The sequence below is a fragment of the Oculina patagonica genome, chromosome 4 (genome assembly GCF_052425735.1).
Source record: "Oculina patagonica isolate OP01 chromosome 4, crgOcupat, whole genome shotgun sequence".
Classification (NCBI taxonomy): Eukaryota; Metazoa; Cnidaria; class Anthozoa; order Scleractinia; family Oculinidae; genus Oculina; species Oculina patagonica.
The window spans coordinates 36055599-36127687 of record NC_135761.1 but is presented as its reverse complement, the minus strand read 5'-3'; the positions used below and the strand labels follow the sequence as shown (position 1 = coordinate 36127687).

General features: G+C 35.5%; 2 long non-coding RNA genes across 5 annotated transcripts; one reads left to right on the top strand and one right to left on the bottom strand.

Annotated features, from left to right (window-relative positions):
- Positions 1–21057: 21057 nt before the first annotated feature.
- LOC144652337 (uncharacterized) lies at positions 21058–47688 on the bottom strand. 4 transcript variants are annotated; one of them, XR_013570478.1, is made up of 4 exons: positions 47610–47688; positions 44818–44901; positions 39998–40129; positions 21058–22222 (listed from the first exon to the last, which is right to left on the bottom strand). It is a non-coding gene; the product is annotated as an uncharacterized LOC144652337 (long non-coding RNA). The 4 variants fall into 4 exon arrangements; XR_013570480.1 differs by lacking the exons at positions 21058–22222; positions 39998–40129 and adding exons at positions 41738–42086; positions 43212–43501; XR_013570479.1 differs by lacking the exon at positions 39998–40129.
- Positions 47689–48557: 869 nt separating this feature from the next.
- Positions 48558–53275, top strand: LOC144652342 (uncharacterized). Its single transcript, XR_013570486.1, has 3 exons — positions 48558–48570; positions 50075–50132; positions 53065–53275. It is a non-coding gene; the product is annotated as an uncharacterized LOC144652342 (long non-coding RNA).
- The last annotated feature ends 18814 nt before the right edge of the window (positions 53276–72089 follow it).

The following is a 72089-nucleotide window of genomic DNA, read 5'->3' as shown; positions in this document are numbered from 1 at the left end:
GTATTGAAACTAGTGTAGGTGACTATCTGTTATGCAAATAAAAATAAAAAAAAGGTTTACATGGGAAGTGAGTCCAAAAGAAACCGAAAAACAAATAAAAAAGTGCAAGAGTCCTCTTATTGGGGAATTCACGAAACAGAGAGGTGTGCTTAGGGCAGAATATCTTTCCAAACCAGTGTAAGAGTAAAACTTATCGAGCCTTACCTAAGCACAGTTTTGAGCGTTGCCCTTTGGTTGGGGAATGATGACAATGAGACAACAAAACAATGTGGTAATGCTGTTTACAAACAACAGAAAGAGCTAAAAACAATTAAACACATTATTAGATGCACGTGTCGGGCTGGTTAGGAGAGAAGATTATCTACTGGCAGTTCAATCTACTTATCCAATCCCAGAAGCACCAGAGCCAACTGGGCACCATGAAGTTCATCTGTCCAGAAGCAGTTTAGACAATTTCAGATGCAGAGATTTCCCAGAAAAAAATTAAGACTGAACTGTGCAGAAAAGCTCCCACCAAAGAAAAGAACAAAGAGTTTGCCAAACAAAACCTTGGGAATCCTGGGCGTAAAAATTGGAATGGTACACCGGTTCCTGAGTACAACCCTAGTACTGCTCACCTTGGCCTTCAGTTAGCTGAAATGCTTTGTTTGCGATTTGAAAAAAATACAGCAGGTAACGTGTGCGTCAAACTAGTTTACACTTAGAGTGATTGCATTGTGCCGGAAAATATCCATTTCTTCCCTAGAGAAGATTTCTTTGCTTTAAACCCACCAAGGCACCAGAAAGTTATCGCCTGCATATTGTCAAAAGAAAATCTAAGAACATTAAAAAGTGTTTAATTTTTTGATACCATATTGTGGAGTTTGTTCGAGTGGATTTAATATATCAAAGCTTCTCAAATAATAAGAGTTTCATAAAGGGGCCATAGCCTTATGCCATGCTCTCATACAATAACAAACTGATTTTTTAATAGTGATTAATAGTCATTGTCTTTTGAACCGAGCATGTGGAACACCACGTCTTAGGAGTTGTGCAGCATGCGTAAATATTCCATTGAGTTACGATCAACTTATACTTAGGTCATACAGGTTCTGTGCTTTGACTTTTATTGGTTAGTTACGCGTGCTATGTTTTCTTCTCTCTTGCAGGAAGGGCTCTGTCCAATTTGTCAGGAGAGCGGCAGTGGGGGCATGCCATGCTGCTTGGCCCTCAGTAATCCACAAGCATATGGGTTGGGCGGCACGTAGCCTGCCCCCGCTGCTGCCTCTCATATAACACACCAATGACGCACAAAATCATGAACTGCATGTTACAAATTCATCCAGATGTGGCTCAAGACATTGAAGCAGTGAGTATTAGCCAGAATTTTAATTTCCTTCATTATCAATACAACAATTGTATTGATTGAATATTTTTAATTTTCTCTTTCCAGGTCTTGACCCAGATCACTGTTAGAAGGAAAAACGCCCACTGGAGAAGTAAAGGAAGAGTGAAGGATATTTGAAGAAACCGTTGAAATCATAAATGTCAGTTTCAGTTGTTTTGGGGCGTTTTTTATTTTATTTTTTCCCCTGCTTATTTTAGCAGGGGATCAATCTAATTTTTCTTAAATATGTTTTGAATTTTTTAACATTTGTATTTTTTAAACTTTTAAACACTTGTATTGTTTTTAAGTTACCAACAATTAAAATCGTTATCATTTTCCCGTGTGTATCACGTTTGATAGCATTACAAGAAAGTCATCCAAAATGCTGACGATAGCTTTTCGAGAGAGCGAATTGCAATCATTTGTTATTGTGGTTTTGTCAACGCTAAACAAACTGTGTCTCCCTTGCACAGGATGTTTATTTTTGCAGAATTAGAGTATCTCCTGCTATCTCTGGAGCTGCCAAAGCTATGGAGTTTAGGACACTGTGTATTACAAAAGTGTTTGGTGTTTTAATGCGAAGGAAAGACTTTGTTCATAAGATTTTAGTGTGTAAATGACCGTTATTAAGTCTAACTGTAAAACAAAACTTATCCTTCGAACATGCTCCCAATTCAAAAAACAAAAAAAGAAACTGAAGTGTGGCAGGGAAAAGAACAGTTTGTCCGAGTAGTACACTTCCCATACTGATTTATTTTAAACTCTGCTCCACTTGGGAACCTTTTCTCAGGCTTTAGCACTTTACATGGAAAAAGGAAAATACTTTGAAAATTTTTTGACGCCCAAAATCCCTCCTAATAATAGTTTTTTTAACAAACTTTTCCTTTAGTAAATACGTGACTGTTGTAGAATGGGATAAAAAACGCGTTAGATTTGAAAGTTGTGCTCATACCATATTCTCCAGTGTGGATGAATCGCGACTTTTCATTCATATAAATCACACACATATACATGCAATTTTTTGGCACGTGCCTGAGGAACATTTTAAAAACATTTTCAAAATGGCACACGACTACAAATAACGGACTCGTTTTTTTTCGTGCCACCCTGAAGAAGGCAGTATTGCCGAAACGTCGAAGCAGTTTTATAACGCCATTTAGCGTCATTTTGGAAAATTAATTATTTTTAGCATAAAAGATGCTACGCAGTTTTCAACTATTATTAACTACTGTGGTCAGCCCATACTCTGGTTTGAAGTTCTGGGAGACAAGGTCAGATTCGCTTATATGACACAAAAGGAACGGACCACTCATTGCAAGATTTTCCAAGCCAGAAATAACCTAGTTTCTTTTGACAGCCTGGTTTCTATTTATTTGCTTGGAATAAATTTATAATTTTGGAAAATTTTAAAAGATGGGTTGTTCTTTCAACCGAAGTCATACTCGTGTTCCAAGAGTATTTGAAAGGAAAGACTTCTAGGACCCAGAAATACATAATTTCAACACCACCAAAGGTTCAACATGACCCAACAAGGGCCAGCGATAACCAACAGCTCACTCCACGACAGAGTGGTACACTCCTGATGTGGCGCCCAGTCTTTTGGCGTGGCTAATGGGGGCTAAAGACTGTTTAGAGGATAATATCCCAAGAATGTTTTTCCAATTTCATGCAATAGTTAAACTGGTCAAGTTATTATGAATGAATCAATAATGCAATTATTTATTATTATCAAATATTTTATTTGGTCAGGAACCACCGGTATTGCTCTGAAAACAGTCAGCTGGCATGTGCACGAGCTTACAACTTACCCACTCACACAAGTTCACTTCCATCAACATGCACACAGTGTTTATATTCAATTTTTTCGTTGAAATCAGTAAGACAGTGCAACTCCAAAAAAATTATTCACTTCTAGCATTAAAAAAAAGTTAAATGTAAATCAAAACTAAGAAACACACACAATCCCGCTGATGGGATGGGATGTTAGTTATTAACTTAGCATATAATAATACTAACAAGTCCAACTCACCGATTTTCCTCAAACATGACTCTTTCCAAGAAAGGAAATGGCCACAGAAGACGACCTTGCGCTCATCAGAGTTGCCAGAAGTGTGGAAGAAGAAATGGCACGAAGTAAGAGGCCAGTGAACAGTAAGGTAACTCGCCGAATATTAAAAAATGTTTTCATGCCATTTCTTAAGACAAACTGCACGTAGAGCCCAGCCAAATGACACCAAATGGTTTGAAACGTGCAGGCAAATAGGTAGTCTCCTTAGCAGCGTTACATGACAAATCTGACTCGTTCCCATTCCCTCTCCCCCAAATTATTATTATTATTATTATTTTTGTCCCTATCCCTCCTTACCAATTTACCAGGTAGTCCTTCTGGGTTCCTGACAAGAAGAGGACTATTTTTGTTCTTCTGAAATGGTATGGAAAAATACTAGTAGTGAGCTCACTAATTAAAAACTAATTTTTTAGATAAATCAGACAATTAATTGCAGTATCTGCTATAAAACAGATAAACTGAAAAAAGAAAAACAGGAAGGCAACAAAAAATTGGATGAAGGAAAACGAAAAAACGGTAACAATAAGGCATTGTTGGCAAGAAAACAGATAACAGCTAAACATATAGCGGCCAAGGTGACCCGCATGTCAGCTGAACTGTGGGAGTTGACCAGAAATATGCAGAGGATTTTTAAAAGTTTGTAAAAATTTGAAAGAAAACAATTTGAAAGACAAGAATAAGTTTATTATTATCAAAAAAAAAAATTTTTATAAGTCAAGATAGCAAAAGGTTTTTAATAAAATTATCAAAACACACCATAAGAGTAGTCGCTGGTTTCTATAGCAACGCCCTGATGCTATTACCAGGCATCCGGTTCCGGAAAATCCTGAAAATCTAGCTACATGTTCTTGCTCTACAGAAGCCAAAACCCCTTCTTAGCACCTCCAAATCCAAATCGGAAACTAAAAGGAAATGAGTAAAAGATATATCTTCATTACAAAAACTTAACAACAATTTGTCACAAAATCAACCAAAACTTAACATCATGTCACAAAATCAACCATTAAAAGGTCCTGTTTACTAATATTTAACACCAAACACCTATCCTTATACAGGCTTTTCCTTGCATTTCCACCACTATCATGCCTCAGAATGTTAGCTTATGTTAGGCAAAAACAAAAAACTTTCAGCCTATCCTACAGCCAATTAGGTAAATACTCTTATGAAAAGCATGACGTAATAAAATACATGCAGGCTAAAAGGTGCAATGCAAAAACCAAGCTTTTACCGTATTCGATTAAGCGCCCTGGGTGCTTATTTAATTTTTGGACCTTGAGGGTGGGCGCTGATTCGAGGCTGGGCGCTTATTAAATTTTCACCATTTTTTAGCAAGTAGTACGTAAATTTTGCAAGAAAACGATATATAATAACTAAACGTAAAGGTGTACAAAGCTGAATTTTAAATGTTCATTGAAAGTTTTAGTAAAAAACTAAAAAAAACACGGTCTTCAGAATAGTCTCTTACTAGTACTTGGTGAATTTTAATCTCAACTTCAACAATAATCAAAATTCCTCTTGTGTCCTCATTTTAGGTGGGTAGGGGTGGGCGCTTATTAACTTTTCCTACCTACAGGATGGGCGCTTATTCGAGGTTGGGCGCTTAATCAAATAAATATGGTATGCTGAAACAGGAAAAGAAATTAAATCAGCCCAGAAAAAAATAGTGACATAATACATTTAGTGAAGATGAATTTTTCAACAATGACACGAGCATGGGACAAAGAAAAATTTTGAGTCCCCAACAGGAATTGAACCCATGGCCTCCCAGATACCGGTTGGGCACTCTAACCAACTGAGCTACGAGAGACTCATGGTGAGCTGGGCCATTTACTAGGTTGATATGTGACACGCGTCCTGCATACTGCTAGGATCAGCAATGTCGAAATCATCAAGTGTGTTGTAAATAATTTTTATTATTTTCAACACACTTGCATCTTTGAAACATCACTCGTTATAAGTAAAGCGATCCAAAAATAATTTGTTTACCGTAAATGATCCAATCAACACCCGGGGCGCCTATTAAATTTTAGGGGTCCTACAGGGGGTGTTATATAACCAATCAGTTTGCCTTTACCTGCTTCTGATCCCAGGGGATCAAACCCCTAAACTAGACTAACCTTTTAACCGAATGGACTTCCTGCTGTTTTTTTTTTTTCATAAATTGAGTTATGATTGAGTAAGAGACTAGCTTGCATTGTTGTTTTCACAACATGTCAACAGATCAGACACAATTATTAGTAAGACAGTTGCTTGCATTGTCATTTTTACATTACACTGAAGAAGGGCTCTGCCCGAAACGTCTGTAAATATTAATTTTTTGACACTTAAAAGTTTTTTCTCGAATGTTTTAACAATTATTAGTATCCTTGTAGTTTTAATCCCCTACCCTTTAACGAAATACAGGGTATTAACAGCTTTTAAATGCGTGATACCATTTACTTTTAACAGTAACAACTCTCGAAATCAATTTTCAGCACTGTAAAGAATATCTGGTGGAATGGAAGCCCTCCTGGGTGGCTGAAAAAGACCTCTCACAACAGTGCAAGGAAACGTGGGATGCGAAAAAGAAAAAAAATAATTTATTGCAACTTTTGTACATGTAGTCTGTCTGATCGGCCTGATTGAATTGGGTATGCAATAAAAGTTCTCGCAATTTATTTTTGTTTTATTGATGTTCATACTCCACAAGTAGACACCAGGCAGTATAGAGAAAATAACTTTTTAGTGTTGCTTCCTTTAGAGGAACGTTTACAAGTTGGCCATTATTAAGAGCTGTATTCAAGGAAATTGGGAAGTATTTGAAGTTACAGTTTGTAAATTTTGTAGAGAACCGGAAATGAGCCGTTTTATGATCAGCATGAAAAATTCCGTTTTAATGCTGGGCATGAACCGGAAATGAGCCGTTTTTAAGCCGGGCATAAGAAAATGTCCGGCATGACAAATTCTTTGGGTGCCCGAAAGTCGTATCCAGGCTTTGCTCGGTCACTTGATTGAGGCCGCCACGCGAAAAACGTGCTAGGGAGGCATGAAAATTTCACAAGCACGCTATAAGAGATGTTTTTACGAGTAACCCGGATTTAAAATTATCTCTGGATGTTTTGTTCAACAACGCGCATGAAATAAAACGCTCAATGCCCACATTCTTCTCACTTGGCACGAGACCATGCCATCAACACCTCAAAAGAGCTTTATATGACTTGCTGCACGGCTTGCACAAAAGGATGAGATTAAATCTGTCAAAAATCGTGCCCATTCCATTAATAGTGTAAAAGTGGAAAATAGGATTCTTGACACGAGATGGACTCGTCGTGGGTCACAAGCCACAACACTTCTGAGTACGCCCGTATTCCTGTAGAATATGGGTCCAAATCGTGTGATTTCCGGACCACAACACGCACCTTTTCAAGCAGTGTTAATAACAACTTAAACAACAAATACATCTTGATTTGCAAGATGTGGTAGTTGATATTCTAACACCGGAACGTCCCTTACTTAATTCTTTATTAGTTGTAGGAAAAATTTAGTTATGGGGGTGCAGAAGAAATAATAAGCTTCAAAATATAAGAGGGTATAAATTAAAAGTAGCATTTAAGTATGAAACAGAGAAATACACTTGTACTAAAAATAATACATTAGATATATTTAAGAAGAAATTGGAAATGTAAAATAAAAATTACCATGTAATTCTTGTACGCGATTGTGTGATGAGTGAGTAAGCAAGTGTGTAGGTAGGTTAATGTTAAACCGAAGTACTGAAAAAAAAATGTAAATATTGTTGTTAAGTATTGTTAGTGGTACATATACAGGTAGTTTGTATTGAAACTAGTGTAGGTAAATATGTGTAATGCAAATAAAATTAAAAAAAAGGTTTACATGGAAAGTGAGTCCACATGAAAGAAAGCTCAAAAACTGTTTTCATGTGCTGTGGAAGGAGGAAGGCTAGTTTCTATCAAATTGACAAAGGACAAGGAGGTTAGCACTAGAAAACTCCGTAGTTTTCTCCATAAAAAGGAACATCGCTACCTTCTGGCACACAAGAAAGGCTTAATGACGGAGTGCGATATGCACAATCCTGTCCAGTTTGCAAAAAACATTCAGGAAACATTTTGTGGCGATCTTTGGAAGACATCTGTTGCATTCTATTTAGACAGCGCTAATTTCTGGAAAGAAATATTACGCATGAAACATTTGAACAATTTTCCACGCATGTTATTAGAACAATGTACAAATTGCCTGTAATAGAAATTATAAAGAAGATTATTGACATAATGGCCGGACACACGAAGCTGATTACTTAAGGAAAAGGAGAATGTATAAAGTTTAAAACAATTTCTTACAATACAACTGAAAATGCGGAAAATTGAATACAATTATGAAACGTTTACAGTATTTATACATTAATCGCTAATATAGTGTGATGAGTGAGTGAGCAAGTGTGTGGGTAGGTTAGAGCAGTTTTCAATTGAGTGTCGTAAAACCAAAACCAAAGTAATTACTCTGGCCAACCACAAAGGACACAGACAATCCAGTGAACCAATCAAAACTCGAAGCAAATACATGTAGCTGGCACGAAGCGCGGGAAAACGTGCGTGAGCGAGTCACGATTGGTTTTGGTTTTACTCCTGATTGGCTGAGAAAGTGGCGCGAAATCTTTAAGCCAATCACTAAGCGTAGCAATTCAAAACCAAAGCAAACGCAATTAACTTTCGACACTCAAGTGAAAAGCGCTCTAATGTTAAACCGAAGTACTGAAGGAAATGTTAATACATGTAATGTTGTTAAGTATTGTGAGCAGTACATGTATAAGTAGCTTGTATTGAAACTAGTGTAGGTGACTATCTGTTATGCAAATAAAAATAAAATAAGGGTTTACATGGAAGGTGGGTCTAGAAGAAACCGAAAAACATCAAAAAAGTGCAAGAGTCCTCCTATTGTGGAGTTGACAAAACAGGGTGGTGTGCTTAGGGCAAAATATATTTCCAAACCAGTGTAAGAGTAAAACTAATCGAGCCTTACAATTTACTAAGCACAGTTTTGAGTGTTGCCCTTTGGTTGGGGAATGATGACAATGACACAACAAAACAATGTGGCAATGATGTTTACAAACAACGGAAAGAGCTAAAAACAATTAAACACATTATTATTAAAAACTAAAAACAATTAAACACATTATTATTAGATGCACGTGTCGGGCTGGGTAGGAGAGAAGATTATCTACTGGCAGTTCATCTTCCAAATCCACTTATCCAATCCCAGAAGCACCAGAGCCAACTGGGCACCATGAAGATCATCTGTCCAGAAGCAGTTTAGACAGTTTCAGATGCAGAGGGTTCCCAGAAAAAAATTTAGACTGAACTGTGCAGAAAAGCCCCCACCAAAGAAAAGTACAGAGAGTTTGCCAAACAAAATCTTGGGAACGCTGGGCGTAAAAATTTGAATGGTACACCCATTTCTGAGTACAACCCTAGTACTGCTCACCTTGGCCTTCAGTTAGCTGAAATGCTTTGTTTGCGATTTGAAAAAAAATACAGCAGGTAACATGTGCGTCCAACTAGTTTACACTTACAGTGATTGCATTGTGCTGGAAAATACCCATCTCTTCCCTAGAGAAGATTTCTTTGCTTTAAACCCACCAAGGCACCAGAAAGTTTCCCTTAGCTTTCCTTTCCATGGAGGTCGTAGGGGTCTGTGAGGTGGTATGAATATTTCCTAGAACTATTTGCAAAAGTAAAGTACTTTTAAAATGAACAACCTTAATAAAAAGTTTTAACGAAAATCTATTGTCAGTTCAATTTCAATGGAAAGACCTTACAATTAAAACCTAAGCAGTCAAATAATACAGAAGCCTCTTTTCACCATATACAGAGTGTTTGAAAATTTTTCAGGTTTGTTCAGGTCCCTATCTGGCACAATAATAATAATATTTTTAACAAACTTTTTCTTAAGTAAGTACGTGACTGTAAAGCGTCACTGTAAAACGCATTAGATTTGAAAGTTGTGCTCATACCATATTCCGGTGTGGATGAAACACGACTTTTTATTCATATTAATCACACACACATACATGCAATTTTTTGGCACGTGCCTGAGGAACATTTTTAAAACATTTTCAAAATGGCACACGACTACAATAACGGACTCGTTTTTTGTTCGTGCCACCTTGAAGAAGGCAGTATTGCTGAAAGGTCGGAGCAGTTTTATACCGCCATTTAGCGTCATTTTAGAAAATAAATTATTTTTAGCATAAAAGACGCTACGCAGTTTTCAACTATTATTAACTACTGTGGTCAGCCCATACTCTGGTTTGAAGTTCTGGGAGATAAGGTCAGATGCGCTTATATGACACAAAAGGAACGGACCACTCAGTGCAAGATTTTCCAAGCCAGAAATAACCTAGTTTCTTTTGACAGCCTGATTTCTATTTATTTGCTTGGAATCAATTTATAATTTTGGAAAATTTTAAAAGATGGGTTGTTCTTTCAACCGAAGTCATACTCGTGTTCCAAGAGTATTTAAAAGGAAAGACTTCTAGGACCCAGAAATACATAATTTCAACACCACCAAAGGTTCAACATGACCCAACAAGGGCCAGCGACGACCAACAGCTCACTCCACGACAGAGTGGTACACTCCTGATGTGGCGCCCAGTCTTTTGGCGTGGCTTATGGGGGCTAAAGACTGTTTAGAGGATAATATCCCAAGAAAGTTTTTCCAATTTTATGCAATAGTTAAACTGGTCAAGTTATTATGAATGAATCAATAATGCAATTATTTATTATTATCAAATATTTTATTTGGTCAGGAACCACCAGTAAGTATTGCTCTGAAAACAGTCACTGGCCTGTGCACGAGCTTACAACTTCCCCACTCACACAAGTTCACTTCCATCAACATGCACAGTGTTCATATTCAATTTTTTCGTTAAAATCAGTAAGACAGTGCAACTCCAAAAAAATTATTCCCTTCTAGCATTAAACAAAAGTAAATATTAATCAAAACTAAGAAACACACACAATCCCGCTCAAACAGCCTGATAAAAGTCGTGTGTATATTGTATTGTTGGTGTACACTAAACAGGAATTCCATGTCACAAAAATGCGTTTAAACAGCTTGCCACTCTCTCCTTCGTGACTTAAACTTTAATCAAACAAGCACTCAGAGAGTGTAAATTTCATTGGCTTACCCACCCCTCTATACCTATTTACCAGGTAGTCCTTCTGGGTTCCTGACGAGAAGAGGACTATTTTTGTTCTTTTGAAGTGGGACAGCTAGCAGTAAAAAGGAAATTATGTTCAGGAACCACTGAGTCAGGCATCAAGATATCACTCAGGAACAAACTGTCCGCCTTTAAGGATGGTGAAAAGTGATCTACATTTTGAATTATTTTAACTGTTTGTCAAAACTTTTTACCTTTTTCAAGCTTTTAGATTTTTGTCAGAAACAACTTGTCTGTCCTAAAGGACGGTGAAAAGGGACATTAAAATTCAAAACTGTTTGTCAGAACTTTTTTACTGATTCAAGCTTTTAGATTTTTGTCAGAAACAAATTGTCTGCCCTAAAGGATGGTGAAAAGTGTCATCATATTCATACTGTGTGTCAATCAGAACTTTTTTTTACTGATTCGAGCTTTCAGATTTTTGTCATGAACAAATTGTCTGTCCTAGGGGACAGTGAAAACTGACATTATATTTAAACTGTTTGTCAAAACTTTTTTAGTGATTCAAGCTTTAAGATTTCTGACAGAAACAAATTGTCTGTAAAAATTAAGTGGCATTTTATTCATACTGTTTGTCAGAACTTTCTTAATGATTCATACTTTTAAATTTCTGTCAGAAACAAATTCTCTGTTTAAATTAAGTGACATATTATTCATACTTTTTGTCAGCTAGATCTAGATCTTTGATGAATAATAAAGAAAATTTATGTGACATTACATATGTTAATACTGTACGTTTGTCAGAACTATTTTTTCTGAGAAGTTACTAAACTTGCTAATTAAAACATTACGGCATGCTTGTGGACTGTTGGCATATTTATAAGTCAATGCACAGCAGGTGACATTTATTATGAAACCACAACATAATTAATTATATTTTAATATTTTTTGCATATAATTTTTGATATTCCCATTACAGTTACTGTTAGGTATGTGTATTGGTCCATGAAGATTTTATGAAAATACACAATTTAAACTATCTGTTATATGTCATATGGAATATAACTTGAGAAAGTTTCTTGACAAGCATCCCTGAGGGAGACCAGTGCTGGAATAAAGGGCTGTGGGGAATCAAGAGCTGGACTGGCAAGGTAGGGTTGGCTGAGGTGGGCTGGGTGGCTAGGCCTGCATGGTTATAGTGGAGCTTCGAGCAGCCCGAAGGGTCGCAGAGCAGAGCCCCATACCCATAGAAAATTAACAGACCCATGCTTTTGGTTACTCATGGTCATCAGGGCTAGTGGTATAGTTCGCGGGTGTGTGCACCCTAGCGACGACGTCCCTCCAACATGGCAGCTCCCATACTCCATACTGGGATGGTTAGGCTGGGCTGGAATGGCTGAAAGTATACAAATTGTATACCTTTTTTTGCCACTATTGGTAAGCTGTAAGTAGCAAAAATGTATACATTTTGTACATGTCTTGGATGTGGCAATGTATACATTTTGTATACATTGAACAATTATACTTTTATATCTAGTGATGTATACATTTTGTATAGTTTCCTAGTTCCAAAATACCCCTACAAAATGTATACGTTCTAATGTATATATTTTGTAGAAAAAATGTATACATTTTGTGTATTTATTTTTGGTAAGGGAATGTATACATTTTGTATAGTTTTCTAGTTCCAAATTACCCCTACAAAATGTATACCTTCTAATGTAGACATTTGTACAAAAAAAAATATGCATTTTGTATATTTCTTTTTGGTAAGGGAGAGTCCTCCTATTGGGGAGTTCACGAAACAGAGAGGTGTGCTTAGGGCAGAATATCTTTCCAAACCAGTGTAAGAGTAAAACTAATCGAGCCTTACAATTTACTAAGCACAGTTTTGAGTGTTGCCCTTTGGTTGGGGAATGATGACAATGAGACAACAAAACAATGTGGTAATGCTGTTTACAAACAAAGGAAAGAGCTAAAGACATTTAAACACATTAGATGCACGTGTCGGGCTGGTTAGGAGAGAAGATTATCTACTGGCAGTTCATCTTCCAAATCCACTTATCCAATCCCAGAAGCACCAGAGCCAACTGGGCACCATGAAGTTCATCTGTCCAGAAGCAGTTTAGACAACTTCAGATGCAGAGAGTTCCCAGAAAAAAAATTAGACTGAACTGTGCAGAAAAGCCCCCACCAAAGAAAAGAACAAAGAGTTTGCCAAACAAAATCTTGGGAATCCTGGGCGTAAAAATTGGAATGGTACACCCCTTTCTGAGTACAACCCTAGTACTGCTCACCTTGGCCTTCAGTTAGCTGAAATGCTTTGTTTGCAATTTGAAAAAAATACAGCAGGTAACATGTGTGTCAAACTAGTTTACACTTACAGTGATTGTATTGTGCTGGAAAACATCCATTTCTTCCCCAGAGAAGATTTCTTTGCTTTAAACCCACCAAGGCACCAGAAATTTTTCTTTGGCTTTCCTTTCCTTGAAACAATGGAGGTAGGGGTCTGTAACGTGGTATGGATATTTCCTAGAACTATTTGCGAAAATGAGTACTCTTAAAATGAACAACCTTTAGAAAAAGTTTTCACGAAAATTTATTGTCAGTTATCATAACGGCCTCACTTTTATGTTAGACTGATTTAGCAACAGAACGGGGACGTCATTTCACGACGGGAGAGTGCGCGGAGAAATCTGGAACAAAGTCTATCACAACTTCCGGTGCTCACGTTGCTGTCGTCACGACAAGTTTACGACGGCTCTTTGTTGGTTTTCCCGTCCTGTACAAAACGTCCAGCATTTTCCGTGTTTTGGGGAGTTTTTTGAAAGCCTAAAGGTAAGAAACTATCTTGTAGTCATAAGAAATCATTGTCCGAGTGATTTTTTTTAATTTCATTGCTTTCATTCAACGTAGGCGTCAAGTGTTGTGGTATTTTTGAAGGGTTTTCCCTGGTGTCCACAAATGGCAACACACTGAAACACAGTAGTCGTAGCCGTAGCAAGGCTGTGAGACTTTTTCATCTAGCTTTTAATTGAAAACAGCTAGGCAGTTAGAAAGTTTATTTTTTGACAAAGTCTAGGTTTATGAAGATATTTGGTAGAAATTCTCGACATAAAAATGCCGCCGTATTTTGAATTTTAACCAAATTTTTTATCTAAAGATCTGATAGTCAATTTATCAACTACAATCAAATCTCTCTGGAGTTGTGTTTAATGTTAGTTTTTATATGCAGCATTGCATTGTGGATCATTTTTTTTGAAAACAGTATTTCATATACAGTTCATTTAGCTGAGATGTACATACTAGTTATGCAACGCTTTCGAGTGGTATACCATGGAATATCCCACGAGTCACTTGTATTTTCTCGGTATACACACGAGCCTTTAGGCGAGTGTGTATACGAAGAAAATACAAGTGACAAGTGGGATATTCCATAGGGATATTCCGTCAGAAACAAATTGTCTGTCCTAATTTAAGGATGGTGAAACAAAAAAGGACATAATGTTCAGGAACCACTTAGTCAGGCATCAAGATATCACTCAGGAGCAAACTGTCTGCCCTTAAGGGTAGTGAAAAGTGATCTACATTATAAATTATTTAAACTGTTTGTTTAAACTTTACCGTTTCAAGCTTTTAGATTTTTGTCAGAAACAACTTGTCTGTCCTAAAGGATGGTGAAAAGTGACATTAAATTCAATACTGTTGGTCAGAACGTTTTTACTGATTCAAGCTTTTAGATTTTTGTCAGAAACAAATTGTCTGCCCTAAAGAATGGTGAAAAGTGTCATTATATTCATACTGTTTGTCAATCAGAACTTTTTTACTGATTCGAGCTTTCAGATTTTTGTCATGAACAAATTGTCTGTCCTAGGGGACAGTGAAAACTGACATTATATTTAAACTGTTTGTCAGAACTTTCTTAATGATTCATGCTTTTAAATTTCTGTCAAACAAATTCTCTGTGAAAATTAAGTGATATATTATTCATACTGTTTGTCAGCTAGATCTTTGATGAATAATAAAGAAAATTATGTGACATTACATATGTTAATACTGTACGTTTGTCAGAACTATTTTTTCTGAGAAGTTACTAAACTTGCTAATTAAAACATTACGGCATGCTTTTGGACTGTTGGCATATTTATAAGTCAATGCACAGCAGGTGACATTTATTATGAAACCACAACATAATTATATTTTAATATTTTTTGCATATAATTTTTGATATTCCCGTTACAGTTACTGTTAGGTATGTGTATTGTTCCATGAAGATTTTATGAAAATACACAATTTAAACTATCTGTTATATGTCATATGGAATATTACTTGAGAAAGTTCCTTGACAAGCACCCCTGAGGGAGACCAGTGCTGGAATAAAGGGCTGTGGGGAATCAAGAGCTGGACTGGCAAGGTAGGGTTGGCTGAGGTGGGCTGGGTGGCTAGGCCTGCATGGTTATAGTGGAGCTTCGAGCAGCCCGAAGGGTCGCAGAGCAGAGCCCCATACCCATAGAAAATTAACAGACCCATGCTTTTGGTTACTCATGGTCATCAGGGCTAGCGGTATAGTTCGCGGGTGTGTGCACCCTAGCGACGACGTCCCTCCAACATGGCAGCTCCCATACTCCATACTGGGATGGTTAGGCTGGGCTGGAATGGCTGAAAGTATACAAATTGTATACCTTTTTTTGCCACTATTGGTAAGCTGTAAGTAGCAAAAATGTATACATTTTGTACATGTCTTGGATGTGGCAATGTATACATTTTGTATACATTGAACAATTATACTTTTATATCTAGTGATGTATACATTTTGTATAGTTTTCTAGTTCCAAAATACCCCTACAAAATGTATATGTTCTAATGTATATATTTTGTACAAAAAATGTATACATTTTGTGTATTTATTTTTGGTAAGGGAATGTATACATTTTGTATAGTTTTCTAGTTCCAAATTACCCCTACAAAATGTATACCTTCTAATGTAGACATTTTGTACCAAAAAAAATATGCATTTTGTATATTTCTTTTTGGTAAGGGAGAGTCCTCCTATTGGGGAGTTCACGAAACAGAGAGGTGTGCTTAGGGCAGAATATCTTTCCAAACCAGTGTAAGAGTAAAACTAATTGAGCCTTACAATTTATTAAGCACAGTTTTAAGTGTTGCCCTTTGGTTGGGGAACGATGACAATGAGACAACAAAACAATGTGGTAATGCTGTTTACAAACAAGGGAAAGAGCTAAAGACATTTAAACACATTATTAGATGCACGTGTCGGGCTGGTTAGGGGAGAAGATTATCTACTGGCAGTTCATCTACCAAATCCACTTATCCAATCCCAGAAGCACCAGAGCCAACTGGGCACCATGAAGTTCATCTGTCCAGAAGCAGTTTAGACAACTTCAGATGCAGAGAGTTCCCAGAAAAAAATTTAGACTGAACTGTGCAGAAAAGCCCCCACCAAAGAAAAGAACAAAGAGTTTGCCAAACAAAATCTTGGGAATCCTGGGCGTAAAAATTGGAATGGTACACCCCTTTCTGAGTACAACCCTAGTACTGCTCACCTTGGCCTTCAGTTAGCTGAAATGCTTTGTTCGCAATTTGAAAAAAATACAGCAGGTAACATGTGCGTCAAACTAGTTTACACTTACAGTGATTGCATTGTGCTGGAAAACATCCATTTCTTCCCCAGAGAAGATTTCTTTGCTTTAAACCCACCAAGGCACCAGAAATTTTTCTTTGGCTTTCCTTTCCTTGAAACAATGGAGGTAGGGGTCTGTAAGGTGGTATGGATATTTCCTAGAACTATTTGCAAAAATGAGTACTCTTAAAATGAACAACCTTTAGAAAAAGTTTTCACGAAAATTTATTGTCAGTTATCATAACGGCCTCACTTTTATGTTAGACTGATTTAGCAACAGAACGGGGACGTCATTTCACGACGGGAGAGTGCGCGGAGAAATCTGGAACAAAGTCTATCACGACTTCCGGTGCTCACGTTGCTGTCGTCACGACAAGTTTACAACGGCTCTTTGTTGGTTTTCCCGTCCTGTACAAAACGTCCAGCATTTTCCGTGTTTTGGGGAGTTTTTTGAAAGCCTAAAGGTAAGAAACTATCTTGTAGTCATAAGAAATCATTGTCCGAGTGATTTTTTTTTAATTTCATTGCTTTCATTCAACGTAGGCGTCAAGTGTTGTGGTATTTTTGAAGGGTTTTCCCTGGTGTCCACAAATGGCAACACACTGAAACACAGTAGTCGTAGCCGTAGCAAGGCTGTGAGACTTTTTCATCTAGCTTTTAATTGAAAACAGCTAGGCAGTTAGAAAGTTTATTTTTTGACAAAGTCTAGGTTTATGAAGATATTTGGTAGAAATTCTCGACATAAAAATGCCGCCGTATTTTGAATTTTAACCAAATTTTTTATCTAAAGATCTGATAGTCAATTTATCAACTACAATCAAATCTCTCTGGAGTTGTGTTTAATGTTAGTTTTTATATGCAGCATTGCATTGTGGATCATTTTTTTTGAAAACAGTATTTCATATACAGTTCATTTAGCTGAGATGTACATACTAGTTATGCAACGCTTTCGAGTGGTATACCATGGAATATCCCACGAGTCACTTGTATTTTCTCGGTATACACACGAGCCTTTAGGCGAGTGTGTATACGAAGAAAATACAAGTGACAAGTGGGATATTCCATAGTATTCCACGAGAAAGTGTTGTGTAACTATTTTATACCATGCCATAGAAAATACGCTCACTAAATTTCATCGAGAATAAGATCGCAGCGCACGATGGGAAGGTTGGGTTGAATACCGTCGAATATACAACGGCTTTCCTGTATTCTGATTGGCTGTATTTTCTATGGCATGGTATAAAATGTAGTATTCTTCTGATAGTCAATGTGTTTTAATGCTGCATATTAAACAACCTACATGAAGTTAAAAGATAATTGTAGGCCGCATTTTATTTACTGAACACTTCGAGCTGTCAGTGAAATCATGAGTGACATCATAGTGGAGACCTCTATAGCCTGGGGGGAGGCACTCCCTTTTTAGGGCTTAACGGGGACATGGGGCCCGATAGGGTATGGTTTTTGGGCTTTTTTGTCTTCAATGGGGTATATATTTCACCCCTTTTTGTCTTAAAAGGGGTATCTTTGCATGGACCAATGTCAGACAGGATAGGCTTATCACAAATTCTTCCGTATTGCTGACTTGCGTTGATTTCGGCATGGATCCTTGCCTTAATTTACTATCACAATAAAGCCAGTGAGGTACTTGTTTATGTCTTAGACGGGGTATCAATAATAGGCATTCTGTCTTAAACAGGGTCAGGGTTCAGGTTCAAGTTGGCAAGGAAGAAAACTAAAGAGACGCACAAGGCGAGGCGGGTCTCGAAAATGGAGCTTCTAAATTGAATAAAGGAAAAGATCAAAAAAACAAAAACAGAAAAAAAAAAGAAAAAAAAATCAAAAATTTGACATTATTGTCAAACATTGCATCCAGGCGAAGCAACTTTCAGCGCAACTGACAAAAATGTCAAAGGAGTTGCGGGTGCTCACAAGGAGCCTGATGTGGCGTCCAGTCTTTTGGCATGGCTTGTGGGGGGCTAAGGACTGTCTGGAGGACAAGACATTTTTTCCAATTTTAAACTGGTCAAGTTATTATGAATCAATCAATAATGCGATTATTTATTATTATTAAATATTTTATTTGGTCAGGAACCACCAGTATGTATTGCTCTGAAAACAGTCAGCTGACCTGTGCACGGGCTTACAACTTCCCCACTCACACAAGTCCACTTGCAGGCTTACATCAGCATGCACACAGTGTTCATATTCAAATTCGTTGAAATCAGTTACACAGTGTAACTCAAAAATTATTCACCTCTAGCATTAAACAAAATAATGTAAATCAAAACTAAAAACACACACAATTCCCTAACCCGATAGCTGTGTGTATTTGTTGGTTGGTGTACACTTACAGGAATCCAGTCACAAATATGCGTTTTAACCACCAGAAACAGCTTGCCACTCTCTTAAGGATGAAAATCCACAAATGGTAATTTCCTTAATGTTTGATTATTTCTTTGAAGGAATTTAACTGTATTTCAAATAATTTTGTAACTTGTTTGTTGATTTTTCAAAGAAAACCACTGAATTATTTACTGTGTAATTTAAAATCATAGATCTTAATAGGCTTTTTTTTCATTCATGTCTTCGAAATTTTGACAGAACCTATTTCAGGTCATTTTTTTTAGATTTTTTTTAAAGATATCATCTGTTTTAACCTTGGCAGAAGTTTGCTTGGCATGTTGAAAACCATTTAATAATTGGGATGATTCATTTTTTGCTCTGGAAAAAGTTAGCATTATAGATAATACAAAGAAAAAAATCCCCTTATTAAAAATGATATGCAGTTGCTCAAAGCACAGTGCATTGGCTATTTATGTGAAGAAAGGTAGGACTGCATCAGGTATTAAAAGTAATGATAGTTGCCGTAATAATTTATTTTTTAACCCTTTGCTCCCAGAGTCAATTATGGCCCATTTAAGATCGGCCTGTGAAAAGAAATAAAAAAAAGGATTGAGTGAACATATACATATGTACATTGTATGTACATGTATGACCCTTACTACATGCAACACAGGAAAAAATTCGGAAATTTCATTTTGGGTTTTATAAAAAAGGAAATACTTAGGATTTCAAAGGTTTCTTGTGGGGTAAATCCAAAATTGGTAAATTGCTATCAAAAGCATACATAGATCAAGAAAATCCCATTCTTATTTTTCTGTCCCAAGTTTTATTCAAAAATGATTTCTTTTGGGTAATTTATTTTCCCTTTTAATGGATTTAAAATTCTCATCCGTATCCCAATTATGAGATTGTCTTGTTCCAAGTCTACACCATCCGCTTTTGTACAAGTAAACCCTCCGTATGCACTGTTGTGATAAAAAAAATCTTCAATGAACTATATTTCGATATATTTTTTAATACGACAGTTTAAATTTGGTATAAATGAACAAATGAGAAGTTTGTATAAAGGATTTTGTATAACAGGCATTACATTTCTTCATTAGTAGAAGCAGTCTCATGAGACAATCTCGGGAAACCAAGTCTTACCACACGCCGTGCCTGAAGTGACAGCGGGTAAGTAGTAGCTAGGTCGTTGGGAACCTCTCGGGTTTTACTTGATCTCACACTGATTTAGTCCATAGTTATTACGTTTGTAATAAATTCTGTTTTATTTTCCACTGAAAACCCACCGAGTTTTAATTTGGTTCAAATTCCAGCCTACTATCATGTACGCCAGAATGAGTGCTCAAACAAACGCAAGTCCTTCCTACACACCCAGGAAATCTCGGGTAACCAAGTCTTTCCACAGGACGTCCCTGTAGTGACAGCGAGTAAGTAGTAGCTAGGTCGTTCAGCATCTCCCGGGTTTCTGGGAATATTATTTGTTGGGAAATCGAATCCCACGACTATCCAGACAGTTTTACTAATATCACGTTACTGGATGTCACACCCATTTGCTCCATACTTATAAGGTTTGTCATATTTTCTGTTTTATTTCCCACTGAAAACCTCTCGAGTTTTATTTTGGTTCAAACTGCAGGCCAGTATGACGTAAGGGACTACAAACAGGCCTATGAACAGTCGCATAATAACGAGTCCATCCATAATAACGAGTCTTGGAAGGTCACTGAGGCGTCTTTTCAGGCGTCGTTTTTAACTCAGTTAAAAAACTGAAAGCATGGAATGTTTCAAAATAGTTATTCCCTTTCGTTAAATTATTTTAATAACTGTACTTTTGTTTATTCCTTTTATTTTTCAAAAATAATTATTTTCTTAAAAAACGATTCTATAAATTTCTGTTATTTTTCAACATATAATTATTTCGTTTTTAAAATGCAACTTTCTCAATGCATGTTATGTCATGCCACTTTTCAGTGACCAAAAGTAAAAAGTTTATATATGTTCTTTACTTATGTTAAAACAGCACTCTTGCATTTAGGAAAGATTAATAACAAACCAACAACAAACGTCCCTTTAGGCAGTACTTCCAGTAAAAATCAAAACGATATCTTTAACCTATGTGAAATGTATCCTTAAAATAGTCCAGTCTCTTTGACCATTGGATTTCTAATTTATTGCTTGGGATAAATTTCTAATTTGGGTAAATTTTACAACATGGTTGTTCTTTCAGCCAAAGTCATACTCACGTTCCTCGAGTGTTTAAAAGAAAAAAGGTTTCTAGGGCCCACAAATACATAATTTCAACACCACCGAAGGTTGAATACAACTCAACACGTGATCCAAAAAGCAGCGAAGTGCCAGCCACGACCAACAGCTACACAACAGAATGGAACATGTACACTCTTGATGTGGCACCCAGTCTTTTGGTGTGGCTGATGGGGCATAAGAACTGTCTGGAAGACAGCATCCACAATAGGTTAGGTTCAATTTTTATTATTTTTTCCCAAAAAGCTATGCTGAAGGTAAGTCAATCATTTCGTGGTGATTTTAGAAATGTTTTTGAAACTTAGAGTCAAACTAGTCATTATTAATCCAACTGATTAATTTATTGATTAATTATATTGATTAAATGGTTGATAATTATATTGATTAAATAATTACATTGATTAATTTACTTAGCCAATTTAAAGTTAGCCGTTTGTCTGGAAACAGTCAGCTAGCCGGTACACGGGCTCACAACTTCCCCACACATGTATTTCCAAATGCGAAATTCTTCGATAACATCAGTTAGACAGTGCAGGTAGAAAATCGTCATTTACAACTCCCAAAAAATTATTCACATCTAGCATTAAGCAAAAGTAAAAGTAAATCAAAACTAACAAACACACACAAAAACTCAAAACAAAACTAAACAACACAAAATGACAACAAAACACTGGCGAAACTGTTAGGATTCGAGTTATGATAAATCACCCCTAGTTTGGTTTCTGTAACTTAGTGTTAGCATAACGCCTGCATTATTTCCTTTTATCAAATGCTAACAAAACACAAGAAAACAAACAAGCCAAAAAGAAAGAACAACAACTATCTTTCACCAGCTTGTCCGGATTATCAAGGTATGAATCATTTTTAAGATGATACATATTCTAACATCAAATCAATTTCAGCCTGGAGCTCGCTTGCATGATACCACAACAGTGCTTAATACATCGACACTTAAATAAAAGTTATTTATTTGTGTATTTTATTTTATGATCTTGGAAGTTGTATAGAACCGTTTTAAACAAAAAGTAAATTAACACTGCAGTTTGAATGGGTCTATTTATCTATCCATTGTGATTAAATTTCTCCTGTAGATGTGTTTAAATGTCAGACTACATTGCGTGACACAGCTCATTTCTGGTTCCAACACGAGACTTGAAAAAGCTAGCCAGGGAAATCTGACAAATGTATTTGAAGGCCAGGAAGACCACAAACTTCCAATCTCCAATACACATAATTCAGTATTTTATGCAAGTGTTCTCAGGATGATTGTCCGTTCTTTTCTACATGTAGCTCTTCCCTTATAGATTTTCACCAGCAGTTGTCAGGTTCTGGTGTCAAGAAAACATCACTACATTTGCCACGGCTGATGTGCCAGACTATGAACTAGAGGAAACATTAAAGGAGGTAAGTAAAATTATGTTGTAATAATTATTATGGGTAAGGCCCTATTCTCCCAGAGGAGAATTAAGAATTCAGATGAATTATTATGGGTTAGTGATCGGTTTTGTTTGTACAGTTTTCCAGTTTGGTCGCATCAGTGCTGTGCTTTAAGTCCCACCAACAAGAAAACAAAGGCAATTTGCTTCTCAGCAGTTACTTGTGAATGATGTGACAATGGTGTCAAGTACTGATTGGCCCGGCATCTGCTGTGAATGTACTTTGCATTAAACGCCAAAATATGGAGGCGTAGAGGTGGCAGACAAATTTATGTTACAAGGATGAGCTGTGCATCGAGCACAGAACTGAAGAGACATATAAAACACTCAACAAGAACAGAAATCAACAAGATCTGCTTTTGTGATCCAGTATAAAGATCAAGGAATCAGTTGGTACTGTTTTTTTCTATATTGCCAAAACGGTGGCGAGCAATCAGTTGCTTGAAAAAACAGTTGTTCTGAAAAAGAAAACAGTCAATTTTAAAGAGGGAAGAAAGCTCAGAAAGTGTTGCCAGTGTTGCGAAGAGACCAGTTTTTTCAGTTTATCCTATTTTTCAAAATTCAGTTTATCTTACAATCGCATACGCAAACGTTTCAACACTTGTCAGAAATATTGAGTTAAAAACCTTGAGATGTCACTTCCTGGCCCTCGTAGTAGTAGTTGTTCACAAAATTGTGTTAAAATGTGATGTCTATTAGCTATGATTTCAGGTTTTCAAGGTAAGTAAACACTAGCTCTTTTACATAAAATATTTAAAAGATTTAATTTCCATTTCCATTAAAGACGTTTTTTGACTTTTGCTTGAGCCAAAGCCATACTAGTGCAGTAACCTTTGATGGGTGTGCTCTGTGGATGGATCAAATCAGAGAGAAATTATTGAATAAATTCGGGACGTGCAAAGACCTCGAATTGGTATGTATCCTGCATATTCTGGATGAAGTGATCCCTTTAAGTTTTTCCGTGGTGCTGTTATATTTCGTTCATGAACACCTGACACTTATTTTTCAGAATGTTCAGGTTTTACATTTCTCGTGGTAATTTTGGGAGGAAAGGTGTTATTTTTATTCATTCATAAAGTACAAAATATTTTAAGCATTCCTGGTTGCTTTGCTGAATTCACATGGCACACTCCATGCCCTCTCAAGCTATTCCCTCAAGGTTTAAAGCATTCTCTTGTTGTAAACTCTTTCTCCCTCATGGCCACATGGGCTCTTTGGTCTGTTGATGAATGTTTTTGTTTAACTTGCCCTCACCGCTTAAGCAATGGCTCAAGCACTGAACCCGTCTCCACAGGACCAGGTTCAAGCTTTGCCTGCTCTTCCACAAGTCCAAGCGATGCTAGATGCTGGGCAACCTGTTGGCCAGCCTGCTGCTTAGAGCTTCAACAATGACACACGGAGGTGAATAAAATAATCAAGGTCATGAAACTTTTTAAGGTGGCTCCATAGGGTTTCTTGACCGCGCGAAGAATGGGTACGAAAGAGCGAGCTTGAAATGCTGGCAAATCAAAACAAATATGGCGGCTTCACGCGAGTGTGAAATTTTCGGCGAGAAAACACGAGACTCGCTTCCTGCCAATGAAACAACACCCGTGCTTTCCTGTGTTGAGCAGATAAAAGCGTTAACAACACCCTAAAAAGGTGTTTACAACGTCCGCAGTGCTTCTGGCCGCTCTTGTGAAGTTCGTACGATCGAAAGCAAAAGAGAAAATAAAGAATAGTATCCGCGATTGTGAGATACTTCGAGCAGAATTTCAGAGATTCTGCTACATAAAGGATTAAGGTATGTCTCTAACTAACCTTGGGGTTAACAGATATTCGAACAAAAACCGACAACAACGGGGAACGCTCGTCTTTACACATCAACTCGTATGGTTCGAAAGTTCGCGCATGCTCAAATAGCGATCTTGGACAATTTCTATTCTGATGACGTAATTGTTATTCGGGCGAAAATAGAAATTTTCCCCTTGTATTTACTAGAGTTTCCTTTGGTGAAATTCCTTAAAATTTGGCATAGATGTGATACCTTTTTAACTGCCCTTTTTGCCGTATTTTTAAAAAAATCTGTAAGCCAGTTTTTTTGCTTAGTCAAAAAAACACAAAATAACCAAAAACGCATAAACAACCTGGACAACCCCTAATTGTTTTGTTTTTAAAAGTTATTTCTCATCAGATTCAATCCGTTGGGAGAATTTCAAAAATTTTCACCGAAGAAAATTAAAGAAATTTAAGATCAAAGCCATAAAAACACCAAAAAATAGCACTCTTTGAGTAGATATAGCTCAGAAACAAAGGCCGTTATTTTAAAAAAAGAATAATGCACAATATATTTTAGTCCTTGTTTTTAATATTTTGGCAGCTTTTATTTAACTAGTTTAAAAAATAACGCGAAAATGATCTCTTGATGCGTATCACTTGTGCGCGCGCCGTAATATCTCAAAACCCTATGGAGCCACCTTAAGCCATACACTGTAACAATTTGTAAAAGGACATTTGCCGAAGTATCTTAACAAGAAATAACATTATCTGTTAGTCTGTACCACCTCCATCAACAGCAGATGAAACCAATACAGGCAAGTAATTATCTATCACATGTAGAGATGGATTTGATCGAGTTCAGAAATTTGACTTGTTTGTTTAGCAAGTGTTCCTGGCTTTTTTCTCTGTCTCAGGCGACAAAGTATTAGAAGCAGTGACACAATTGTTTTGGCAGTTAACTTTTCTATAACCATTCATACAGATAATAAAAAGAATTTAAAAATAAACATAACATTGACTTATGCAATGAAGACCAAAAAGAGCTTGTGCACTGAGCTCCTAAAACCGGGTGATCAAAAAGGTCGTCTCTGTTACCAAAGAGGTCAGTTATATTCTGGAGATATTGTGCTTGCCATATCTCCTGACTGTCCTAGAGCACATAGGCCTTTGGGAAAAGTTCTGGAAGTGTTCTCAGGACAAAATGGTCATGTTTGAGTTGCCAAGATTCAAAGTGGTCAAAAACCTGTTATGAGGTCTGTTTGTACATGTTACTGGAGTCCAACTAGGATGAAAGACTCATATAGAGTTTGAGAGTCAATAAGGGGAGAAAGTAGAAAAAACATCATTAACCTTACAGCCAAGTGTCTAACAACTAGGACAAAAGGCATTCTCCTGACATTGAGACTGATAATTTCGTGAAAAATGTGTGTGAAATTAGATACGAATATTTATTCAGTAATTCCTTTCATCAAGCTGAACAGTGACAGTTGTATTTTCTCCCAAGTCTGAATTAAAAGTGTGCATTTAAGCAAAAAGACAAAATTTGGATTTCCTTTTGAATACAAAAGGAAAGTCATCAGTAATTAAGTCTGCTGTTCAAGAGCCGCTAGAGTTTCTGAAATGTAGTTGTGACAAAATAAGCCAGACGATGAGGTCAGTCCAGGTGACGTTTTCGATCACCAAGACATGTTTCATCTGGTCACCCAAAGTGTTTGACATTTTAAACAAACTGATTAAATCAGACGAGGACAATGCCACTTGTGACGTCCAGCTCTCGCGCAAGCGTTTCTCTGGAGAAAATAGCTCATACCATTATTCTATGAAAGATAATAATAATCAATATTTTAACAGGGTGACCCCTTCAGTCGCAGGACTTGTATCAACGGGGGCCCAGTGTAAAATAAAACAAATTTAAAGTAAAAGAGAGTATGTATAAAATAACTATCTATCTATAAAAACTACTTTAAAAAGATACCGCTAAAATGCTAAAAAAAAGTTAAAAAGTTTAAAAAGATACCGCTAAAATGCTAAAAAAAGTTAAAAAGTTTAAAAGAAGTACTAGTGTTCTCTTAAAAATAAATAAATTACAAATTAAAAATGTTCTAAAAATAACCTAAGAATAAAAAGCAGAGATAGCTTGGAAACGTTCCTTTGGCTGCATAGTCTTAATGTTCATCGGAAGACAATTAAAAATGGATGCACCCTGATAATAAAAAGGCTGATTTCATCCAATACGCCTTTTAGTATTTAGGTTTTGAGAGGACATTCCTGCCAGTCCTTTTAAAGAAGAATTTTATTATTTTGTCCAGTTTGCAGCTAGACTGGAAAGGAATTTAAACATTGGCTACAATGATATAAAAAAAATCAAGCTTGGTAGAGAACTGGAACAATCAACATCATGGTACCAAATCCAGAGCCACAACCTTGCCACTTCCCAAATAAATTTCTGTTTTTACTTCATAATACATCAGTCTATCTGCAACTACCCTCTTGTGTTCACAATTCTCTCAAATAATGGTGTTCTCACAAACCAGTGGAATTTGATCACACATTCAGAAATCTTTTTTTTGCTTTGCACCTTTTCTACTGATGGTACCAGATTTGTTCCATACGTAGGTAAAATTAACAAAAGAAAAGCCAAAAAAAAGGGAAAAAGAAGAAAGTTACTGGTAGCAGAAATTTTTCATGTGACATTTACCCTAGTAAGATTGATGTTTAATAGCTATTTTTATTTGTATTCCGTATGTCAATTGATAGTGCTACATACAGCACGGTTGGAAAAGACTTTCTTGTTTTGTGAGCAACTCTTGTATTATAAGAGTATTTTGCAAAAAAGTATAATCATGCCCACATTGGACAATTCGCTCCATTTCTTTCACATTTTGAGAAACTTCGATTGTTGCTCTCTTGAAAGAAGTATCATTTCCATTCTATTTTAGGAGGTAGCTCTGGCTGAGGAAGAATGGACAAAACAGCTGCAGGTTACGCTTTTAAGCTACTCTTTGTAACAAAATCGTTTTTACTTGTCAAATTCTGCCATTATTTGACCAGGGTCCAATGTCTTCAAGTTACCAAATAATTGCGACAATGAAAATTGACAGTGCACAGGTAAACAGTGTTCGTAAAGAAAGGTTGACAATGTATGACAGTTTGTCACTCGAGACACGGAAAAGTGTCTGTTGTCCGTATTAACAGGTGTCCGTATTACAGCAAGGCGCCCAAAAGTGTGACCACTTTTAACTTATTCACATTCTTTCGTGCAGATCTAGTCCAATCAGAAGTCAACTGCAAGCTATCTACGGCTTTTGATTGGATTAAATCTGCACGAAAGAATGTGAATAAATTAAAAGTGGTCACACTTTTGGGCGCCTTGCTGTAAGTGGGTTATTTTAAGAGAAAATGAATGAGGTTTTCATCGGGACCAACAAAACTTTTGTTATCGGGACCAACAAAACTTTTGTTATGTAATAATTGTAATTTACTTTGTTGTTTATACTGTTTAATTTCTTTGCCATGTATTTTGACTCAAGCACATTTTCCACATGTCATGCATTTAAATGTTGTAGGTTTACTTTAAATTGTATCACGTTTGAAATGTAGCGCCATTGCTTGTACAAATGAAAACCACAATTATAAACGAACTCAACTGATGATGATCGTTAAACGATCGAAACATGTCTTGTTGCAAACTGAAAGTAGTTGTTAATTTTGTAAAAATGTATTATTATTATTATATTAAAGATTCACATTTTATTATTATTATCATTATTATTTTTACTATTATTATTATTATTATTATTATTATTATTATTATTATTTTGGGGGTAAAATGACAGGTCACTCTTTTTACAGTTTGTCAGAGAGCATTTCAATAGGACTTTAGCAGAAGCTGGTCTAAAAAGAAACGGACAACAGTTATTTGTTATGGACAATGACCTAACTCAGACCAGCCTAGCAGCTAAATTAGCCTTTAAAGACAATGAAGCAGGTCGTGTTCACACGACCTTAACCCAATCGGCAACATTTTCCATCTTGTAAAGCAAGTCTTAGATGACATCCTTATCAGTTAGCATCATGTTTTTTGTTTGGATTAATACTCAAGAAGGTAAAAATCTTATGAGAGTATAACAAAGAAAGAAAAAAGGCCATTTAATTATTTAAAAAGACATTTAAAATTGTTTCCTCAATCGGAGTGGCTCAGTATTAGAGGGTCGCTCTTGCGAGGCACATTTTTTCTTTAATAACTGGCCACATAGTCGTTATTTCCCAATCAAGCAGCTGGTTGCCAGGGAACCATAGGGCAGGTGTTCATGGTGGCATTTTACAGCCCTAAGTGCTAAAAGGACATTTTGTTCCAACCCAAGGAAAACGAAGCCTTCAACATTGTGGTTCTGTTCACTAGATCAACTTGCCTTTTGAGCGCTAAGACAAAGCCCACTCTTAGCTCTTTTAAATCATGTATCTAATTTCGATGTAATTTAGGGATAATTTTTTTTGGTACAATCCTGTACAGATAAGAAATATAATTAATTAGTCTAATTAGTTAATTAACGGGCATGTTAATAGTGTGTTGTTTAGAGACACAGCTAAAAGGAAGAGCATATTATGTGTAAATTGATACTGTGTATAAATAAAGGTTTTACCACCACCAGCACTGCCCTATCACCACCACTACCACTGCCACCACCACCACTTCTGCCACCACCACTGCCTCTACCACCACCACTGCCTCTACCACCACCACTGCCACCACCACTGCCTCTACCACCACCACTGCCACCACCACTGCCTCTACCAACACCACTGCCACCACCACTACCACTGCCACTACCACCACCACTGCCTCTACCACCACTACTACCACCACCACTACCACCACCACTGCCACTGCCACCACCACTACCACCACCACTGCCTCTACCACCACCACTACCACCACCACTGCCTCTACCACTGCCTCTACCACCACCACTGCCTCTACCACTGCCTCTACCACCACCACTGCCACCACCACTACCACTGCCACTACCACCACCACTGCCTCTACCACTGCCTCTACCACCACCACTGCCTCTACCACTGCCTCTACCACCACCACTACCACCACCACTACCACCACCACTACCACTGCCACTACCACCACTACCACTGCCACTACCACCACTACGGATCTTTAAAGCATAGTACCTGAAAGGGGTTATAGAGGTTGCAGGGATAGACATTGTAGGGCTTGTACAGTGCACTGGACTTAAGAGTATAGTTACTGGTAGGGCCTTCATAAATTTTAAGTTAGGTTGTAATAAAGATCACGTAATTTACTAGTTGCCATGTGCACTTCGCACACGGCATCACTAATAAGTATAGAAGTGGGTTTAGAAACCACAATTTTCGACTAAAAGTACTCAGAAGGCTATCCGCTGATAGTAGAAAGAAAAATATTCTTTATAGGCGTTTCAATCAGTCCGATCTTAATGGTTTAGGTAAGGTTAGAATCCAGTTAATTGATCAATTTACCAGGAAACAACCGATCTTAGGGAGAAGGGGGCCCAGTGGGCATACTGGTTTTAAACTTTGTACGGTATAAAGCAGCACTGAAGAGAAGAGAACCTTTGTAATAGTAATGAGAAACTCAGGAAAAAGGTAGAACAATTGGAACGATATTCTAGAGACTTGAATATTGGAATACTATGTATAAGTGGAACCCAAGCTAAAATTGTGTGGCGATAACTATGGTCTTCTTTCCCTCTCATGTCTGCAGAAGAAGTGACAGGCGATTCTTATAAAGTCTGGAACAAAGGAACACAGTGGAACAAGCAGTCAATTAGCTCGAGCATACTGTGAGTAAGAAAAAAAAAGAAAAAAAAGCTCAAATTCAGCAAGCCACACAAGTTTTAACATAAAGCCAATGAAGTTCATTACAAGTTCAATCTCAAACAAGAGAAGAAACTCTTGACGACACCAAGTCTGTCACCCAAAAGTCACAGCTCGACAAAGTTAAAGCAGAACTGGACAAGGGTGAGAAATTACTCCTTGAACGCAAAAGCACATTCTTCTAGATCATAAGGTGTAAAAAGGTGTGAAAGTGTATTTTACACAGAGAAAAAAATTGTTTTTATTTTTGAAAAACCATAAACAGACATCAGTGTTTCTTCTAAAATTTTCAGAGTTGCTATGTTGAAAATGGAAGGGCCACTGCCATATCCAGATTTCCAAGCGAAAGTTTACACACTGTTAGTAGTCCAGCTTATCATAGCGAAATTGACTTTCTGAATGACAACCCTATGGAATGTTTCTACCACCATTTTTACCTTTACCGTTCATAAACTGTACAAGCAATTTTAGTCTGCTTATCATTTTAGCAGCTGTAGTTATGACAGGGTTCTGTCTAATTAACATCTTTTTACTAATTTTCTTTCCGAAAAAAACAATCAAAGGGATGTGTGGGCAACGCTTGTAAGAACCATGTTCATTTTTTGGTATTCTACTGGACAGACACCACAGACATTGGAAGTTCTTGATGTTGCAACACCACGACATGTCCAACACATTCCAAGGAGCAATTGACTGCACTGATGTCTTTTAGGTGCATACAAAAAAGTGCTTCTTATCATGATTTGCTTGAAAAGTATTCCATGTTCTCGCCTTTATATTTAACATAGACAAGAATGATGGGTAGAGAGATCTACCACATCGTACGTATCCTTTTTGTGCATTACGGACAGTACACTACCAGATAATCCCTATTATTGGAAGGCACCTCAATAAAGAGTTGCCAAGACATTGAAGTCTGGCAGCTAAACTGTATTCCCTTCATCGTGGTAAGAATATGCCACAACACAAGACAGAGGTCTCCAAAGTTAAAAACACCAAACGATCTTTTCCTTGAGTTTCATCTATGTCAAGAGCATAAAGATCATTACGAGCTAGAATACAGCACTTAATTGGCTTCCAAAAGATTAATTCATCATTTTTTCTGTATTTTGTCATAAAAGAACATTGTTTATTTTGTGCTTAGTACTTGTGCCTTTCTTTCAAATAGGAAAACAAGATTTAGACTTTCGCCGTCTTTTACTTGCTAAGCAAACACAAATGATCGAGGTGGAAAAGCTCAAGCTGCAACTGGAGCTGACCAGGATACAGGCTTCATCGAATTCAATGATTTCCGATGGATCCAATCAGGCTAAACTTCACGACCCAGCAAAATCTTTGGGCGACCTTTGCGACCTCGAAGGTTAAACATTATATCAGTTTAAGACTTTCGAGAGCTTTTTTCAGTTATGGAACATATATAGTTATACTTTTTGTTATTGTTGTTTATAGTTTGACTACTGTGTACGGATGATACCCGTTCAAGTACAAATCCAGAAATCTGAAGGACAAAAAAAGAAATAGAATTAAAATTTTGTTGCAGGTCATAAAGAAATTGAAGAGGCTGGAAAGAAGAAGAACTAAAGAGTCGCGCAAGGCGAAGCCGATCTCAAAAATGGATCTTAGAAAGAAAATAAAATAAAAGATCAAAAAAACAAAAACACAAAAAAAAAACAAGAAAAAATCACAAATTGGCATTATTGTAAAACATTGTATTCGAGCAAAGCAACTTTCTGCCCAACTTACAAAAATGTCTAAGGAGTTGCAGGTGCTCACAAGGAGTACCCAAAATTTGATCCAAAGTTTATAAAGAAAAAATTGGTTTCAAAGTTTGTAAAAGCAATATTTTATGTTAATGGTCAAAATAAAGACAACTCAAAGGAATCAAGACGAATAATATTTTACTTCTTATATAACATAAGGGGAAATCCTCGTAATGTAATGCAATAGAAAATTATGGAGGTGGGTCTATTTTTTAAAAGCAAGGAAAACAAAAGCCAGGACATTAAATTTTTGTGGGTTACATTGACATCCCCGATCTCTTAAAACTGAACAAGTTGTATTGGACGTTTATAACTCCTTAACATTTACAAATGTAACACAGGACATGGCTGAGGTTTAAAGTATATGTTTGATAAGTAATCTGTGTCAAAAGTGAAAATATTGTATGTGACACTTTTCCCACTTCCTGGGAATTCAAAAATGCTAATAATCAGCTGCATTTTCAAAATAAACCCTTCAATTATTTTTATTTCCCTTTTTTCTTTGGTCAGTCCTGGGGTAATTATAAATGATTAATTTCGAGCCATATTTTGAGCTCCAAATTTTGACACAATTTCAAAGCTATAAAGCTGGTTTTCTATATGAAAAAAAAAAATGTTTTTTTTTTTGGCAAGAGCTCAAGAAATTTCTATTGGCCTCAAGACAATTCTGGAAAGAAAACAATTGGAGACACGGACACTTTTAAACTGATGGTATTCTTTCTGGGTGGTTGCCCACCAGACATGATCACAGAATGGATTCTTACATCCCAGCATTGGTCCACACCGCAAAAAGCAGATAAAGGACAAAGACAAGTCAACTTCAGTTTGAACAATCTGGGGCCCATTTCTCGAACGACCCGGTAAATTATCGGGCCCAATAAGTCACCCTAAAACTCCCTGTTAACTTTTCGCGTGTTTCTTGAAGCTCACGTTATTTACGATCCCGTTAATTTTCCCGGTAACTTGCCGCGGTAAAAGTTACCAGGAAATTGAAAATGTTGCAAAACTAAACAAAATGGTGGCCGAAGGCAGACTTTTTGGGGTAGTTAGATGCAAGAGTGGCTAATTGAAGAAATTGGTGATGAGTTGCAGAGAAATACGTCAAGAAGCTGCCCACTGTCTCCTGAGACACAGGTTAGTGTAGGCGCAGTTCAGTTTTTGTTTTTTTGACGTTGTTTTTTTAACATACTGTTTGAAAGGTGCCTGGAGCATTTACAGCACTTTATTGGTTTTGCTATTATATTATTATTATATTATTATATATTATTATTATTATTATTGGTTTTGCTATTATATTATTATTATTATATATTATTATTGGTTTTGCTATTATATTATTATCAACCAACGACGGAAAAAACAAATTGATGAATAAATAAACCTACATTCTGTTGTCTTAAGCGCTTATCACTCATGCGTTGCATGTCTACGTAAATTACTTTAAAATTGCTTTTCACAACATGAAAATGGCTTCCTGTCACGCAAAGCTTTTTTTTACAACAAGCGCTACTGTTTTCTATGTTCTAATTTGTATAATTCTCTTTAAAAAGGAGTAAGTTAGAATCATGCTTCATGCTTCAGGAAAAAGGTTAAACAAAATAGAGCGGTTACGAAGAGTTGAAATAAATTATGTGGTTAACCGACTTAACGCTTTAGCTTGCCGGAGTGAGGTCCTTGAGGAAATGAGAAAACGAAGTGTATTAACTCAGGATAGATAAACTAGAATATAGAACTTTAAAATAATCCTCCCATTTAACAAAATATAGTTTCAGTGGCATTTTATTTTATCACAGCACCGGGTAAAAAAAGTCTGCAGCCGAAACTCAAATCCCGCCAGTTGAACTGTAGTTTTCAGTAATGATGCTTCCTTAATTCCAGTATTCTCTACTTTATAACCTTTTAGGTAAAATTTCGTCAGTAAACTGTTGAAATCTTGAATAAGAATGCAACGCTGAACGCGAACGCTGTTTTCTCAGCGGTCCGCATAGCTGGTTTTGCTGCAATTCTGTGGAAAGTGTATACGTCAAGTTTTTTTTTTCTCAAATTGTTCTCGTGCACTGATCCCGATTAGGTTGATCGTCATTACAACAATTCCTGTTGATAACATTTGTTATTTCTTTGAGATTCTTATAGCACTCCCGAGTTTCTAAGAATTGCCGCCTAGGGGGTAGCCAAGGCAAGGCCGTAGAGCGTTAGTTGCTTGAGAGTGTAAGAATAGATTGCACCAGACTGGATTGTGTTTCCCACCAGAAACTCAGATCTGAATGTAAGTACCATTTAAAGCCATACTGAAATACAGAATACTGGTAGTCAAAGTAGAAAACGTTTGTTTGTTGTTGGGTTTTTTTGGACAAATTAGAGGATTTGATTTATTGCAAAGCTTTCCAAATAATTTTTTTTTAGATTTCATAATTTAATGGGTGTATCGGAGAACAATGCAATTACATGGGTCTTTTTTGCTTCCGAAAGAATCAGAGAATGGGAGACTTTAAATTTAGAAATTGTTATAATAACCGAATATTTACCACTTCAGTACAGCATACTGTTGTCAACAGAGTCCTGCTGACTAAAAATTTAAAATTGTTAAATATCGGTAGTTTTACTGAATACATTTTAATGAAATTTGTATAAAGGAAGGGGATCATGCACTAAGTTAAAAAACTTAAGAATTTAAGAGGAAAGTGATGGGAAGATTGTTAATTACATGTGTAAAAGTAAAGGCAAAGTTTTGTATTCTTCATCAACAGACAACAATGGCCGATTTTTACAAAATTGCTGGGATGCCCTGAGTGATTGGTGCAGTGGATGGCTCCTTAATCTCCATCGGGGCACCACATTTTGAAGAACATCTATATGTCTGCCATAAGGGTTTTCATGCCATTAACGCCATGGCAGTGTGAAATGCACAACTGTATGTTACTAACTTTGTGTCGGTGGAATGGATCTGTCCATGATTCAGCAGTTTTTAACACAAGCATGCTTCGTGTCCGCCTGGTGATGGTGGAGAGAAAACAGCTGGCTGCTGGGTGACCGTGGCTACGGGATCCAGCCATACCTCTTGACCCCTTTCAGGCCCGATGATGTGTCCACCCCATCGCAAAGGAGATACCAGAAGGCGCACACTAAAACTCGAAATACCACTGAAATGTTCTTTGGCCTATGGAATGCAAGATTTTGTTGCCTCGATGTGTCTGGTGAGGCACTGCAGTTTTCTCCTAGTGTTGCTGCACTATTGTTGCAGCAACTGCTGTGCTGCACAATATGTGCATTTTTGTCAACACACCACTCCCTGGGTATGTTGAGCACCCCCTCATGAACCAGATTTGATGATTGAGGTGCCAGTTCACCTTAACAATAATGCTGGTGTGTTGGTGAGAGATCGCCTTATTGAAAATGTGTTTAATTTACTCTTTCACCCAAACATTTCCAGTTTGGAAGGCATGCTGTATACTTTACATGCCAGAACATTATTCACAACCATGCTTTTCCATGGGCAGCAAATCGAATGTGTTGAATTCAAACAAAATCCGTCTACTTTTTTATATTTTGAAAAGATGTCTGTGCTTTTAAAATAAAAAATTGAACATTCGAATTTTTCTGGTATTTATTTTTTGCAGTAAAACCACTTGCCTGACGGTTCATGGTTCCATTTTAGTTAAGAACATTATTTTTATGGTGTCATAAAGGTCATTAAGGTTGTGGCCATGGAGGCCACCACAATGTTTTAGTTTTGTTTTTCTTTTCCATTAATTTCTTCCATTTCGTCTACTTTACATTTTGAAAAGTTTTTTCTGTCTATTAATTAAAGTGCTTTTAATAAAAAAGGAACACTCGAATTCTTCTCTTTGTTATAGTATTATATTTGTTCACAGTGAAACCACTTGCCTTATGGTTCACGATCCCATTTTACAGTTGCGTATGAACTAACTCAAGTGGCGTAATTTAACATTTTACTTCAGCTGTTCACAGACAGCCATGCTAACCAGTTTACAGTTATTTTTGCTAACCTGTTATGAACATCAGCTGTAAGCCATAATTGGTACAACAGTATTTACGCCATATGGAGGCAACATAAATGTGAGTTGATTATTGTTTACCGTTTTTTTTTATCAGTTTTCCACAAGCATTATCCAGCCATTGTGGAGAGGTGACCGTTAACATTGTACATGAGGAGATTTTAATAATATTTAAGTGTACAGATTGCTGGACATTTGAAACAAAAAATCTGGACCATTGTAGAGGTGGCCGTTACAGAGAAGCGAAGATAAATAAAAGTCAATTTATTTAGTTCATTGTTTATTTATTTATTTAATATATTCGTACAGTAGTACTTTGATAGAAATCTTCATTTAAGATTGTTTTGCATTACTCCTCTGCTGAAAAAAAGTGGTGGAGGTACCTAAAGGATCGGAAATAATTGGATGAGAGCTGGCCCTGGGTAGTCCAAGATCAGTGGCGGCTCCAATAATGATTGAAGATTTAAAAGATACCATTTTTGATCATTTCTTCTCCCAACTCACTGCTGAACGTTTTGGCTTACATGCAAAATCAAACCCTTTAATTTTGAGAAATACATCACATGCAGATCTTGTTATGTTCTCTTAGGATAAGTAGTTAATGAGTTAAAAGACCAAATGCTGCAGTTCCTGCAGATTTTAAATGCTTGTGTGTCTAACCCTTTCCAGACCAGGAACATTCTCAGATGATTATCAGCTTAGCTTACCGGAATTAAAGTCAGGCTAGGCGTAAAAAAATAGATAGTGAGAACGAGGCGATAGTATGAAATGCAGTCATTTCGTCGAGGGGCATGCAACTGTTATTTATGTTTGTCATCTGAATTTTAAGCTTCTGTTTTTCAAATTAATAAGAATCGCATCCTTTCATTATTTATACCTGAGAAAATGTTCCTCAAAATATTGACCAAGTGGCAATTTTAGGCCGCAAAGAAAAATTACCTCAGGAGAATTTGATGTGATGCCTTTGTTTTTTTTTTTTTCGCCCCCCCTTTTTTCTTTTTTTTTTTCTTTATTTTTTTAAGCCAAATTGGAAGAAACATTTCAGCTCAGTGTGATCTCTTTTTTAAGGTAGACTAGAGACTACTTGCAGTGTACCTGGTAGCTTATCTAGACTTCAATTAAACAGTGCTACTCACGTTTTGAAATGCCTCTTTGGGCATGTTTAATAAATGAGACCATTTCTTAACTTAAAATTTGTCCTTCCCATGTTTACTTGTATTGGTAAACATAGCTTTACGTTTCCTTTGCATTTTGTGCTCTACAGGTAATTTTTGGACTAATAGAATGCCTAATGTTTTGACAAGACATTCTGGATTACTGTTCAGTGAGTTCAACTATGGATTGTAACAAGTTCAGGTAGTTGTTGATCTCTTAGTTTTACACATAGTTATGTGACAGTCAATTCTAGCAATGAGGGGGACATGGGTACCCTGAACACCACAACACCGCAAAAATATTACACAAACACCGCATCATCACAAGAAAATTTGACAAAACACCGTCATCGCAATATAGTCAAGTTACTGGTACTTATCATTGAAAACATCTTGGGATTGGGTTAAATATTAACTAGATCATGTTTGACTGTATTTTGGTACAAATTAAATATATGTTGTAAATAGTAAAGATGGTAAATCTCAAGCTTGGTGATATATAGTGAAGAAATTATTTAACATGACACGAGCGTGGGACAAAGAAAAAATCTGAGTTCCCGACGAGAATCGAAACCATGGTCTTCCAGATACCGGTTGGGTGCTCTAACCAACTGAGCTACGAGAGACTCATTGTGAGCTGGGCCATTTACTAGGTTGATATATGACACGGGTCCTGCTTACTGCTAGGATCAGCAATGTTGAAATCATCAAATGTGTAGTACATAATAAAGATGGTAAATTTTAAGCTTGGTGATAAATAGTGAAGAAATTATTCAACATGACACGAGCGTGGGACAAAGAAAAAATCTGAGTCCCCGGCGGGAATCGAACCCATGGCCTCCCAGATACCGGTTGGGCGCTCTAACCAACTGAGCTACGAGAGACTCATTGTGAGCTGGGCCATTTACTAGGTTGATATATGACACGCGCCCTGCATACTGCTAGGATCAGCAATGTTGAAATCATCAAATGTGTAGTAAATAAAAAAGATGGTAAATTTCAAGCTTGGTGATAAATAGTGAAGAAATTATTCAACATGACACGAGCGTGGGACAAAGAAAGAATCTGAGTCCCCGACGGGAATCGAATCCATCGCCTCCCAGATACTGTTGGGCGCTCTAACCAACTGAGCTACGAGACGCTCGTTGTGAGCTGGGCCATTTACTAGGTTGATATATGACACGCGTCCTGCATAAAACACAACCAACCCAACCAACCTAAAATGTTTGATCCCAATGATGTACGAATAAAAAAAGCACCCTTAGAGAGGCGTGTGTGACACCTGGTGAATACATCAAATGGGAATTGTCATTTTAATGTCAACCTTCTCGCCTTCGAGACTAATGCTGTTTCGGTGAGTCACCTCAAAGTAAATGCGTCCTGACGTTTAGTTATTGTACTCAGCAGTCATTAGGCAGCATGAATGCGCCACAGCCTGTGGTCACAAAATAAATCTACTGAGTTGGCGACAATTGTCCTTCAAAACAATTTCTACCTTATTGTATATACTGGAGGCAAGTGTGCCACACTGTAAATCTATCGAATTGTTTTCAGTCTCGGGGGCTATTGCGCCATTCCATCATGCGTGAAATATTGACTCTAACGCACTCTGCCAGTTACTAGTCCTAAAGAGTATCGTGCACAAAAAATTCCATGTGACCTATTTTACGTCATAAAAGAAAATCTCCATGCAATCTCACAGACGGTGACAGCGACAGCCAGGGAATTCGATAATATCGGCCACCAAGAAAAAAGAGTCGCTCTAGCATGTCTAGCGCTGCAACGACCAAGTAAAAGGTTAGTGAGAAGTTTCTTGACATTATTAGAAACCCTAGCTCCCCTGATCGCAACTTTTTAAGTTAAAAATTTCCGGGAGATTTGCACGCTGAAAGCTTGCAAATTAAAATTGATAGCGTTCCCCTCTGCCCTAAAAAATGAATCATGGAAAATATTTAACTACAATACAGGAATGGAAAAGTCAAATTGTATAAACTTGACAAAGGGAATTTTTCTATCAGGCTCAAGACACATCCCAACATTGCAAACGATTTTATTTTTCCCACGGACCGCGCGCCCGAACCTTAGCAACTCGTTGTACCCCTTAGCAATGCAAAATGCCATCCTCTTGCTTATTTATTGATTCATTTGCTTTTTAATTTTAAATATTTACACAATTTGTGTTGTCACATATATAAATAATTTCAGCCGTGATTTAAGAAAATGGAGTTTTTTCTTTGTTCACAGAAAAAGCTGAGCTGAAAACAGAGGATGCCACAAAACATGTAAAAGAAGAAGAAAAGGTATAAAACATTTTGCCTTGCAATTAAAGAGTTATCTTGCTGTGCGCTCTGGATGAAAAATAAATAAATAAATAAATAATTATACCATTACCGAGAGAATTCTCGCGCGCTGATTGGTCCAAAGTTATGGTCAATGAGAGTATAGACCATGAAAGTGACATCAGATCAGGCCACGCACACGTGCAGGCTAAAAGATGTGTAAGTTTGGTCTCCATGAATGAAAGCCAATTTGTCTACTTCATAAAAAATCTGTTTGACATTTTTTAAGGCCTGTATTTTCAGTTATTGGATGACCTTCAGTAGCATTTTAAAGTAGCAATGTAAAAATTTGTGAGGCCTTAAACTTAAGCAAGCAAGAAAACCCTAATCCCAATATAAAGCTAACTGCAAGCAACATGATGTAATATACAATAATTTTTTCCATGTCAATGTTTGCGGCCAGTTTATGCTTGAGGAAGATGAATACTGAACTTAGGATTTCTTTGGAATTTTTTTTTGTGAAATTTGAGTTGCTAAACGGAGGGTGTGGCTAATCTGCAGTTATTAACGGTACTTCTTCTACAATACATTCAAAAGACTATCCACTTCACAAACAGAATGAAATTAAACAGGATGAAAAGGAAAAGTTTGCATTCAGATTGCAAGAAGCCTGAACAGTTAACATCAAGATGAAGAAGCTAGTGAGCTTAGCAGACAAAGTGGAAAAGAAAAGGAATTTGAACCAGAAAGAACAAAACTAAAACAGGACAAAACATCAACTTAAGAACTCATAACCAGTTTTCTCTCTCCCTGCCGTTTTCAGTGCACATTGCATTACGGTTTTCTTAAATATTGCTATATACCGGTAAGTAATTTAAACAAACCTTGTACTGTAAACAAAGTTTTTATGCACTGCACCATAAATTTTGAAAGGTACTTTCTCCAAGCCATCAGCTTCTGGAAAGGAAGCCAGTACACATGTGCAATGAAGTTATTCACACCACTTGTCTCTAAACCTGGATGGTATTTTTATGATGGTGTATTTATGAGTATCATGGAAGTCACCCTGAACATAATTATTACTTCTACTTTTAGTGTTAAATATTATTTGTTACAGAATTTAAATAACATGTCTTGACAGGAAAAGTACTATGACAATCTCATTATTCAGGCAGTGGCTAGTGCTGTATGTGTTAACTATTCAATTACCGGTAACATCAAAGAAAGTGCTGAAAACTTTGCAGAGACTAATGAAATACATATAAGGGGACTAAAACGTCTCTGGTGATGCCTGACACTTGGAAGATAATGTTAACTGATACAGTATAACAAACATCGAAAAGTGTAAAAAATGTAACTTTAAACACAGACGTTTCGGGTGTTTTACCCTTCATCAGTGTGAAAAACAGTTAATAATATGGGCTGTCCTAAACAAAGTAAGGTGAAGGTTATGCCAGGTCATCGCTTTTTTTCACCATGGACATTAAGTCACTGTACACGGTTATTCTGAATGACTGTGGACAACCCCTTGCCTATTTCCTAGAAAGGAGTGATGTAAAGAACCTTCAATGTCCACCCTTACAGGACTGGTGAATCACAAATCCCTGAAGAAAGAACCTTGCTACCCATACATGAGGCAATACATGTATACGAAAGAAAAGTGGGCTGATAGGCAATTCAGAGAAACAGACAATAAGAAGAAACAACAAAAACAGAAAGAAATGTTTTACAAATCACAAAAATGCCAAAGGCAATCTTTACCACATTTTAATTTCATTCTCTCATATGAACATAAAACTATTAAGAAGAATTTGTATATCGGAATGACTGAGTGATTTATCCAATAATACCCGATTCCCTTTATAGCCAAGCCTGCAGGGAATCACGGCAAATCAGCAACGCCCGGGTATTTGTCATAAAGTGTGAGTGTAAGCAAATGTCTTACAGTTCCTGGCACCATATTAGATTTGTAATCAAGCAAACATGATAGTGAGGCCCACCTTGACCTGCAGACGATTCAAAACAGCTGATAGTGGAAGTAGTGTTCAAGGGAGAATTCACCTTCTCCTGCGTGCTCCTCTAACCAAAATGGTTTTAAAATATAAAGATAAGCAAATCATGTCACTAGCCAACATTCAAAGGCTTTTAGCCAAAGATTCAGAGTCAACATGTGGGATGAAGTCCGACTAACCATTGAAAGCTTACACACTGCTTATGCAATTGATCATTGGCTGAAAAGAGCAATGGAAATGAAACCATGCAATACACAAAATGATAAACAATGGAAGTATGATTCAAAGATGAGAAGAATTTCAGAACTGGGAAAGCCTACTGATCTTAGACAGATATCAGAAACTTACTTTGTAGTTTGCATGGCTTCCACAGGCAATTATCGGCAAAGTAACCTCAAAAGGCTAAAGAACTTTTTGGACCTTAAAGATAATTTTTTTTTTTGTAAAAATTTTTTCACAAAAGGGGTGAATGCTTGAAAAGAGCCATTTAAGTATAAAAATGCTAAAGAGTCTATTAAACTTTGAGACCAACCTTTCTGTAAGAAATGTTACAAGAGTTACCTTTCTTTGTGGCAATGAAACAACTAAAAAACCAAGTGATACTGCCTGGCATTAGAATGCTTCCCTTTGAAAGAACTTCATCAGAAACTTCCTAAGACAGCAGCGAAAAGACATGAATGCAAGGGAATATGACAAACTACACAGTCAAACGACCTCTATATGTAGTGTTCAAGATGCAAATGTTCCTGCTAACTATGTGACTCAAGTTTGGATTCAAACAAATCTTTAGCTTTACCTCACAAGCACAAATTGTCACTTCACTTCCTCGTTTACAGATTCTTTAAATGGTTTGCATGTCCCGCCAAGTGGTAGCTTAGACCCTACATTTAAGGCCGGGACACAAGTGTAAGCATATGTGAAAAGCTGTTTGGCATCAGTGGGAGGTTTGCACTTCAATAATCTGAGGAAAAAAAAACTATTTACATTTACATCAAAATTCATTGTCATTGTCGCTTTCAGTTTATACTGTGTGACAATAATATCTATCCATTCTTTTTAAATCAATTGTGATGAGCTGGTTTCATGAAAATTTTATTAAGTTATTTGATTCAATTTACTCCTAATCGATAAGTATAAAAGATGCCAAAAAATAATTTCTTACTAGCTGAAGGAGGTTTCATTCCTCACAGATGTGAACAAAATAATACCGAAAAGGAGGAGACTACTGTGGAGTAAGTGAATCAACTACTGCTATAATCAAACCTTTCTAATTGACTATATTGTTCAGACATGGGTTTGAATGATCCAACCACAAATTATCCCCTATATAGTGTGCCTCAAGATGGCTGTGTCCCTGTTGTCACAGGCAAATGGAAATGATGTCTACCTTCACATAATTTGCATATGATCCCGCCGATGGTTTTGCAACAGAGGTCATCAAGGCAATAAACTAAGCCCTTTGTTAAAGGATTGACACTCCTACTCATGGATGCAGAAGATATTAAATACGAGATGGGCGAATTAACAGTTGAAGACAGGATATATTTAAGAAATTTTCTTTGTGAAATTGTAAGTTTTGAAGTCTAAATGTTCTAGCAAGTGACATTTGCTTATGGCCGCCATTTTGGCGCCATTTTTATAATCAAAAGCACATGCTGAAATTAAACGTCCAAAAAGTGGGCAGAATTAGTCATCAATTGCCCCTTTTCTTTATAGTTTGATGTTTTGTTTGGAAGCAATCTTATACGTGGTATCTGGGTTGTATCTTAGTGGCTTATGTTTTGGGAACCAGTGTTTTGTAATACTGAGCTAGAAAGAAAGATATCTTAAGCAGTCAAATAATTGGTAGCAATTGATATCTTTAAATTAAGACAAATGTTTGCAAAGTACAATGGTGTTGGCATGGTCCTCAAAGGGATTATTAAATAAATGGTGATTGTATATAGACTTGCACCTATAACAACCAATTTGCAAATCTGTATTCTGTTATCATCTGTGCTTTTCAGAGAAAACAAGAGGAATGTATTACCGAAGTTGTGCAAGTTCTTAGTGACAGCAGTAGCAGTAAAAGGAAAAATAAACCTACTAGTAGTTCATCAGAAAGTGGTTCAACACTATCCGTGTATTCGTCAGATGATAGCTCATACTCTCCACAGTCCCAGACACCAAAACAAACACAGAGACACGACTATGGTAGATTGGAAAAATATAAGCCCCTGGATCTGCCTCCAGACTTTGATCTGCTGACTTCCTTTCCCAAAAAAGTCGAAAAGGCCTTAAAATCAGGTTTCAAGCAACCTGGGTCGTTGCCCCATGATCTTCTGAGGAAATTTGTAAACCAGGTTGCTGACCACATAGAGTCGGAGAATTCTCACCCTTCAAAGCAAACAATTGAGTGGGTCGCATGGAGATATTGTGTCAAGTATCCCTGCTTGCAGCAAATTAACCCATTAGGAATGATTCCTGGAGAGAAACCTTGGAAAAGTAAACCTTTCAAGGAGTGGGTAAGAATTAATAATTCGGATTATTCTGTCAATTCAAACTGAAAATGATTTTGTCAGGACCAGACGTAACTCTATCAAGAAGTTATAAATAAATTCCTCACATCTTTGTGGCACACTTTACTGAGATATTTAGAATAAAAAATTGTTAACCCCTGCAGAAAGTCAAACTTAAAAATATTGGTTTGCTATTTTTATTGCATCATAGGATCTCTTAACAGAGAAAATAGGAAGAGCCCTGAAAAACAAACGATAACAGGAAAAAAGAAAGTCCTCGACAAATGAAAGGTTGAAACATCATTGGTTGAAATCAGATAGTGATCAAGGTATAAGATAAAGTGATGCTTCATTTTTACAGGCCTGTGCTAAACCAAGCTTAAATTGTATTGGCAGTTATAAATTTTGATGCTTTCTGTTGACTATATTTAATGTTTTTGTGAGTGACACTCACCATGAGGCCATGAAAAACTTGTTTTTTCTTCGATTTGATTGGCTGAGACAAAACTGTCCAATTTTCCTTAAATTGGATAGTTTGTGCATTTTACCTGAAAGTCCTAATTGAAACTATCCAAATTTAATCCCAAATAGGACAGTTCTCAGAAATTAAGGAAAAATAGCTGCGCTGACAATATAGGATTTACTGACAGCTATATAATTAAGTGTAGTACGGTCCCTAGTTTAAGGACCATTTCCTTCAGTTAGATATATACCCCTTAAATAAGTTTCCTTGAATCCTAACTTTAGTGTTTCTTAATTTTTATTTAGTGCAGTCGCCTTACTATTTTGAGAGTTTTGAGAGTGCAAGCACTTAACATAAGAGATGTGACCCTTCCTGTAAGAGAAAATTGCCCTTACCCCACGGACAGCCATTTAAGAGTTTTCCTATTAAAAATTAAGAGATTTGCACTTAAAAGGGTCCTCCTCTTTGCACTGTGACCTCTTGAAAATTAAGCGTAGAAAGTAACCAAGTTTTCTGAAAAGGTCTGCAACTGTTTAAATTGTGTTGTGGAACAATTGTTTGTATTCTTGAATGTCATTGGTCGATTAACAAAAAAGTCATCCACCTTTGTTCTCAATTTAGTCAAATTAGTTCAGACATTTAGAAGAAAGGCAAATGCCCGGGGGTTCCCTGAGGGGGGGGGGTGGTATCATCTCGCTTGGAATTTTAAAAATAAGAAAATGTGAGCTTACCTTTCGAGCTAGACCAGGTAAAATTTTGGTGCATGTGCTGGCTGGCATATAATGACAGCTTCATGGCAAGTCCGTAAGGTTGACCTGCGACATACAGTACCAATTAAGCTTGGAATAATTGAATAAAAATCCCGGGGGGAGGGGGGTACTCCCTATAATGGCCTATACGGGGAGGCTCCGCCCGAAAGGGGTACCTTTTTCAGGCTCCAGGTATATAAAAGGGTAGGGATTTCAGAAATTTAGGTATATGAAAGGGTAGGAAAATCTGCCATAATGATGTTTTAAAAGGCCTTAACATTAAATATTTCGAGCAGACACAACTTTTGGCTGTATCGTCTTAATTAATTTATTAAGCGCTACTTAAAAATGACAAGAAAACTTCCCGTTTTAGGTAAATGTGATGTCGTGTAGGTATATGAAAGGGGTACCTTTTTGCAATAAAAGGTATACAAAAGGGGTACCTTTTCTATCAAAATGGTATATAAAAGGGTAAGGGGTTGGATCTCCGGGGGGAGCCTCCCCGTACAAAACTTTTTCGAGTACCTCCCCCCCCGGGATAAAAAGTGTTAAAAAAAACAACTGCGAGACCAATGTTCAAAAGCTAAGTTTGACAAAATAAACTTCAGTAAAACTCAAGTCGATACGTCCTTAAAACTGTACGTGTTACAAATTTTCCATTTTTTACAGTTACTTTTTTTCTAGATATACCGGTAGTCTAGTCCCTCTTGGAATAAAACGTTTTTGTGTTTTGCTGCAGCCGCAATGGCTGCAAGCAAAACACATTGAGAGCTGAAGTTTGTGCCGTAAGGTGTAAGGTGTAAGTGCCGTAACAGAGGAGAAATCTGAACTACCGATGTCAATCAAATCCATGAACAAACAAAATCGAAACCAATGAACCGTAGCGCTGATCGCATTCGAAGTTACGGGCCAAAGTATTCGAACGCAAACCACGTTGGACACGTTGGAAAACAGAAAACCGATTTAAAAGTATATCGCATTGGGAAAGAAAACAAACTGTGGCGCGACCACTCCAGTTTTATGAGAAAATTATTCTGCAGTTTTCATCATTTACGAAAAGAGCGAAGACTTGGAACCTTGCCGAAGGTCATAAATATTTTCTCCAAAGGACCGGTTAGTGCACAGTTTGTAAACTTTCGCTTTGAAAATAAACTTACCCTCACCTTGTCTACACTGTCTACAGCATACTAGTACTGTATTAACTCTGAACTTCATATTTTAAAATAAAATGTATGAACGTGTAACTTGTCACGCAAAGACAGCTGGAAAGGAATATACCATGCTGGTAGGCTGCACCGCTAATTGTAGCTGTATTCGAGCTATATAAAAGACAGCTAGAAACGAATTAATACTAGTAACATCACAATGGGAAAGAAACTTATTCAGTGGTGCACACCGTCGAAAACAAAGAAATATTAAAGGAAGTTCTCATTCACCAGATTCACTGCATCAGATGCAACATTCGTCAGTTCGTGTTTAAATGCGTGGCGACCAGTTTGTTTACTAGTTATTAAAAAATAATACGGTCTTCATTTAATAAACAGTTCATCCTTAAATTTCAGCTTTTCTACGACTGACAGGTAGGTACTATAGTATAAGCCCCGCTAAAATAGCTGGAAAGGGAAAGTTTTTTGAAAAATGAATTTTTGACTGCCAGACGCGCTGGCGCCACATGTTTATTTTGTGAAGATTAATTAAACGCCGTGAAAAATAGAATTTGATGTCCAGCGAGCCACTGCATCTTCGGCTACGCAGTCCTCAGTGAATCCTCCAACTTCACAAATTTCTAAAACTTTAAGAAAACGAACTTTCGCAGAATCAAAAATTGGTCCTTATCGATCTTCCGATCTTGTTGCGAAGACACTGAAATTCGACGAGTGTTCATGCGTGAAGGGATGACTGACGAATGATAATAATTATTTGTAAACTTTCGCTTTCAAAATGAACTTTGCGTTACGTTCAACGCCGTCTTTCTGCTGTTGTACGCCGGTGCGCGTGCGATTATTTATAATTTCTGAATTTTGCATATTTAACTCAGGGTGACACAACAAGTTTGTTAAGAGTTAGTTGTTCCAGTGTTTAATTTGGGTGAAAGTGGTTAAAGAACCACTGTCTTGTCACTAATAAATATATCACATTGAGTTCTTATAAGGTCAATAGATTCTGTCTTTTTCGTTGTTGTTAAAACGCTACCATTGTGACAATGATTCCAAATACAACTAACGGTAACCAGTGAGATAACGCCACTAAAAGAATCACATTGAGTTCATTGAGATTTTTTTATAATGTTAAGAGTTACTGTTTTTTATCAAAGAGACAATCATGTCAGACATTACGTTGACTTACTAGTAATTAAATTATGTTTGCTGTCTTTGATTTCAACATAACATTGATCAGTAAAATTATCAGGATTGAATTAACACAAAGTGACTACAATATAGTGCAATTATTAACCTGCACACAAGTGACAGACAATAAAAGACGTTGGATTTCAATCTCGACTCACTTGTCTTTCATCAACATGTTCCCTAAGACTTTGCTCTAGCAGCAAAACACATGGACCCATTGGGGCCCTATTTTTTTCTACAACAGCAGCAAACGTTTGACGAGACCGTCACATCTCCGCGAGCTCCCAGAGCGGGGCACAGACATTTTAGGCCAATTTGCTTTAGCTTCGTGTTAATACAATTCGGAAAAGACTTTGCTGACTCAAAGCAGGTTTGAAAAAAGCTAGTTCAAAGTTATAAAATTATTAAAACCTGGCTTTGCAATACCTTTTCAAGTCCTTTTAGCTTCAAAGTGCCATTGCAAAGCTTTCGTTTTTCTCAGGTTTTCAGCTGACGTGAGCTGTCGAGCTGACGTGATGTTTACGCGCTTGGTAACCGCCTCTTTTTGCTGGGTCCGCAATGCGGAAAAAGGCCGAGGCAGGAGCCGAGATTGGCAAAGTGGTCAACTGTCGGTCAACTGACGATAGAAAAGCGTTCAACGCGTTTTTTTTTTAATTTACCCGTACCTCAAGATTTTAGAAATTACAAATTGGCTCTGACTGAACATTCTTGCAAGATAACAAAAATATGTAAGACAGATTTTGAGCTATTATTAAAATAGGCAAAATCATGACCCCTATTTCTTATTTTAAGAAAAAAAAATCCTATGGATTTTTAATTTATGTTATTTTGCATGAATGAGAGAGGCGGCTATACACTCTTTTTTATGTATAAGAATATTTTTTCCGGCTGAAAATATTCTTGTGAGTATTCTTCGATGACCTTTCTGTTTCAGAATGTATTGCTGTATCAGTTACAAGTGTTTGGTGTATAACTTCTTGCAGAAATGTTATTAGCATCAAACATTAATTCGGCTAGCGCTACTTTTGTTAAGTTTTGGTTTATAGCTTTCCATATAGAGAAAGGAAAAATTTTGTACTGATAACACACAATTAATATTCTTTTTAAAATCTCAGCCTCGGGCTTATGTTAAAAATATTCCTAAAATTTCAGCCTCGATACTTTTATAAAATATGTCCATTCTTATAGAAAAAAAAAAAATAGCGTACTCACAGGCTAGTTCGCGTCACGCTTTCGCTTGTCATTCCTCGTGCCGCAACTGTTTTGCGTGACCAGTCGCGCACAAATGCCTGGGCTCTGGGTACTAGTCATCCGGGACCGAAGCGTCCTGAAGCTTCGAGCAGAATCAAGTCAAGTGATTTCAAGAGCATTTGTGAGTTCAGATCAGGTAAGATGAATTTCTCGAACTTTATACCTTAACTCACTGCTGCAGATACATCGAAACTTGTTCCTAAGATCATTGTTGCTTTTTTTTTTAGCTTGATGTTTTATCAGCCGGCTCGCGAAAGGTAAACGACCGTAAAACGTGCTTCGAGCTCGCGACCTGTTTATGGTGAGCTATTAATTCGAACGTTGTTTCATTACAGACGTTTTATTTCTCTAATTCTGAAATGTCTTTCTTACCTAGAAGAAAAAATAGAACATTTTAACTACTCGTTTACCTTTTATGTAGCCCATACAAAGTTTATAGCCTGCATAATTTTCGGCTGCATACTTGGGGTTGTCGACAGTTCTCTCGGTGTGTTTAAATTCGTCGGCCCATGTGGATACTAGTCAATGGTTGTTTATGTTTTGCTTTACTTTTGACCTTATAAAATCGTCGTGAGTGAAGGCATTTCTTTTAATTTGAGTTAATAACCAGGTTCTAACTTCAACGAACTGTTTAAAAATTTAGTTCGAGTTAGTGGGGTTTTCGAGTTATCCGAGTTCGAGTTGCCCGAGTAAAAATGACTCGGTAAGGTCAAAACCAAGGGAAATGGAAGTTTGTTCGAGTTAGCGGGGTTTTCGAGTTCGAGTTACCGGGGTTCTACTGTATTTATTCATTTGTTCACTGAAATTGACCTAGATAAGTTAGTGAATCCCTCCTGTGTTTAAATTCAGTTGATGTGTTTCTGTCACATGTCCCTGTCATTTGTACATTTTTTCTGTGGCTTTTTATGTGACAAAAAAATACTTGAGTAAGAATGAATTATTTAGTTGATTTTTACTGAGGGGGGGTGAAAAGGGGTATGCAAATCCTCCAATCCATGCTATTTTTTGGCTAAATTCATCAATCCGTCACTATTTTCGTTCAAATCTAAATCTACATTACTTAAGAAACTTTGTGTGGTATAGCTACACTCCAACGGACAGTAAATTTGTTTTCTATACCAATTTTTCACGAAGTTTCTATGCATAGAAACTTTGCATAAATCGCCCAAATTTAAAAAATAATACTATGTACATCCTTAGCCTCATGTTGTTGTTCTTAGACGAAGGATTTTTTACGTGAATGTGAGGCTTAGGATGTATATGTATTGTTATTCAAATGCAGATGCCATTTATGCAAATGGTCTATTGTTTGTTTTGTGACAATTCCGCCAACATACCGACGAGGACTGACCAAAGTGATCCGAATGTCGTTTAGTATCCACAAACCGAACTTCCTGACACGAAGAGTCCGAAATCTGCTCCAAAATTCTCAGCAAACCCCCAATCCACTGTATTTTCGAAATCCGCGAATCCGCACAATATTTTGCAAAAATCCACAATCCGTGCGCATTTTAAGGCTAAATCCATAGATCCGCAAACCTATTCACCCCCCTCCTTACTTAATCTTCTAATTGCTTCAAGTAGCATGTGAGGCCATTGGTATGGATAATTTTTGAAAATCTTTTTTCTTGTTATCCCAGACTACAATGAGGAAATGATGCCTGTTCAACTGCTAAAGTGGACAATGGAATGGCCGAGGTATTCTAATCTAATACAGATATACTAGTCTAGAGGTTCTCAATGAGAAGTAGTAAAGTGCTGCCGTAACACTTAAAGAATATATGAATGTACAGAAAAATAACTTACTTTGAATTACAGTTAATAAATGATGGATTAAGTATATATCAGATTCCAATCCATTTATACAGCTTTTTTAAGGTTTTACACAAAACTGCTTCCATACTGTAAACAACGAATTGCAAATACAAAATTAAACTAAAAAGCCAGCCAAATGTTATTGCCCCCGCAGGGTTTTGGCCCAGAGGCCAAAACCCGAGGAGGCGCACTAGGAATCCCCGGGTGTATACATACAAGGACAATGAATATTTGTTGAAAAAGTAAGAAATGTGTCTGTAGTGGGCGAAGCATTCTCGATTTGACGAAACTAGGCGCGCACGGTCGTGACGGGTAATATTTTTGCAAGCGCGCACAGTGGTGTCGGGTACTTGCAACCACGAGGTCGCGTTTGGTCACCTTCGCGTTTCGAGCTTCACCATCTGCTAGCAGCGTTTTGTTTTCCGGTTTTGGCCTACGCCTGTTCACAGATTTGTTCAAGCGGTTTCTCTGCTTTGGTTGTGTTAAGTGATATTTGAAGCAAATGTTAGTAATACGTCGAAAGATTTCGAGCAATTGGTTTCGTGTTATTGGCTACGTGCCGGCTACCTATGTTCCAAGCGTTACATTTGTAAGGTTTGCTTTCGGAGGTTTGTTGTATCGTATACATCTTACAAATTACAACGAGTAATAAACAAAAGCGTGAACTTTGTCAACGTAATTAGTGGGTTGTTTTCTCGAATCTTTGAATGTGCCATATTTTGTTACTCGTGGAATTTTTTAGGCTTTTTGGCCTGGAAATTATTGTAAGTTTATTTTGAATGTCATAAGCCCGGGAATAAGCTTGTGTGTTGTCATCACGAATAATGTGTTATGTGTTATTTCCGCTAGGTGCTATTTACGCGCGCTAGGTAATATAATTCGACTTGAACTTGTGAATATTTTTAGGACGCAACGGTGTCACACAACAAGAAATTCCGCATGACACTGTAAAAAAGAAGCCTAATTGTGCAGTCCATCGGCATTAATAATTAAAGGCGAAAAAAAACAAATTCTAAAAAGGCGGGGGCAGCTTTATAGTGAGAACTATTACTAGTTTAAATAAATACTGTGCATTTGCTTTTAGAGGCAAAAACTTTTGAATTCCTTATAATTTATTTATAATTTTTAACAACTTTTGCAATTAAAAAGAGAGAAATTGTAATAATAATATTGCAAAAGGGTGTCAGCAGGGAGGAACCCAATCCCCATATACAGCCGACCCCCTAAAGAAAAAAACAACAAAACAAAGCAAGACAAAATAAATAGTAACATGTATAATACAAAATATTTCTACAAAAACTCTTTTTACATCTATACAATATATACAATAAAAAAAATAATTAATTTGATTTGAAATATTTTAATTTAATATATATTTTTTAATTTAATTGATTCATAACAAACTTGCACAGGCGCAACTTAAAATTAGTGGCATTGGCTGCTTTGACAATATTATTTGGTAAGGAATTCCAGTCATCGATGCATCTATGTCAAAAAGAATACTTAAGAATATTTGTACATTCCTTGCATCATTGTTGCATCTCAGAACACATGCAGGCATTATATATTTCCAGATGCTTACAGAAAAAAACACGCTAAGAAGGCTCCTACGGCCAGAAACTACACACAACAAACTATCAGCAAAAGTTTTTAATTTGATGTAAGCACAAAAGCTGACACAAGCACAAAAACTATGAAAACCAGTTTGTACTGGTACAACAAAACTTTTAGATTGTTCTAGATAGTTCTTGAATGCAAAGGTGGTTCTAAAACTAAATAAAAGTTAGCATGTTGATAGTGGTTCTAAAACTAAATAAAAGTTTTATTTAACGGAGGCAAGCGTGGCCGAGTGGTTTGGGGCGCTGGTGTTGTAATCCGGAGGTCACCGGTTCGAGGCCTGCCCTTGCCACTAGCTGGATTTGTTTCTCGGTTGTCCCGAGTTCAAATCCTCGACCACGCTTTGTATATAGCCAACTGGTCTGCCTCCTGCCAGTTGGGATTTTTAACCTTGTTATGTTCATTTATAAATTATTTGTTTCCTCTGTTTCAGTGGCATGCCTGTAAACTAGCTATCTCGTTGAGATATGAAGCTAAGTGCATGACCACTATAAACACATATTTATTATTATTTTATTTTTTATGTAAATAAAAACAAATGTTTCGCTTTTTAATAGTGTTTAAATGTAAATGTCTGCATTTTGCAAGAGTGCTGTTTATAAACAAATCACCAAATCACTGTTTTTCAAAAAAATTTCCTAATTATTGAATCTAGTTTTGAGAAATGAGCTAAATGATAATAAAGTAAATTAACATTTGAATAACAGTATTTACCATTGTACGAGCTTCATTGTTGGAACCTTGCTTAATTTTTTGTTTTGTCCTAAGAATTGAAGGCTTCTAGCCAAATGAAAAAAAGATTTGTTCTGCTTCATTGCTGCTTTAAGCTGTCTAGGTCTTAAAAGACATTGATGTCCTATTTTTAGGTGGTCGAGCATTTTCAGGGTTATTTCTTACGGGCAGAGTCTAGGCCCAGTTCATAAATTCGCCTGGAATTTTTTCTCTTGTTTGTCTGTGCATCATATTTGCTAAATAATGTAACAAAAGTGCACTGATTTGTTAAGTGTTGGAGTGTGGCAGCATCTAACATAGGTGGGTGGAGTGCTTCACCTTTCTTGTGAAGATTTCTGACCTGAGATGGGTTGCTTACTGACGCCAACAGGAACTTCAGAAAAAGGGGGCATCTTTCTGACAGTTAATTGTAGATGTCGTTCCATTTCAATGTAACAAGGTCTTCTTTTGCTTTTTGCCTTAACAGGGATGGCTGTGATAAGGCACACAGTCCTGTCAATTCTCTTGTTATGCCATTCGCTACCTTGTCAAAAAGAACATCTTTCCATTCACTGCTCCCTATCAAGGTATTAACGACTGTGTCAATAGAACCAAGGCAAAGCTGGCGTGTTAGGCGGGCCTTGTCTCCATAGAGATTAACCCGTCTTGCAGGACTATTTGGGAAGTGTATGATGACCTATAAGGGAATGGTAGTGGGAACCAAATGAGCTATAATATTTATCTCACAATCATTATTGAATAAATACAAAGTGAAAGATGGCTGTGAGACAATTTGTTGAATATGTTATTGAATGTTAAAAAATGAAAACGCTATATTTGGCATGCCATATCACACTGCATATTAAAATACATTTGCTCTGTTTAATTAAAGATACTTATCTACTGAATCACAAAAACGCGTGCAAAAGTTAAAAAATATCTAAATAATGCAAGTTATATGATACAACATATATCAAACCCAATACAAAGCAATAAAACTTCCCTTGTACCTAGATTGTCCGTTAAAGTAAAGTATTTCAATAAACTCCTTTGTCTTATTTATTATGGCGCGCAGTGCGTGAAAATTCAGGTTGCAGTAATTCCGACTGAAAAATAACTCAAGGGCAGCTAACAAAAATTTTGGAACAGTAACTTCTCTTGTTAGAAGGTATAGTATTTAGGTTTACACGTAAGTTTCCTAAAAACATACTTAATTCAAAAGCTTACAAAGATGATAAACCCGTTGAGAGCGAAAATGCGACAAATGTAACTTACGGTGTGAGTAGTAATGTACTACACTCTGAGGCAAATTTGCCTTAGAGATGTAGTACATCACTACTGCCCGCCGACTGGAACAAATATGGGGACAAAAATGGATTCAAATATTGGAATCAAATATTAGAATCAAAACTGAAATTCAAACCCTAGAAAATCAAAATGGATTCAAACCCTAGAAAACAAAGCCTGTAAAACCAAGCCTGAAAAACCAACCCTAACTCAACCCTAGGTTCAAAATAAAATAACTTCTTATACTCTTTTAAAAAAATATTGGAAGTGCGTTTAAATCAAGCTATGGATTCAAGCTATGGATTCAAGCTATGGATTCTAGCTATGGATTCAAGCGGAGCTTTGCCTTAGAGATGTAGTACATCACTACTACCAGTGGTGGATCTAAAATATGGGGGCAAAAATGGATTCAAATATTGGAATCAAATATTGGAACCAGTGGTCGGTCCAAAATATGGGGGACAAAAATGGATTCAAATATTGGAATCAAAACCAAAATAGAATCAAGTTTGAAAACCAAAATGAAAAAACCAAGCCTTAAAAACCAACCCTTGCTAAACCCTTTAATCAAAATAAAAAAATCTCTTATACTCTTTTTAAAATTTTGAAATCAAGGTACGTTTAAAACAAACCTCGTTGACATAATGAAAATCAAAACCTAGGATCATAACCTAGGATACAACTATACCCCGCGCTAGACCGTCATGGTACAATTATATCATTGGAAGATAACAGCGTTGATCCTAATACCTATGATCTATTGTCAGTATCCATGTTATGGATAATGCTATTGTTGATATGTTTTTGTGTCAAAAGATGTCTCCATTTACCTGCCAATCTGTAGTCATATCCATCACATATATCACATACCCATGATTTATACCGCATGTAACGAGTCTTGCTTCTCCTAATAGCATCCTGTCTATCTTTTTCACAAAAATATCTTTGAAATCTAACCATTTATACAAATACTTTATATATTTTTATTTTCTTATGTGATTTTATATAGTGCGTTTAAATTTGTTGTAAATCCTTGAATGGAATAAAAAAACTTCTTATACTAAAATTCGAAAATCTGTAATGGAATAATGTGCGTTTAAACAAGCCTTGATATCATAACTGAAATATCAATCTGGAAAACCAAGCGAAGCCGAGTTTTATGCTGTTTTTATTATCATGGTAAATCTCTTGTACTGAATATCTGTTGTGAATTATCTTCTAAAACGATTATGATTTTTGTTATTTTTGAATTCATTTTTTCTTTTTCAAGGTCGGATAATACACTGTTTAAATCATTGTAAATGTTACATAGGTATTTGCTTGTTTCATTTTCTTCATTTAATAATTTTGTTAATGGCTTGCAATGTCCATCTTCCTTTAGTTTTTTATCTAAATATACTAAAGTGTCTAAATTTTCATATACTAAATCTCCGAGTTTTGATAATTCTTTTAATGTTACGATATACTTCAGTGTGTTTATTGCGTCATCAGACATATTTTTGAATGTATTTGCTTTGAAACATATTTTCTTTAAATTTTCCATGTTTATTTTCATGTTTGTCATTTATCTATATATATAGTGTATGTTTTTATTTTTATGCGTTTTTTCATGAATCTCTTATAGTTTAATTGAAAAATCTTGGATCTTAGTGCGTTTAAAAATCAAATCGCTCGCTCTGCTCAAACCCTAGGTCAAATTAATATCCATAAGGATATGTTTCTATACAGCTTTCCGATATGTATTTTATTGCGCGCTTGTCATATCCAAAGGTGTATACTTTTTCTTCATATTTGTTTACAATTTGTTTATTCTGTCTGGTTATTTTATTTTCATTTACTAATGTGAGTTCTTTGATCTCGTTTTTTACAATTTTAATCATATTTGTGTGATTTAGTATTTGGGAATTTTCGTGGTTAAGGCTGAAACCTTTAATAACGCATTTCTGCTTATTATTACCATATATGAAACTATAATTCTTTGGTCCTCCTGAAACGAATGTATTATTTATAGATTCGCCGTGTAACTCATCTGTTAAATCGCCTAGCATGTCGCCTGTTTCTATAACCTTACTATTTTGGGATTCGATATACACAATACTATCTGTATCAAAGTATAATACCTGTTTATCTAAATAGTCTAGTTTTTCATAAAGCATTAGCCTCGCACTGCTTGTCGTGAAGCAAGCAATGTATATATTTGTATTATAGCTTTTATCAACAAACTGATCTTTATAAGTATAACTCATCTGTACCATTTCTTCATTTATGAAGTTCATGTTTAAATTATCTATTGTATCATCGAGAACTACTTGATAAAATTCATTTATATCAGTTACGTATTTGCACTGATTCATGTTATTTCGTTGACCAAATTTCCCCCAAAGTGAGTTTAAACACATTTTTGCAATGGCTCGTAAACCTGAATTTTCATTTAATTCACCTAAATCAATATCTAAATTCTTTTTGACTTTATTTCTGAAATTCACCTCGTCATTGTTATTTTTAAAATTATATTTCGTTGATTCAAGTTTGAGTTTCATAAATTTTTTTATATATCCTTTGAATAGATCGTCGGATGACTTCTCAAAATGCCATACTTCATATATTTTTATGATATTATAACCTTTTTCAATGGCTTTATTGACCTCATCTGTTGTCCATGTGCCTACAAATGCTCGTTCATTTTCACTATGTTGGCATCTTTCTTGTTGTTTTGATTTGGCACATGATATGCACAGAGGAAACATCAATTTTTCGGCCTTTTCACATTTGATTTTCTGAGGTAAAACAGCATGGTATAAAACTCTTGGTGCTGAAATTTTGCATTTTATGAATCCGTACCATGCCGTGTTATATTTATCTGGTGATATTATCTTTATAGGATGACCAATGGGATATTTTTTATAGAACTGAACACTCGGATACAAAGAGCAAAAATCCACATATTTACCACATTCACCTTCTTCGAATTTATACAATAGTTTGGTAGCATTTGTCCGTCCACCATAGAAAGCATCTCTTGGGTTTAATTGGCCAACCACTTCTCTATTCCAATCATTTTTATAATATTTTTGAAAACTTTTGTCATTTTTCAACTTGCATTCCCACATCTCAATGAGGCTGTAACCAGCAGATGTTATTTTGTTATTTTTAGCTTGGGTTTTATTATATAAAGTACCCATATCACATTGGTTTTTATTGTTGATAACATCAGGCTTGTAACAATCTGGGCATCCATGCCAGAAGCAACCTTGGAATTCATAAACAGTATTTGTAGATTCACAAAAACCATCTACTTTTAATTTGTTATTGAGACAATTGATAACTTTTTCACCCCCTTCCAAGGCATGTTGAATTTTAATTTTATTTTTCTTACTTATGTAATCAAGCCATGCAATACTGACTGCACTATGGTTTTCTGTTTGAACAACATTATCAATCACAGCTATGGTATTTTTAGGCATATAATTCCCTCTATAAATAGCCATACAAACACCGGCTATTGTGATGTATTTTAGTGGATCAATATTTTCTTGGTTTATGAAATCTTGTCTGAATTTTAACATACATCTTCTTAATATATCAACATCTGACCTACAGTATTCAATTAATTCTTTTTTGAAATCGAAAACATAATTTTCATTAACACGATCATTATACCATTGTAAAAATTTTTGTCTATCATGGGTTTTCATTTGATTATACCCATAATGCTTTTTAGAAGGTATTTTTCCTATATAGTTTTGATTACAAATTTTGTTGAAATAATGTGGGAAATATCCTTTTTTCAGCTCGTTTAAACCAAACGTTTTAGGAAACGATGATAATGGTTGCTGAATAAAATTTAAGCTGTCGATTATCTTGATTCTTAATTGTGGAATTTCCATCATCATAATTTTTGCACCATTGTAAATACAGTAAGGTTTAAAACCATTATCAATACACCATTTGAGAATAAAATGGGAATCGTACCCTTTGCTATTATGAGCTAGAAGGGTGTATCCTTTATATTTTTCATTTAAAATTCCATTACAAAAACTATTAATATCATTGAAGATTGATTCATTACCGTTGAAATCATGACAGATAGCTAAATTAACTTCGTGTAACCCAGTACTTTGTACACATTCGAAATCGAAAAATAAATATTTTTCATTATACGTTCTACATGAGTAGCAATAATCTTTTCGTTTTATGTTTTTATTTAATCTGCAAGGATTTTTGTTATCTTTGATGCAATTTTCACCCTTACACTTGATCTTTTTCATGAAACATTTATGTTTGCTTTCACAATATTTATTGCAATTATTACACATTTTGAAACCACATTTATGTATTTTAATATAAGGTTTTAGTATTATTTGATTGCATTTTGAACATTTTGCTACACTGCTACATACTGATTCATCACCATCTTTTTTAGATCGATTTCTTGTATGGTTTTTGAAACAGCTGTCACCATGAAATACACGATTGCATTGCTTACATGTAATGTCTTTGCCGTCACATTTATCTCCATTTGGGAAATATTTGAAGCAAGAAAGGCATTTTTGGGGGCATTTGTGTTTATCACGTCTTGTATAAGCTTTTTTGCAACTATGACAGTAATATGCTACATTTAGAAAAGCTGTCATTGATTTTATGACATCAAAATGATTCCGTGTTTTGTATAAATAAATTTTGTCAATTTTACCATTATTAGCTGTATATATGATTTCATTAAACTGCTCAGAATCGATAATGTTAATCTCAATATCTAAATACGATGCAAAGGTATTTACATCTTCTAAAGTATTGCCATACTCGTTAATTTCAACATTTGCATTATTATGAAGTTCTTTGGCTTGAATTTCTTGTAGTTTCCGTGATTTATTAAAGCCATCTTTCAACTGAGTTGTAGTGTAATTCTCAGGGTGTAAATTAGCATAAGCTGTAACAATTCCCCTTGCTAAACATATTGTGTCATCATTTTTGATTGTGATAATACATTGCTTTCTATTAACTGTTTGTTTTGATAAATGTAATCGAGCTTTACCACTAGGCATTTTAACAGATTGAATAATTATTTTGCAATTTTCTAAATCTATTTCTTTATACTCCAAAGTATTGATTACATTTGAAAGTTGATTTAACTTGAAATCAGAAACTTTTAACAATTTTGTTGAGATAGGATGATCTAATTCATCATTTGAAATTACCAATCTGAATCTATCATTACCTTTTAACTGCCTTTTCTTTATTGTCATTTCAACCATTTTTTCAAATACACTGAAAACATCATTTTTATTGTTTATGAAATGTTTTTGTACATTTATTTTGAATTCATTGGTATAAGCATTGAATTTTTTATTCGCTGTATTTCCGATTTCAGTTATTTTGAATAGAGGTTGGTCATTGGATGTTGAATCAAAAATACTGTCATCGAAATTAAATTCATTGAGTGTCCTGTTTAAGGTCTTATCGGTCTTATATTTTTGAATTTTATTGATTACTTTTTTCCTTGTTGAGTTTTTTACAAGATCTATCCATGTATAGCCTAGTGCCTTTGCATCACTCAGGTAACTTTTTGATAGTTGTTTAAGAGTATTATGGGTTTTTGTTATTGGTTTAGGAGTGTTTGAATGAGATTGGTATGTCTTCTTTTTTGGTATTTTACGCGAGGGGGTGGGGCTTTTATTTGGCTTCTGGGGCTCGTGTGCTTTATGCTCGACCTTTTTGTGCTCGTGTGCTTTTGGTTCGGCTTTTAGTGATAAAATGAGTTTTATAAGCTCGGTTTTAGATAGATTGTTGAGATTAGATTCGTCCATATTAATATTGGTTGAGATATTTTTTTGTGTCATTTTTTGTGTACTATATAGAATTACCATTTCTTTAAGTATCTATAGTAAAAAATAATTTTTTAGATTTTTGGTGTGTTTAAAAGATAACCAGAAATAAATATATTTTTGGTCACCTAAGGCAACAGATAACAGCAATTCATATATACTGTGCTATACAATATATAATTATATAATTTTTCTTTATATGTTATTCATCAGGTATAATATTAAACCGATCATCATCTTCAAGAGCTTTAATAACAGCATTTTTAATATGCTTTTTGGTCATCATATGACTCCATTTTCCTGCAAGGCAACTGTGATATTCACAAATATCACAATACCAAGGCTTATTAAGCATGTATTTCGTTTTTGATTTAGTAATAGCGTTTTGTCTGTCTTCTTCATTATCGTATTTTTTATTTCGTCCCATTTATTATATACTATATATATAATTCTTTATATGTTTTTTATAGTGCGTTTAGATATAAACAGATAATTATTTTCTTTATTAATATATATAGAATGTGTTATATAACATTAAATATCAAACATCTGAAATATCAAATGAAGACAAAAATCATGTACGTTTAGAGTGTATACCTAAAGACCAGAAAAAACGACGTGAAAGACCTCGTAAGGATCAACATTAAATACATAATTATTCAGTTTACGGTTTTAGCCATAAGTTATAAATAATTAATGACTAAACCATTGACCGAAAAAACCTGCTGACGCGTCAGCAGGTATTTTAATCTGGCGTGATTTCTTTTGACCAATCATATTTCAACAAGTAAAAAGTTTTTAAATTTCTCACTCAAAAAGTTTATTCTAAAATTTACTGCCAAACACAGCTGTGCCGTGAAGTTATGTGTGTTATATATATAATGGTTTGTAATTCTGAAATCCACGATGAATTAAAAATTTTAAAAGAAACTATATGCCCTTTCTGTGATCAACTATTGATAAAAGGTAACAAGGATGCTAAGCCATGCTGTAGTAAGCAGGATATGTCAAATCAAAACGGTATAAATGTTTGTATTAATTGCGGTTTGGTTCATGGTTCTATTTATTACAATGAGTATTTCGATTTTTACGAGAACATACACAAGATATGGCGTAAAAGCATCTATCATCGTAAATACCATGTTGAGAATGTTTTAAACGATTTATGTATTAAAAATGGAGTTCAATTGTCTCATAATCATCGCTATAAGATTTACAAAGTGTTTCATGAGATCGATACTATTCTTCCATCTATAAATAAAAGAAGAAAGAGGATGATCTCAACGAAATATATTATAAGACAGCTGTTTAAAATGCTCGATATCCCATACAATTTTATCTGTGTTACTGAATCGAGAAAAACGCTTGAATTTTATAATCGATATTGGGCAAATATTTTAGAATTGAAAAATGCAGAGATATTGCGCCTTATAAAGTAAAAATTTTATCATATTTTACCATATACTTATCTATAATCGGGCTGTTATCACTTATGTAGTCATCGGTGTTTTTCATCGTTATTAGGATATTGGATAGGTCGAATTCACCCGTTCGCAAAATAAATTTTAGTGTGTTAAGTATATGCATATAGGATTGGGTTGCATATATACAATTTTGAATTTTCAAATCGAGATTTTGATGTTGAAGCCAACCTTGTATCAATAAAGCTCCCGTGCTGATTGCAATCAGGCTGATACCACCAGTTGAAATGGACGATACTATGCCTCCTGAAGCGAATAAAATAGCCAGCGAATTGCCTATTAATTTCAGCCTTCTAAAGCTTTTTGTAGCTTTTTTATAACACCAACACTTCTTATGGTATACTCTGTAGTATTCTTTTAATTCTTGAATTTGCGCTTGATTTAACTTGTCACTAATATGGTTCCATTCGAATATATTTTTGCGTTGTTTTGTCATATATTATTGATTAGACAATGTTTTCTTTCTATTTTTAAATCTGTTGTATAATTTTCTGATATTTTTAATCAACCGTTCAATAGTTTTCAGCATCTCATGTATTAAATCTGCAGTTTTCATATAATAGTGAGTTAGATAATTTATTCGAAGAATATACCCATTGTTTTATCTAAAAATTGGACTTTGTGATACTCTCGACTATTCACTGACATTGCTGTGTTACTAAAACCGATTCTTTGTACAAAGTAATCTGAAGAAATTTTAATGCTAGATGTATTGATATTAAACCCAGAAAATGTTTGATCAATACTCATAACATTATTGCAAACAGCGATTCTAAATTGATTCCCTATTTTAGTATACCAGAGGTTTAAAAATTTAGTTATATAAACATCTCTGATTTGCTCTGTATATGAATCTAAATCATATTCAAGTGCTAATTTATTATTCTCTACTTTTATCCATGGGAAATGAAAGCTACCCTCGTTGCCTAATTCTATTTTAATTCTTTTATTATCACCGAGTTTATAGTCATTTTTAAATGATATATATATAGTGTAGTCATTTGATTCAGTGATATTTTCATTTAAATTAATTACGAAAACACCTATAAAGCCCCCTTTTGGTTCAAATTCTGTTAACAATTTAGTAGTTTGAAAAACGAGATTACTACCTAAGCCAGAAACAACACTGCCGTTGCTATCTGACATAGTAAAATTCGATACATCTAATAAATTAAAAAAGTATTCAAACACTTCATTATAATAACTTTTGGGTTGGAGTGATAATATTTTTGTTTCAAGATAGGCCTTAAGATTATCATTGAAGCTATTCAGTTGTTTATAATTGACGGCTTGGCTATCACTATTTCCCTCTAAAACGCCATAAATAGCTTTATTATCCATATTGATCGCTGTGTTGAAATTAATTTGGTCATTAGCTATATAATATATTTGATCATAAATACTTGGTTCGACATTGGATTGATGACCAGATATTCCATAAACAGTGAAATATGTCTGTAGTTTAGGGACATAAGAGCTTCCTGTTTTATTTTTCATGACTAAATCGAGATACCAGTAATTGTTTCCGATGCTTTGACTTTTTGTGAATTGGCATATCAATCTGACATATTTTTGTGTTTTGAACGTTTTTCTGCTAACGTTATGAATAGTTTCTATGGATGATGTGCCATATATTTCCAAACTGTCAGGGTCAATATCATCACTAACCCACATAATCTCAAGAACAGCAGTATATTGATCATTGGTCAATAAATACAGATTTAGTCCAATTCTTGAACTGTAATAGCCTTTAGAACTGTCAAGCAATAATTTCATGTCAACAACCTTTTTATTTACCTTATGTGGAGAATTTTGAAAGGTTACAACATTCCCCAATTGGACATCATCTTCTTCACTCACTTGTGCATTGGGATCATCCATTATATATTTGAATTTATTTTCACCATTAGCTGATTGAACATGACTTTCACCAACATGATCAAGCATATATTTTTTGTTTACAGCGTCTGTATCATTGGTTGGGTTTTTTAGATGGGTTATATTATACCCACCCATATGGAGATTTGCCTGCATCATGTTACTACCTTGAATATCAAGTTTGCTTAGAATTTTTTGAGTCAAAACGCGTCCTACGACCTTCTTTAAAAAACTGTTATCAACGTACGATTTGTCTGCTTTGTTTTGAAGGCTTTGAGCTAAGACACCTCCTGATTTCTTCGTTAAATATGTATTATCAGCGTACGATTTGTCAGCCTTAGTAGCAAGTTTGGTATCAATTTCAGTCCTTACTTTGTTATCCTCAACACTAACATAGCCTACGTTTGGTACAGATCGATCGTTATATAAACTTGGATAATACACTTCGGTATTTTGCAATGAAAGGCCGGCACAATCAAACACTGTTTCATTTCTGTTCTTTTTAAGGAAGAATTGGTTAAGATATCGTTTATTTACGGCCGTCTCGAGATCCCTTGAATAATTTTCAATTGAATCATCGATCGCAACGTCATCAGGCGTTTTTAGCCCTATTACTCTCTTTTTGTTCAAATTGAAATTACCTTCAGGCGTAACATCAAAGCCGACTCCTGGGTCACCCTTTTCACCTCGAGGGCCTTTAATTGGTGTAATATTAGTGTTATTTGATTGTAATAAACCGTTTGAGTAACTCATATTATATCAATCAGTTATATTATATTATATTTTTTCATTGAAATTCTTAGTTACGAATTTTCGTGGCTTATCAATATATAAAAAGCTAAATGTGTCTGCAGTTGCTTTATCGTATAGCTCTTTTGGAATACTGTTTTCACGGCATATTAGACTACTCTCATTAGCACTTGGGAATTCGTATATAGAGAAATGTGAACAGTTTAATCTTATGTCTTTTGGTGTCTTATAGTAGCTTTGATTCAGATATATCACGCTACAGTTCTTATGCCTTCCTCGTATAAAATAGTCGACTAATGGTTTTTGGTTTTTATCACATACAAAATCGTCAAAAATGACTATTTTCTGAGAGTCACCATCAAGGTCTCCAACGGGAATAATCTCATCATTGCGTGCTTCAATAACATCATAACCAGCTTCATTACTTATTTGCTGGAACATATCCATAAGATCCACAAACTTGGACTGCTCTAAGTTTTTTGCGTATAAATAAATTTTATCAAAATATAATAGATTGTATATCATATGCATTAGTGTGTTTGTTTTCCCCGAACCGCTTGGACCGCAAACCAGCATCCGAAAACATTGATTTGGCATGAAATCGTATAGTTGTCTAAAGTTTGAGGCCATATCGTCTTCAGTGTCATAATTCGGTATTCTCATTATATTATATGGGTATATTATTTTCAGTTCAACAAGGTGTTCAACACGGTGTACATCAAGGTGTTAAACGCTATGTTAAATGTTGATTTTTATATTCAATTTTCATTTTTTATGTAACGTAATAATATAAAATAAAATGAGTTTACTTAGATGGAAAGAGCTTGCAAAGAGTAAATCTGATTTGGGCGATAAAATCAATTATGTTAAAAATGCAATCACACAAAATAATATCGGTCAGCAGACAAGCCAAGAGTCATTTTCGAAGGTATTCAAACCAGTGACAAGTAAATTAGATGATGTAATTAAAAGTAATTTGCAGATAGCAAAAGTACCCAAAAATCGTGTCAAAAAGGGGATGAGAGGTGAAATGGAAGCTCCAGATTACTATCCTGAAGTTGATCCTTTTGAGGATATGGACGTAGATAATTTATTTGATGAGCCTGTAATGCCACAAAATGAAAAACAGATTGTACCGAAACCACCAACATATGAAGAATCTTTAAAAGATCTTTTAGAAGGAAATAAGGAGATTTATGTTGATCCCCAATATTATCCTGAATATGTAGATGAATTACCTCCTGAATACGATGAGGATGAAATTGATTATGCTTTAGATGCTGATGATGAAGTAAGTGAAATACTAGATGACGTTGGTATCGACGATTATGATGTAGTGCAAATGAAATTAGATCAGCCTGAAATGACACCAAAGAAAACCAAGAACTATCTTAATAAGATTTTAGAGAAAGCCAAATATAAACGGAGACAATTGAAAGGTTTCAAGGCGAATGTTACTAAAGAATATAATAGGGGAACTATATCTGAAGCGGAAAGACAGATTAAAAATAAGAGAATAAACAATGCAAGAGTTGCATTAAATGACTACATAAAACATTACGAAAGTAAAGCCAAAACGATAAAAGGTTCTGGTATTCGAAAAAAACAGAAAGGTGGAAATGTTATATTTTTTAACGATGTAAAACAGCTTCTCAAAAAATTGGAATTGATCATCGGTTCAATAAACGCAGGAAACACATCAGTTAAAATGCGAAATATGGGAGTCGCTATATTAGACACACTTTTAAAAAGGTCTACTATAAATAAACAACAATATAAACAGATATATAATCTGTACTTTAAAGTCTAATTTATGTAACTGTATTATATATATGGATCGTGAGTTAGTATTATCATCATATAGTGTTAAAAATCAAGGGAATAACACTCCTCAAAATTTTACAACTAAATTCAACAGGCCTATAACATTGGATAGCAATTACCAATATATGATAGGCCTCAATCGTATTATTAACATGTCATTTACATGGTTTAATGTAAATCCCTCATATGGTAATCAGCTCATTAAATATAGTTCTGATAATGGGAATAAATTTGAAGACATAACTTTCCCTGAAGGTGTTTGGAATTATTCTGAATTTGATGAATATATTAAAGAGATTACCAAGACGGGAGATGATGATAACCCTATATATCCCATCTCTATTGATTTTGATTCAACAACATTTCGAGTCACAATCACTTTATCTCAAAATTATCAACTTGATTTGACGCATAGCAATTTCAACGACCTTATAGGGTTTGATAAAAAGGTATTAAAGGATGCGGTTAATATTGGACCAAGAGTCCCAAATCTAAGCCAAGATACCGATATATTAAATATACATTGCGATCTAGTCAATACTTCTTTAGTCGATGGCGAAGAGTCGGATATCATTTATACTTTTTCGACCAGCGTACTACAGCCGAGTTATTCGTTTACAATCGAGCCTCGTAGGGTCACATTTAATCCGGTTAATAAGCAACAGATAAGTAGCATTCGAATATACATCACAGATGGGAAGAGACGGTTAATTAACCTGAATGGAGCGGATACGTCTTTTTCATTAATTTTGAAAAGGATAGAATAATATAACATAATAGTATATAATGAAACCATATGAATTCAAGAGGTTTTACCATCCAAAATTTGGTAAATTTGTATATAAGCACAAAGGGTCAGGGATTATCGTTGATAACATTTTCAAACCGATGAAGAGTGTTATGTCGTCTGTTGTTAAAAAAATTGTCAAGCCCTTAGGTAAGAAGGCGATAAAATCAGGTATTTCTCATGCAGGTGATAAACTGGGTAAAAGGGCATCAGAAAAAGCCGGAGACCTTATAATGGAAAGGCTTAGGAATATGAGGAAGGGGAATGCTGGGCAAAAGGCACTATCCCCAATCTTACAGAAAGTAAATGCCTCACCTGTCAGACACCAACAGAAAAATGAAAGTACTGATATGATCATTAATAGATTAATATCAGGATCAGGTGTAAAAAGAAGGCGTTGAGTAAAATGAATAAAATGATTAAAAAAATTGGTACATAATTGCAAAATTATATAACATAATAATATAATGTCTTTCAGAACAAGTGAATACTTACAGAGATATGAGTTGGTTCGATTTCAACTCGATGATGTTATTCGAGTCCCAGCTAACGGTCAGCACCAACTTAAAAACGGCTATAAGTTCACGATTAACGATAGAAGTTCATTCTACGATTGGTATAATGCGTATTTCGAGGTGCAATTTCAGGTGCAAATGTTAGCTGATGGAGCAACCACGGGGGCGAATCGTATCACAGTTATTAATGGAGCACATTCATTGATTGCCCACATGATGATTAAATCAGCAGGAAAAATCGTTTATGATACCGATAATCTCCATAAAGTTACTTTCGTTAAGAACCTCCTCGAATATAGTGACGATTTTAGTCGCTCAGTAGCAAAAAATAGTCTTTGGTATCTAGATACCGACCATAGGATAGCAAATGCTAATCAGAATGCAGGGTTTGAGGCTAGGCGACTTTTGACGACAGGTCTCAATGATGTCAATGTTGTTATACCTCTAAATCGTTACAGTTTCTTTGAAGAGCTGGAAGGTCGAATGTTACTCCCAATGCAACTCCAATTCAATATACAGTTACAGAATGACGCCGAATTACTTAAAAAGGCCGATGATGTAGCTGATGGACGAGTGGTCCTTAATAGATTCCTTCTATGGGTCCCAAAATTGACTCCAAAGGACAGCCTATATGATAAGTTTGTTAGTTCCTTCTTGGTAAAGAACACTTGGACGTATATGCGCGAAATGTATGAGGTTTCCGCACCAACGAATAGCAGTGGATTCTTCCAGATATCATCCAGTATTGATAATGTTAAGGCTATCTTTGTATATCTACAACGAGCTAAATCAAACAATGCAGATGAAAATCCCTATGAATTTGATACCTACAATATCAATCTTGACCGTGGGAATGGTAGTTATTTGACAACATGCCGATTGGAATACGGCAACGGAGTGTTTTATCCTGAGACCGAATATGATAGTGAGTCCAAAGTTAGGATCTTCAATGATTTGATGTCTTATGGTATGAGAAAGAATGATTACAACAGCGGTACACAACTCAACTTGGCAAATTACAACTCTCTCTATCCTATTATCTTTTTTGATTTATCATATCAAGCAGAGCGAGTAACTAGAGACCCAAAGCAGTTGATATTCAGATATAAACTAAACGCTAATAGTGCGGGAGATAGTCCTTTCAACGTCCATGCCATCGTTCTTTATGATGAGACAATCGTCATTGACAAGGTGGGGAATGAGCTGGTTATTGTATAAATCAATCAATTGAATATTATGTATAAACCATTCTATTTTGTATACGTTTTATAAACAAGAAATTATATAACATATAATATATATACAAGTAATGACAACTTATCACTCTCATAAAGTGAATCTGTCAGAAGGACAGCGAAGGAAGCTTTTGACTGCTTATAGAAATAAAAGTGAGATCACTATTCGCTTAAACAATTCAGATATGACTGGCAATGACAGTTTAATGCTAACTCAACGACAAATCAATAAATTGAATAAGGCTAAGAAGTTAGGTGTTGGATCTGATTTAAACATCTCGAAGACACAAATTCGAAAGGTCATTAGGCTCGGTCATGGGGCACCGCAAATTGGTTTTCCAATGATTGGAATTAGTGCTCCGAAAACGAAAACAAGATCAAGAAGGTCAACAACTAACAAATCAACAACTGATAACACAACAAAGAAGGATGGGGGTAAAATTAAACTACCAAGTAAGAAAGATGTATTAGCTTACACACCGCCACCATTCATTGGTTCTTGGGATGAATATGATAAATTTCTTAGAACAGGTGGATTGGTGCTTCCAAAAAAAAAGATCTTAAAACCGAAAAGAAAGTAAGAAAGCCAACATTCCATAAGAATATACCAATGAGTAATTTTGATTTAATAAACTGGTGTTTATATTTGAATATACCGATAAAAGATGTACTAATGAGAGACGAGACTGTGCCACATAATCACAAATTAGGAATATTCATTTACAATCTCCAACCGTCATATCTGAGTGGTAGTCATTGGGTTGCAACTTATGTAAAAGATGAGGTAATCAATTATTTTGATAGTTTTGGTATGCCTCCATTTCAAGAAATAGTCGATCACGCAAAAAAGAAGAATTTAACATTGATACATCAAAACAATCAGATACAGAGCATAAAGACTACCACCTGCGGATACTTTTGTCTATACTTTCTCAACGAAATGAATAAGGGGAATTCGTATTATAATTTATTAGAAGTGTTTGACATATATGACACAATGAATAATGAAAAATTCATTCAACATTATTTCAAAAATATGTAACGTAATATATATACAATGACTAAATCGTATTGTGTACGTGAAAAAATAAAAACTAATTCAGTTCCTAATTCTGAAAAATATATGAGAACAAAAAACAATCGTTTAATACTCAAATCGAAATGCGTTTCTTGTGGTATTACTAAAACCCGTTTTGTTAGTGAGAAAAAAGGGCGTGGAGTAGGTGAAACGATTAACAAAAAGGTCGGCGAAAAGATTCCAGGGTTTCAACAGGCTCAAGACTTAGCATCGGCTATCATGGCAGTTACCGGAGGTGATAAAGATCTATTTAAAAAATATTGGCGCGGTGACTTTGCTAAAGGTATATTTAATAAAAAAAGCGGGATTCAGACATCTAATTTTTGGAAGCCTGCTGGTGCATATAAAAATGAAAATCTCGACCCAAAATGCAATTTCAGTGAGTATAAAAATGGAAAATGGATAAATCATTATTGCGATTAAATATCTAATCAATATATATAATGTGCCAATCGTATTGTCTATCGTGTAAAAAACAAACCAAATCATTAAACTCTAAAAAGGTAAAAGCTAAAAATGGTCGGCTTATGGAAAAATCAGTTTGCCATATATGCAGGAAGAATAAGAGTAAATTTGTTAAAGGTGGAGGCATTGATATTCAAAAACACCTATCAAAACTTGGAGAACTACACATGAGAACACCTACAGGCAAAAAGTACAATTATTGTGGACCTGGTACTAAATTAAAAGAACGATTGGCTTCTAACGATCCTAAATATAGAGATCCAATAAACAATCTTGATAGCATATGTCAACAGCATGATATTGATTACAGTAATTCAAAATCACTAGCTGATAAACATAAGGCAGATGATCTTATGCTTAAGAGAATATCAAAAATACCATTCAAAGACCGTCCATGGGGAACAACAGGAGTACAAGCTTTAATCGCTAGTAAACGAAAAATCGGATTTGGTGTTAAAAAGCAAAAAAAAAAAAAACGTAAAAAAACGACAGGTGAAGAAAAATGGCAAGAAAAATTAGCTGATGAATTACATACAGCAATAAAACGTAACTTTACTAAACGACGTGTTATAGTTAACCATATTGATGAAATATGGTGCAGTGATCTTGTTGAGATGCAACAATTTAGTAAATGGAACAAAGGCTACAGATACCTTCTTATGGTAATGGATGTTTTCAGTAAATATGGTTGGATAGTGCCTCTAAAAGACAAAAAAGGTGAAACAGTAACTGAAGCATTCAAAATGATAATTAAAGAAGGCAGAATACCTAGATATTTATGGACAGACAAGGGCAAAGAGTATTATAATAAACACTTGAAAGACTTCTTAGAAAAGAACAAAATAACATTGTACTAAAAAGAAACAGGCTCTTGTCAAATGGAAGGGATACAGTGATGACTTTAACAGCTGGATTCCAATGAAAGATTTACAACATATTTAAACTTTGTGCTTAATAAAGTGAAAATGTCTGAAAAACTTAGATAAGATAATCACTTCAGTTCTTCATCATTGAGATTCAATTCTTGAAGTTTTTCTCCAATATCTTCTTCAGCAATTTCTTCATCTTCATCTTCATCTTCAATTTCTTCTTCATCATCATCTTCTTCATCATTCTTCATCTGATTTTCTTTGAATTTCTTTTCTTTATCCATCATCATCTTCATATTCGGAATAACGAAGGGCTTTGATTTCATCTCGAATTTATTCTTCATTGTCAAGCGTTGGAGAGTTTGCTTGTGTTCTTTAGCCTTTAAACGACGTCGTATCTCTTTAGAATACTTTCGACGTTTTTTCTCCAAATTGAAAATCTTCTCGCATTGATTTAAAACATGGAGAGCTCTAAAAACAGCTTCAATGGCTGCATCAAGATCAATAGTTGTCAAGCTGTTAATAACACCTTCCAAAGAAAAGTCGAGCTTGTAATTGATATCACCAGACTCATCAGCACAAAGACCAAGTGATTCTTGGATACTTTCCTCGCAATTAGCTATCTGATTTTTCAGAGTGAGTATTGATTTTGGCATTTTGACTGAATTCAATTTTGAGAATAAAAGTTTATTTTATGACAAATGTTTATATAAAAGTTTATTGTGATATGATTGGTTTGTTCAATACAATAGATTTAATGTTCTATTGTATTGAACAAAATATTATGAAACTATAGCAATAAGGCAGATGTTTTATAAAATAGAACATTCGAATCTATTGTATTGAACAAAATATTATGAAACTATAGCAATAAGGCAGATGTTTTATATAAAAATAGAAAATTCAAGAAGCTGTTAAAATATTAATAACCTTAAACGAAAAAATTTACATATTTTACTTTTATACAATATATATATATACAAGATATGCATTTAGCTGAAATACTTCTTAACAAAATTGAAAATGTTAAAACCGAGCTGACAAATTTGTTTGCTTCCAAAAAAAACTATATTTTAATATGGGCGGAACAAAAGAATGCTTTAACCTATAATCGCGTAGATTTTTCGTTCGGCAATGGTAGCAAGTGGACCCATATAAGACAATCCCATTCGAACGCAGTATAAAAAAAGTTTAAAAAAGAGTATAAGAAGTTTTTTTTATTTTGAACCTAGGGTTGAGTTAGGCTTGGTTTTACAGGCTTGGTTTTACAGGCTTGGTTTTCTAGGGTTTGAATTTCAGTTTTTGATTCTAATATTTGATTCCAATATTTGAATCCATTTTTGTCCCCATATTTGTTCCAGTCGGCGGGCAGTAGTGATGTACTACATCTCTAAGGCAAATTTGCCTCAGAGTGTAGTACATTACTACTGGTGTGTTATCTCGGTAAAACCTTGACTTAAATTTTTGGAACCTTACCTCCGTTAAATTGCTCTCTTCGTCGTGAAAATCCCCAAAGTC